A 72089-nucleotide genomic window follows, 5' to 3' on the forward strand; every position below is an offset into this window, starting at 1 on the left:
TTCTTTTGTTCTCTCTCTCTTTTATTCCTTTCTCCTTGGGTGTGGTTGTGTGCTGTGTCGCATTACCCTTGCTTATATCTTTTATCTTGGCTTACCCCTATTAAAACTCTACCTATTGCTTGAGGCACAATGTTATGATTAATGTTAAGTATAATATCTTTGCCACTGCCATCCTTTGGGAAAATATAAATCACGATGCCTTTACTCTCTGGGTGAAAAGCTACAACGATATATCCGTGCGCTTGTGGATCCTTCTGTAATCGTATAGACTATACCACGAGAGTGGCGTTTCTTGGTGCAGTTGCTAGGGATGGGCTTAATACCCCAGTTCTTAGTGATTACATTAAGAAATGCCAATGTGCATTTCTGGCGCCAATACCAGGAACACAAAACCTGGTAGCGACGTTAAGAAATGCCAACAGGAGGACAATGAGAGACATAAGAAACCTGATACACTTCTGAACTATCAGCTAGCCTCTCTAGATCAGACTAAACTTCTAACTAGTCTTCGGGAAACCAGAGCTTACTTCAGTAGCCTTAGGGAAGGACTCAAAATGGGATGAGAAGGGAGTCCAACGACAGTCGGCAACTACTGCCATAAAAATACCCGAACGTGGTAGACTACAATGGACGAACAGGGCTGTCACTGAGCTCAGACACCACGTCCATACTCGGTGTTAGGATTTCTCTTGAGGCCTTCAGGAGAAATCTCCCTCAACCTAGAGAACTAACTTGAGTTCTCTAGTCTAGGCGAGAAAACCCATAAGATAAACTTCCCGAAAACAAGAGAGATAACTTAGCCTAATGCTAAAGGTAAACTTACTTTCGTGCACAAGCTGAACACTCAGACTTGAGAAGATAAATAAATGTGGAAAGTAGAGCTGACTCAGATAAATAGAGAAGATAACTTATATTGATAAAGTCAAAACAAAGATACAAGAGCTATACCAAACTTTTGACAACTCTGGAATCCCGAGGCAAGCTCGACTCGACTCTAACTCCCAAACTACTAACCTACTCTAGAAAGTAAAGAGAGATTGAGCTCCAATGGTGTGTGTTTACAAGTGAGGATGAGTGCTCTATTTATAGTGCTTCAGGGTCGGTAGTGAATGGTGCGTCAGTTGTAAGCAGTTGTAGTCGGTGCATGTAACTTCCACGCCAAGACCCAGCTCCAGAGGCGGACAAGTGGGGTTGGCCAGCCTCCCCTAGGCCGGCCGACCTGGGAATTGTGCCATCTGGCACCGACCATCTCTTTGATGGCTTGGATCTTCTCCTGGAGTCGGTAATCAGTTGCTTAGCTTCAACACCGACAAGGCCAGGCTGGCCAGCCTGGGGGGCCGGCCGGTCTCTCTCTGGCATGTGCTAGCCATCCGTTCCACCGACATTGCAAACCAATGCTTGTGATTACTCCAACTTATTAGATCACTAAGTTGTTCTTGCTGTTGCACTGACTTGTGGGTCCTTTGATCCATGTATAAGTCTTTTGGTCCATTCGATCAAACCGACCACCAATCTATGGTTCAAAGGTAATGTACTCATGTCACATTTCCCCTGGATCGAAGACATGACTGCGTATGTAGGGATGCCAGGCCGGGCAAGCTGGGAGAGGCCAGGCGGCCTAGGTTTTTGCCCAATTTCGTCCAAATTTGTCACATGTTCTCTTGAAATCAAAACTCATCCAAAAACTTGTGGAACTCGTTAGAAATAAATAGAATATGAATGGAACATAGTGTATGTTGGTAATTTGTAATGTCACGAATAAAACCCGCAAGCGCACGGATACTACTGTCGCCTTCACGTAAGAGTATTCCAGGGTATCGTATCCACTGAGGAACGTGACTGCACTATCTATGGGTTTAGGCTCATCTAAGGACACACACACTGGTGTAGGAGGGATAGGACAGAGAGGACTTCCTAAGATTTAGAATCTATGTTTAGAGGAAGAGATATTTCGCCTTATACTTCGAGCTACCGGTTTTGACTGGCTTATACAAGCCAATAGCTCTAGTAATAATGCTCTATCTGATATCCGAACGTGGAGGGTTACTAGGGCTAGAACAGAGTTGTCACCATCTGCCGACTACCTCAACAAACTGTGGAACTATAAGAAAACTGAGTGGTGAAGTCTAGCCTGGACACCCCGTCTACGCTATTCCGTGCTAATCCTAACCCTGGCCAAGATTATCCTTCTCTATCTGAAGTCTTAAGCTACGATCAAATGCTACTCTAAACATACACTCAACTAATATAAGGAAGAAGAAATAACTTGCAACGAAACTCAAATTCTAAATAAGAAAGTCTCAAACACTTACAACATCCGCCGAGGTACAAGCGGAGAAGAGTGCCGATAAACCTGGCACTTCCCCCGACTCCTTCTCACTCTCCTCCTAATCTTCTACACCCCCTAGGCTGCCTAAAGCATCTAGGATGAAGATCTTCAAGCTCCTAAGGAAGAAAGGATGAAGGTGAGTTGTATGTTGTGTGTGGTGTGTCTCATTCTCTACCCCCTCCCCCTTGTATTTATAGGAGGGAGCCACGGCCGGGATGCAGCTCTTCCTTGCAGAACTGACCTTGGGAGCCAATGAGGAAGCACCACATGGCAAAGTTGAGGCGGTGGGACCCATGGGCCTGGTCGGCCGACCAGGGTGGTCGCCCGGCCTACCCAGGGCTCCAACCGCCCCCAACTGCTCGGGGTTGGGCTTGTCCGGGCTTCCTCTTGTCTAAAAGTTGTGGCACGGCCTATCTTAACTGGATTTGCTTTGGTTCTTGGGTTACACTTGGTTCATTTGAGCCTGATTCTGCGCTCTGATATTTTCTGTGATTTTCTGTCGGGCCAAAGTGTGCTTGCAACTTGCAAAATTAGTTCAAAATCACCTGCACACATTTTCAAACACCATCTGTGGAATTTGTTAATAAATAAACCTATCCTAGCATTTATTCCATATTATGGTTGAATTTGGTGCAGGAGTCGATGGTCAAAATGAGTCGTTAGTGACCGTCAACAGTGTAAAGCTCAATTTATTCTGAGAAGTTGATGGCCAAAACGTGAAATAATGGCCGTCAACATAGCCTTCGTCATTGTGTCAGGTAACTGCATCTCCACTGCAGGGCATAATTCATCGTGATAGTTTTATCAAACAGCTTTATGTGATAGACCAACTGCTCAAACTGCTTTTTATAAGCATCAATAGAGTCGACCTGTTTCAGAGTCAACAATTCCATCATCTTATCCCTGTGAGTGTTCACCTCAAACTCAGAGAGTATAGACTATTCAAACTGTTCCCACGACTGAACCCCATAAGTATCCTTGTGAGCCTTGTACCAGTGAGATGCACAATCGGACAAATTCATAGTAGCAGCAGTAACTCTAAATGCATCCGGTATTTGGAATAGGGAAACGTAGGCTTTACACTTATCCAACCAAATACGAACATCAGACCCTTCAAATACTGGAAAATCCATCTTAGGAAGCCAAACACATTTAGGCACCAAATCCTTGACCCCAACCTCATGAATATGATGAGTACCCAAAGGAACCAAGGAACCTGCCCCTGGAGGAGCACTCAGATCTGAACTAGAGACATTTGGATCAGTAGCAGCAGGAGAAGGGGGAAACATCACCTGAGAAGGAAGGTACTGTTGACGGTGCTTAAGTGCCATTTTTGCACGTCAACTATACTCAATAATAAAGGAAAACTGCAAGCCCTACTCACATATTTGTATCACTAACCTCGCTCCATAGTTGTTTTTGAGTTTTATACATTTCAGATGAGCAAGAGCGAAATAAGACAAAAACACACAGCAGACGCCACCTAACTACGCAGAATATCGCATCCGGCGTCACATCCTTACAAAGAGGGCCCACATGTAAGAGGAAATGGGGCCTCCACGCAAGATGCACCAGAGGATAAGGAGAATATTCCACAGATAAACCATCCAGCAGAAGATCAGGCTGAGATGCTGCCAGGTGGGGTCGGCCGACCCCCTGGGTCGGCCAAACTTGGCCTGGCTCCCGTCCAGGTGCATTTCAAGGAGGAGTGGCTGCCAAAGCACCTGATCACCTTCCATATGTGCGTTAGCGGGAAACCGACCTCTAGAGCTATAAATAGGGCCTCTCCCCCCTCCCCCCCCCCTCAACACACACATTTCATTCCATTTTCTCCAAGAAGGCTCTCCTCTCTCTTTCTCTCTTATCTAGGTAGTGGAGCTAGGCTAGTTCTCTTTAGCGAGCAAGTCGTCCTCGGGGTCGTTGAGCAATCCTCGGCTCCTGGTATGGCTTTGTATCCGACTTGTCAGACTTCTATTCATAATATAGAGTTTTGCCATGGTTGCTTTGCTATCTTGATAGTTTATCAATCCATGCTTAGTTCTTTCATGAGTTATGCTACGGTCTTGGTTAGGCCAGATGATCCGGGTACGGATAGAGGTTTGATGTGCTTTCGGGCTTGCTCTAGTGTTTTACTTGTCCATCCGAAGGTTGGGAGACCTGGGGGCACTAGAGTAGTGACTTCATAGACGAGCGTGGTGCCCGGGTATACGGGATCCTTCGGATATGACCATGCTCCACGGTGTGACTGGGGTAGACGGCAAGTGGTGACGGCCCTGTCCGTCCGGCGTAACAGCTGTGTTGTGTTTAGCATACTCCCCGACGTTCGGATTCGGTGTAGGAGTTCATGCAAAGAGGTAACGGGACTGGATGTACTCCGGTGCGGGACCTTCTCCCCGCTATCCCATTTTCCTGGCACCTATAGTCCTAACCATGTCCTAACATGACCCCAGCTTTGGATAGAAGCACTAGGACACCTAACCTAGCCTAAGTTCCAGCTGACTTAACGTAGGATAGAGTAGTCCTTTGTTTTATAGTTTCTCTCCTTTATTCCTTCCTCTTGGAGTGTGGAATTGTGCTGTGTAGCATTACTCTTGCTTATTCTTTATCTGGACTTACCCCTGTTAGAGTATTGCCTATTGCTTGAGGTACAATGTCATGGTTAATGTTGAGTACAATACCTTTGTTGCTGCCGTCCTTTGGGACACAAATAAATGACGATGCCCTTACTCTCTGGGTGAAATGCTACAACGGTATATCCGTGCGCTTGCGGATCAATCTGTAATCGTATTGATCATACCACGAGAGTGGCACCCCTTGGGTGCAGTTGCTAGGATGGGTTCAGCACCCTCATTTCTAGTGATTGCACCAAGGACTGCCAACAAGCATTTCTGGCGCTATCGCCGGGTTTAACCATTCTTAGTGATTGCGCTAAGAAATATCAACAAGCATTTCTGGCACCATTGCCGGGGACAGCATGTGAACAAAGATATTGTGATGAAATTAACTTAGGCCTTGTACTCAGGATATAGTATTTACTCTTTCAGGCTAATGTCACTTTATGTCTTCTTTTATTTTTGATTTGAAAGAAGACAGGGGTAGTGTATGACTGGTTTCTCCCTGCCGGAAAACTACACAGACAATCCAGAGAGGCTCGTGAGAAGGGCACGACCTCGCGTTGTTCCTCCTCTCGCTATACTCCTGGCACAGGAACCCATTTCGGAAGCACCACTCATTCTTGAGGCTATGGATGAAAAGACTCTCCACGAGTTCTCCATCCCCTCCACCGACTATGTGGCCATTGGCCCCAACATCAATGTCGGGGACGTGAACTTTGAGCTGAAATCAAGCCTCATCAACATGGTGTAGGCTAGCCCATTCTGTGGCAAGCCGAATGAGGACGCAAATGCACATTTGCAGAACTTTCTGGAGCTCTGCGACACCGTTGTCATACGTGTTATCAAGCTTCGTCTGTTTCCCTTCTCCCTGCTGGGGAAGGCAAAATAGTGGTTTTACAAGGAAAAAGACATCAACACCTAGGCCAAATGCTCCAAAGCGTTCCTCGCAAAATTCTCCCCGCTGGGCAAAACAAATGCCCTGCGTGGAAGAATATCAAGTTTTCAGCAGACGGGGATGGAATCCATCCCAGAAGCTTGGGAGAGGCTGCAAGAATATGTCCTGGCCTGTCCTCACCACGGCATGGACGAGTGGCTCATCCTGCAAAGCTTCTACAACGGGCTCACAACGACATCTCGAGCCAATATTGATGCCGCTGCTGGAGGAGCCTTCCTCGACCTGACCATAGCCAAAGCCAAAGAATTGGTCGATAAAATGGTCTCCAATCAGGGGTGGAGCGATGAACGACTCCAACCCCGTACGAAGGGCATGCATACTGTCAAGGAGACGGATATGATTGCCACGAAACTAGACCTCCTTATCAAGAAGATGGAGGAAGGGAGCAAACAACCAATCCACGCTCTCGTATACGCCATGGGTTCGCACTTCACGTGCGAAGTCTGCGGAAACGATGGACATTCGGGGAACGACTGCCCCGAAACCCGTGAAGACTGCGCCTACCTCAACAACAACAACAACAACGGGTACCGTCCACAACAAGGAGGCCAGGGGTGGAACCAGCCACGTCCACCATTTCAGGGAGGTAACAACTATAATCCTTATTATAATTCGAATTTCAATTCGAACCAACCTCCCTTGAGAGAACTCGTTCTTGGCCAAGTTAAAATCGACAAAAATATAAATAAAAAGCTTTTGGCCAATGACAAATCCCTGGAAAGTTTAAATGTCAAGCTTGAAACTTTGTCTTCAACTCTTAAAAACCAGTTAAGTTTCAATAAAATGATCAAAACCCAGCTTGCACAAATTGCTGCCGCTTTACCTGCTGTTGAGAGTGGGAAGATCCCGGGGCAACCCGAGACTCCCGTAGAAAATGTCAGCATGGTGTCTACTGGACGGGGTAACTTGTCCCGGAGGCCACCACGCAATAACCATGTAGGAAGGTACACTCCCCCAAGAAATGACGTTTGGGATGGCATGGTGGCAGCAGTGCAAGAGGATCCAGGGGTCCCCATGATCAGCTGCTTGATCTACATCAAACACTTCGAGCGATGCCTTTGCGATCTGGGGTAAGCGTAAATATAATGCCCAAGGTAATATACGAGAAACTTGATTATCCTGCTCTTTCTCCAACAACTATGCTTGTACAGCTTGCAGATTCAACGATTCGGTATCTCGAAGGGATAGCCGAATACGTTTTCGTACGAGTACGAGACTCCTTCGTCCTTGCCGACTTTGTGGTAATGGATATGGAGGGCGACCTCGGAGTCGACCTCGTTCTTGGGCGACCTTTCCTAAGGTCCGCCAAGGCAAGGATCGATGTCAGAAAAGGAGAAATCTGTTTCCGTGTCGGACGGGAGGACATGTTTTTCAGATTTAAGAAAAGGGAAGAGCAGCGCTTCATGATCCAACAAGACAGTGAAGGGCAAGCACTCTGGGGTGCACCGGAACCCCAACCAGAACACCGACCCTCCACACCTAGAAGAAAGAAGAAGGCAAAGAAGGTGTGGCAGAAGGTTGAGAGTTCGGCCTCGTCCAGTTCTCCAGGACGAACCAACGAATGGTAAGTATGGTGGAGAAAAGTCGTGCACGTCGGACTTTAAACGACGCGCCCTTGCCAAAGGTAAATTGGTATTTATCTCATATTTGCTTTTCTGCCTTTTCAAATTTTCTTTGCACCGCATTTGTTTTTCCCCACTGCATATTTGAAAATTTTCAAAAGTGTTTTCCGCATGCTGGAATTTTTCTAGCACCTTTCCCTTTTCACAAAAATACCAAAAATATTTTCTGAGTTTCAAAATCCTTTGGGAAAAATAATTTGGACATCTTTTCAAGCAAACTTTTGGCCGTGCACTATATTTTCGAAGTTTATGACCGTTGAGGATTCACCTGGCCAAAGGGGAGCACCAAAGGGCCCACCCTGGGGCCGGCCGACCCAGGGCCAACAGCTCCTGGGCCCCACCTTCTCCAACGGCTTCCTGACCGTTGTGCCTGGCTCCTCCTCGGGTGCACTCGCCCAGATCCTTTTAAATAGAGGCCGAGAGAGGGGTGATGAGCTCTCATGCTCACTCTCTCCACTCTCACTCCCTCTCACACATTCTTGCTCGAATTTCCTTTAGATTTTGGCTCAAGTTTGATTGCAAGAACACACTCTCTCTCTCATTTCTTTGCTGCAAGATTGTCTACGCATTTGGAAGAACAACTTTCGGGTAAGAGTTTCATTTTCATTTCACTAACGTAACCCGAATCGAGTTGTTCTCGTTCGTTCTTGTTCATTCTTGTTGCAAGCATGAGAGGTGCAGGGCGGAAGATTTTCAGAGCTCTCATCATTCCCCCGAATCTGCACCAACACCGACCACGATGGACTATGAACAAGACGAACAAGAAGAACTGTTCGAGGAGCAAGCTGCAGAACCGCAAGCCGAGGACATGGAGATAGATGAAGATGATGCATTGTACCTCGACTTGCGAGATGACCGCGAGCATCAAGCCTACGCCATGATCAAGAATCGAAGCTTCGGTCATACCAGAGCCTTCAACCCGGACCTTCTCGAGAAAACAGGTATGGACGTTAACTTCGCTCGTGTTTGGCATGCGGTTGGATGGGATGGTTTTGAGCCTATTGAGGAGAATGGTTCTCGTCTCCTCGCCATCCAGTTTCTTTGCACTCTTCGGGAGGTGGGTGATGGTGTTTCTTTCTGACTTTTTAGAGTTGAACGTTATTTTAATTGGAGAAATTTTAGAGTTGACTTTTTAGAAGTGGTCAATTCTATACGACACTGGTGGTCGTCGATATGGGATTGAGACAACCAACCACGCAGAGTGTTACAATATGGTAATGCGTCATGTTCGTGGATTTTCTCTTGTTGGCATAGTCGAGTTCATCATGTACGGATGCACAAGGTACTTCAGAGAGTGGTACCAGGCAGCTGATGTCTTACTTAATGATCCAGGAGTGATTTTTTGTAATAGGGTCACTAACTACATGAAAGAAAAGATTGAAAAGGCTCAATATCACAGAGTTGTCTCCATGGGCACAAAGGATCAAAGGTTTGAGGTTTCATGCAAGGACAGGACAGGACAGGGTGTCCACAAACAAAGGGTCGTTCAGGATTGCTTGATAACGTCGGAAGGCAAGGTTTTTTGCAGATGCAAGAAGCCACAGCTTCTTCACTTACCATGCTCCCATGTCATTGTGGCATGTTCAGAATCTGGGATGGATCCTGGGGTTTTTGTTTCAGAATATTACAGAAAAGAAACCGCTGTGCACACTTGGGGCCATGAGATATATGGCATAGGCAGTCTGGGATCATTCACTACACCAAATATCTCTCCAATGTACATTCCCAATCCAGATGCTAGGAGAGGGGTAGGTCGACGGTAGACACTTCGTATCCGTAACGGAATGGATGAGTCTGAGGCAAGGAAAGAAGAAAAAACGATGCAACCTGTGCGGAGTAGATGGTCACACTTACAAGAAGTGCCCTAAAATGCAAAAAGATAATGCTGGTGCTGAGGTTGGACCTTCTGGAAATCCCACTGATGGATTGCCTCAGGATTTTGGAGCCCGTCGCGTCTAGATTTTGTTATGTGTGCATATATATTTGAACTAGATGTATGGATATGTATTCCGACCTGTATGTGATAATTACATTTCGTTATGTATGGATATGTATTTGCACCAGATTGTAGCATGTAATATTACGAAGGTATTTATGTAGTAAGATTTCTTGGTTGCAGTTCTAAATGTGTAGGTTGGTTCAATTAGATTGATCACTAAATGTAGTGTACTGAAAATAGAAGGGTAGTTACGAATCATAAATTTTCGGTTTGCAATACAGATTTGTAAACAATGCTATGATTACAAAGCAGAGGCCTAAGGCGTTCGTACTACTAGGTACTTGAACAATGAAAAGCATGGCATGTGCAACACCATAACCTCGTGTTGTGAGTAAACCTAACATGCCTTAGGAAATGTAAAATGACGGGATTACATGGTGGTGCTTTACTGAGTGCACCTGGGGATATTTTCCATTCCTAATAGCTTCAGACCCTGCTTCCTTAGCATGGCGGGCCCTCTCTCGCTTCCTCTCCCTATCAGCTTCACGTTCCTCTAACTTCTGACGTTCCACTTCTGCAATCCTCTTCTGAATCTCTTCCTGATTTTTCTTGCGCTTCTCCTCCATCTGTTCTTCATGCAGCATTCGTTGTCACCTTTGTGCAGCCCACCTTGCTTGACGCTCCACGTGGTCCTTATCCTGCTGAGATTGCTCGGTGTCTAACCACTGCACGAAATCACATAGAGGCGGTGGAGTCTTTCCCCAAATCATGTTAGAAGTCATTACTAGATCTGAAAGTGACAAACTCTGATATTGTTTTGTGGTACATTTGCTCGGTCTTTGCCGTAATGCTTGGGCGGGTCGTACTCGTAATTCTCGCACATGAAGAACCTCTTGCCAAAGTCGTCCCCCAAAACCCTTGATTTCATTAGTTTGCATAAGGATCCGCAAAAAGACATAGGCACCTGGACTCCTTGGGAGGTTGTTTCCGTCACCTTACTCCATGAAATGTAGGTGGATCCTGAGGATGCCATGGTGTTGAGCCCTGGCAATCACAAGTGAGCAATCAGATTGCTAATATACTATATCAACGCTAATCATTATCAGTAAGTACACCTAAATGTACCACTAATCACTCCTAATAATAATTAAACTGATTGCTAAACTACTGTTTCAACAAAATACTTTCTACAATTTTCTAACATTTTCTAAAAAAATTAATACTATCTTCCAATTTTTAAGACTTTCTAATACTTCTCTAACAATTTTCTAGTACTTTCTAATACTTAATCTAACACTAAATGTACTGTATCAACGCTAATCATTACAAGTAACTGCACCTAAATGTACCACTAATCACTTCCTAACAATAATTAAATTGATTGCTAATCTACTGTTTCAACAAAAATAATTACAACATAATTTATTTATAAAGCGTAGAAGAATTTTGGTTACCTGCAGTCGCCGGCTCGAAAATCCGGCATGGCTTCGCCTCTCTCCCTCCCTCCTACTTTTTTCTTGGTTTCTGGAATTTTAGTGATGCAAATGAGGGGTGGGGGGACCAGCCAACCCTAATATAAGGGTGGGAGAGCCGGTCGCCTTGCAGCCGGGCGGCTAGGGCCGGCCGCCCCACTGCCGGGCGACCGGCCCCCAGGGATCTGCGCGCAAATATTTTCGCAAAAGTTTTTGCACAAAAGCCCATGCCGCCCCGCAGCGGGGCGACCAGATCCCGGCCGCCCGGCAGCGGGGCGGCCGGGATATATTCCTGTAAATTTCGAAAACGAAAATATATTTTTGTAAAAAACAAAAATATAAAATATAAAAATAAAAAAACCGTGCCATTACAACCTACACAAAGCCCATGGCCCAAATACGAAGACAGCCCAATACACAGAGAGCAGCATACATGACAGATCACCTCGTCTGCTGTCCGCCCTCGCACGAGACTGAGTACAGAGAACAATCCAAAATCCATCATGGCGATTAGCCAGGCTCCTTTAAAGTTTTGTTTCTTCTCTTCTCTCTAAGAGAAAGCAGGCATTTTATTTAATCATTGGTTAAAACAAGGGAACCATAAACCAAAATTATATTTATTGACAGACATATCGGCTATGTGTTGGGTGATTTGGCTCTTTAGAAATGATGTTGTTTTTAACAAATGTCAACCAAAAATTTATTTGCAGATTTCATTCAGGGGAACGCATTGGCTACGCCATTGAGCGCAGTTGTAGCACAGTGAGGATCAAAAGGAGAGTGTGATTCAGACATGTCGTTTGCTCGAGATGTTGGCTCTTCGTTTCTTCGCATCCCATGGATGGTCTTTTAGTTTACGAATTGGCTTTCAATAACAATGATGTATGCTTTAAATTTATTGTGAGAACGTGGTGTGGTTGCTACTGCATGTAATAAGGTTGGTCTGATCCCTTCTCGATGAGGGGTGAAGCCAGATATTCTTTTCCATTATCTAAGAAAAAAGAAAGCAGACATGAAAAGAACTGTGAAGATCTGTCCATATATCCTCCCGTCTACAAAGATGAGGCATCTGCTTGCATAGCCGTTAAGTGTTTTTTTTAAAACGAATCAAGTCCATAGTTGTACAGTTGTACTAAACATTTTCTGTCAGGTATCAGTGTCACCTCTAGAAGTTATGTATGTAATTTGAGAATCGAACTGCTTTACCCTCTTAACTCAAGTTTTACCACATCTTAGTTGGGGGGTAATGGGAAGGTACGAACGTTCAAAGCATTTTGACAAAGAAAGGGGACTGACTGGGGGTTGGCTCAACTACTAGCTTAAAACAAACATGCAGTATCAATAGTGAACAACATTCGTGTCAAAAAAAATGCATCAGAGGTCCACCAATTTGTAAGTGTGTGTCATTTAGGTCCACGAACTTCAAAAGTGCATTTTTAGGTCCATCAATTTGTAATTTTGTCACTTTGGACCATAAACTTTGAAAAATAGGTACATAAACTTTAAAAGTGCATTTCTAGATCCATAAGTTTGTAATTTGTGCCACTTAGGTCCATAAATACAAAAGTGCATTTCTAGATGCATAAACTTCATCCATGAGCAATTGTGTGACCACAGATGCACCTACAATGATCGCGTCAATATCATTGTCCATGAATATCTTTCAACTCCACGAGATTTTTCACCGCAACACCGGGCGCCATAGAGGACATAATATATATATCTCCTGCCAAGATACATATGTTGTTGAGTCCCTCTGTGACATCCTCCACCTTTCCAAAGCCATCATATTTCCTCTCCACCCATATTACGGGATATATCTAGATCTAAACGCCAGAACTTACCAATGACGGTCCGTAAGCTCCCTTATAAATCCTAATACATGTCAATAACCTTCAAAATAAGTCTTTCATCCTTCCTATCTCCTCTCCCTATGCTCATGGTTCAAAATCAAGGATCAAATTTCACCATTCTGGCGTAACTCCAGCAACGTGTGGGCACCATTTAGATTATATTGGTGCGATATCAGTACATGAATGTTAGATAGAGGGATGAACCTAAGTGACACAAATTACAAGTTTATGGATGTACAAATAGACTTTCAGAGTTTATGGAGCTAAGTGACATATTACAAGTTTATGGACTCATAAATGCAATTTTGAAGTTAATGGACCTAAGTGACACTCTCTTACAAGTTAATAGACCTTAGGTGCATTTTACTTAAAAAAAATAGTCAACAACATTTGCATGCATCATCTTAAGTTGCCATGTCAGGTTGCCTCTAATTTATTGACCTGTTCTCCGCCAAATCGTAGTTATCTCGCTGCCTACAAGTAGTTCGGGACCAGATCTTACATACAAACATCGAAATATCACCAGTATACCGTGCCCATCCACAAACACCAAAAGGCAGCCACATTTGTTATTTGAAGTTATTACAACACGAACAAGTGACCAACTAGAGATACTGCATGGCAGTACGGCACCAAAGATACCTGTTCTTGTGCTATATATATATAATCAAAGTTGCTACTATGTATACACACGCTGGCACGCAACAATCTCCGCAAACTATCTTACCGGAGTCACTTTAAGTTTTTTTTTTGAAATAAAAGTCACTTGAAGTTGTAAGGCATCTTTGGGGCTGTATTTTTCAATTGAATATTCAGCTTGCCACCTGAATGGCTGAATCTATACAATTAAAGGTGACCATCAATGGATCTACAACTCAACTGTACAGAGAGCTGCAGTCCTGAAATCAATGGGTGCATCGACAGGTGGATGTGTGGTGAGCACTCTCCATTTCTTTGTCCCAGGGTTGTACACCTGAAACTCCAGAGCCAGCTTCTTCTTCAGCTGCCTCCATGGACCTGAGGCTTCGACAGGAACTTTTGCAGATCTGAGCACGTAAAGTTCCCCATTCATCGATACGAAACCGCAACATTCAGTGTTTGGGATCCTCCTCCTCGTGGTAGCCTCTCTCAGCCACCTGTTTGAAGCAAAGGCATACCTGAACACAGCAATGTTCAAAGTATCAGTAACATATATGACTACAGATGGTAAAAAAGCAGGGTATGGTTTTTCAAAACAAAAAATAGCAGGGTTCGAATGGGACTGAAAACTAAAAGCACAACTATTTGCTCCAAGAAAAAGGTCAAATTCCTAATTACAGGCTACAGCTCTTCACTCTTCAGCATTCACATCTTGTGATTTCCAAAAACATGAACAGCCACATTACATTAAGAACAAAACTGGTGAACAACTTAAAGGACCAAAAGAAAATGATATGCTGGAGCAAACAACCAATCAGTTGCCTTTTCATATAATGCTATCAAAGAAAGTTATTGCTATGTCATGTCATATACTTCACATGAATTCCCATGCTTGTGTGTAAAACATTAGTTCACAAGTTCATTCACCACAGGCACAGGTAATATAAATTTGCAGCAGGGTAACAATTCAGAACCCATGAGCTATAGTCGCAGACTTGCAGCATAGTCAAAAGGAAACAAATATAAGGTGTTGTATCATCCCTATGAAAAATGTAGCATGCACCCATTATAACAATCCAACTCATCGCAAGTCATGGTGTATATCGGCAGTCGGTAAAGGCACAAAACTAAATAATCTCCCTCCCTCCCTCCCTCTCGCCCCCTCCTCCCTCCCTCCACCAATCAAACCTAAAATTAGGTGGTTGTAGGGGCTAGGGCGAGGAGGAAGGGTAGTTCTTTAGCCCAAGTGATAGACCAAAGCTGCAGATCCTCCCTGCTGGTTGGCAGGATGCTGTTCAAGTCAAGAAGTCAACCCGATGAGAATCACTATGTCACACAACTCTAGAACACATACAGCAAACAGCATACACCTTCCTATGTTTGTATGCACTAATATTATGTGCATATTATTTTGCAAAAAACAGAACATCCCAACATTGCCATCTATTTACTCGAAGCAGCTTCGCATAAGAACAAAATAACAGGTTAACAGTGTATCTACATGATATTGAGAGCAACGAATATCAAGGAAAGACTAAAGAAGTCAAGTACACAAAGAGAAATATGTATATACAGAAAATTAAGCATGCATTCAGACGAATATTTACGAGCAATCGTGGAATGATATTGATGCCAATCCAAAATGAAGATGTCCAATGTGGACATCATTCACCATAAAGTTTTGAGGTGGAAACAATGACTAGTTACCAAAAGTAGTTCTGTCTAATCAGCAGCTTTCCTTAAATTACAATCTCATACAAGAAACTAAAATAGCTTTTATGTTCCAGCTATAGAAACAAGAGGTTATTAGCAATGTTAGTTGTCCAGGTAGAATGCACAGAAAAGCTGCATGGTCTGTCTGACCCAATCAGGATCAAAATTTGCAGCCAATATGTGGCATTGTGTTGTTTTGGAGACATTATAAGGTCTACAATCTTCGCATAATGAAGCACTTTTGCATAAATCAATAATCATACATGCCTTTTGTAGAACATAACAGTGACCTGCTCGAGACTCACATTCGTTTGTTTTAGCAAAGAATAATTTAGGTTTACATTTAAAGTAATAGAAGCAGTTCAGCTAATATTTAATCAGAACAGCTTCCTGTTGACCACATTTTGATAGAGTAACTAACAACACGATAAAAAAGCAAGCCAATGTTTTAGTTCTTAAGTAGGGTAGAAAATAGCTCAACCCTAGCAAAAAAAATCCATACACTACTGTTTCAAAACAAAACCATCCTAGTAACTCAGCATGCATACAAAGCTTAACCCTGGGCAGCTATGTGAAAATAAAAGTACATATTAGCTAAGTGGCTTAACCAACATGGACCTTTTGCAGTTGGAAGTTGGACCATTGATCCAGTGGAAGATCCTAGACCAGTACTTGGTATATTCCTCACCAACTACTCCATTAAGTGGCATCTTGAGAACATATTGGACAATCATCTAATTCATCAATCAGACCTTTTCGCACATTTTAAGTTATGCAGATCTTTAGGCATGCCATATTTTAGTCCAAGTTATCTGTACCAATATAGGAGGCATTAGTTTATTAGTTGGTTTCTTTTCCACATCCAATTATAAACTGATGTTAATGTACACTGGTTGACCCTAGTGAATTAGTGTATACAGGTCAATTCAATCCATCCAATTCACAGCATATCTACATCTAATCATAGATTTTGAATCCTGCCTTCCCTGACAATCTATGATATTAATGTGTCCCTTAGTCACCATTAACGAACCTATAATTAAGAGCATGTACCAGTACTGTATCCTTCATCACCTCACCTGATTAAAATCCTGCATTTGCACATGCATGTTTATTAGTCAACACAAATGCTAAAGTATTTGCAATTCCGCATCATTCAATTGTGCCATGACCCATGAGAACAATTACTATTTACATTCTGGCATTAGATGGTCACTTTTCACAATGGAGAAGGGCATACAAAACTTTAAATGCTCCTATTCATGCCACAGTTATTGTTTGCTCAATGGGCACAAATGTATACAGTGGAGTTTTTGGCAGCATATAAAAGGTAAATGTTCTGAATCAATTAGCATGATACTGGTAAATTAATTCACCAGTGCACCACTTACAAGAGTGCAGTTATTACTAGTGTGAGAGTGTCATACTTACATTTCTTTACATTTGAGCTAACTATATATAAAAAAGGGTGTACCCAGTGCAAAAGTTCCCACACAAGGTGGGGACTTGGGAAGGGAATTCCTAGACAGCCTTACCCTTGCAAAATTCCTACTCTCTACCTCATAAAAAACAGAGGCTGTTCAAATCCAGGCTGGAGAGTCTCTACTCTGTACCACTGCGCCATGTCTGAGCTAACTATACAACAACAACAACATAGCTTTTTTTCCCAAGCAAGTTGGGGTAGGCTAGAGATGAAACCCGAAAGAAATAAGCTCAAAGTTCAGGCACATTAATAGTTAGTCTCCAAGCGCTCCTATCCAAAACTATCTCTTTAGAGATATTCCAATCCTTAAGGTCTCTTTTAACCGACTCATCCCACGTCAGTTTAGGTCTACCTACTACCCCTCTTTACATTATCGACCCGCTCAAGAACCCCATTACGCACCGGCACCTCAGGAGGTCCTTCGTTGGACATGTCCAAACCATCTCAGCCGATGCTGGATAAGTTTCTCCTCAATTGGTGCCACCCCGACCCTATCCCGAATAACTTCGTTCCGGACTCTATCCCTCCTTGTGTGCCCGCAAAACCATCGCAACATCTGCATCTCTGCTACACTCAGTTGCTGGACATGTCGCCTTTTTGTAGGCCAACATTCAGCACCGTATAACATCGCCGGACGAATTGTTGTCCTATAGAATTTGCCTTTTAGCTTTTGTGGCACCCTCTTGTCACAAAGGATGCCAGAAGCTTGCCGCCATTTCAACCAGCCAGCTGAAATTCTATGCCTAACATCTTCATCAATGTCGCCATCCTTTTGTAGCACCGATCCTAAATACCGAAAAGTATCCTTCTGGACCACCACTTGCCCATCTAGACTAACGTCTCCCCCCTCATGCCTAGTCGCGCTGAAATCGCACATCATGTACTCGGTCTTGGTCCTACACTCCTACTAAGTCTGAAAATTAAAAAATAGTTGCAACTAAAAGAATAAAAGATAACAATTACAATCTTAATATCCATCATCTTGCAAAACAAGCAAATTTAGCTCAGGATTGTACTGAAATATCTACAGAGCACCATCAGCTGGTAACACTAAACTGTAATGCAACAAACAGGTAAAAGGATGGTACAAACTAATGCTTCCCATAAAAAATAAGAACTTGATATGTAATTATAACATCTAATGTACTGCTTGACATCTTCAGGTGAACCACCATTATGATTCATTATAGGCTACATTTTCAGATAAGCTTTGCTTAACTATTCAGACCATAAAGCCATACAAAAATAGACTACATTGGATTTTGGAATGGAACAAAATCTAGGCACCACTTCGGCAGTTGTGATGTAACTACCCTCACAGTTGTCATATACACTACCCTAGGTTACATCTAGTCAGTTCTGCTTTGGATAGATTTACACGGTTTTATTTTTTTAACTAGATGTTCACAAGTAAAGATATAGAAACACAAATATAGTTTACATCAACTTGATTTCATGGAAGCGGCTAACTTCGATAGCAACAAACTCAATCCAGAATTCATTCATTGACATGCCTTATTTGCTCTCTACCAAACCCAAAGTGACATATCAAAATTAAACAAACTAGAACATTAGATATGACAGCAACCACGACACAAGAAAATCAAGAACATCTTATGGATATGCCCTCAGAGAAAAGGAACACTTTCTCCGCATGAGACTAACTTCAATGATATAAGAAGTATGATAAACATGTAAATCACAATGTGCCTTATGGCCGGCGAAGCAACCACAATATTACTTCTTTAAAGCAAACTTTATTCACTTATAACATGTGCTTTGGGAACATGGTAGAATAAGCACAGCTTTTGATGATCTTGTCATGATGCACCTGATTGTCACACAAACTGATACACTATTTATTCGTTGCACATAGCTTAACCTATATCAGCAATGCCCAAAAAAAGGGAAAAACAACCGAACAGACATGTTGTTCTCTAAAGTATAAAAGAGGACAAGGATGAGATGATTGTTGATTCAATGGCACCCAAAAATTACGTTAGGGGAAATCGCTGCTTTGTCACGCTGCAAAATTTGAATTTAAAACTCAACTTATACGTGGAGAAACAGAAAAAAGAAATTTCATTAGGGGTTAAGTTGGAGTATTGGGCCAAATGAAATAGTTTGGGAGAGTAAATGCCAATGGAGCCAGAATTTTGCTCCCAGAGTGAAGCAGACAAGGTGGATTGTTTGGGGGTAGTAAAATGGAATTCTTCCTTTACATTTCATAGATAAAAAAAGCTTCATGACACACTGCTGTGAAAATTAGTGAATCATGATGCCATTTTCAGTGTATGGGTTAGGCTTGCATTTGACAGAGTAAATAACAGAACAATTTTGAATTCACAGGTATGATTTTTTTTTTAAGTCCACTATCCACTAGGGTTGTCATTCTCTCCAATCAAATGAACTGAAAGATGCATGAAAGCGGGGCAACAACATGACTTTAGTGCAATTTAGTTAATAGAAACAATGAAACCATCCTAAAAATTGTGCTAGTATTCCAAACTAGATACCTAGTACATTTGACTACCGGTATTTGAAGTTTTAAACAGAAGTGACTGAGTCAATGGATTTGGATGTTCAAGCAAGTTTGCAGTTTAAGATATATATATCAAACTTTGTTGGTTGATTGCCATGTGGCTTCCTTTTTGTAGATGTGCCAATGCATTAACAAGTATTATCTTGTAAGAACAAAATGCAAAACAGATAGAAGATATGATAGAGTATTTCAGTATAACAGGTGAGCTGATGATAAATCCAAGTTCTTTGGTTGTAAGTATCTTGCCATTGCAAACAATAGATAGTTTCGGATGACAAAATATTAGCTTCTGAAATGTTATGACACAATCCCACTTGATCATCTTTCATGACAAGCAATATGATGACAGCAACCTACGAAAGCCTATATATACTCTGTATGCAATCAACAGAATCCACATATTCTTCCAACAAATGTTCTTAGCCATTTGTATTAAAAGGAGTATAATAGAACTTGGCATAATGATTTCTCCATGAGATCTCCATAACATAACAGGAGCATAAGACAGTAAGTCAAAGTGTAAGAACCAGCCCCCGTGTGCATAACAAGAAGTATCACAAAATCATAAATTTATTAATTTTTAGACGTGCATGCACTAGTTTGTCAATAGATTTGGTACTAACATCATCAAACGCAGAATGATACACAACAAATATGGACGACACCTGAACTATCCAAAATGAAAAGCTGCTCCACGTTAATCCTTTGGGAAAAGTCTGATTTACACCCTCGAACTATCGCAAAAATCCCCATGTGCACACTTAATTCGATTATTGTGCAACTTTGATAACTAAACAATGAGGTATACATGTTGAAACTCTACAGTAATGACTAATCATGTGAATCTCAACTAGACTGAAGCACTGCGACTAGACAGGGATGTGTTTAATATGCAACTACACGAAAAATAGAGGAAGCTACCAAATTTTGACCATCAAATTGGAGGCCTAGGATTTGGCCAACTTTGGCCACCAAAATGAACTAAGGTGACCAAAGGAGCAAGCTACCAAGCCAAAATTTGGCACCAAACCAAATGGTGGCAAAAATTGGTGCGCCAAATTTGGCTTGGTTAGCATGGGGACACTTCAGCACAGACCAAACACACCCTAGCTTACCAAGCAATTGTTCCAACTTGGATTACAGAACAAAAGGACTGTAAAAAAAGATCACTGCATTGAAGTAAATCTAGAAGACATGGGGAACTGTATGTAACTATGTAAGGAAAGGTTCGCCAATAACAAGAAATTGTTCAAAATTTTAAGTAACAGATGGTAGTGTCAATTTAGCAACTAAACTGAAGAACTGCAACAAATAGGAACGTGATCGCTATGGAACTGCGAGTAAGAATAGAATCTAGGCTACCAACCAAACATTCAAACTTGACATTAGGAACAACGCCATAAAAAGCAATCAATCAAATAAAAGTGATCAAGCAAATAGGAATATCTGTGCTCGAAATTACAATCAGTTTTGAAAGCAAATCGAAGACAATTTGACTGACCTGAAGATATCATTGCCGTCAAGCATGAACACCTTGGTAATCCTTCCATCATCAGCAGATAAAGCTGCAACCCGTCCGAGCTGCCTCCTCTCCCCTTCCTCCCACATGTCTCCGATCTCCCTCCACTTCCCACTCCAGAGTCCGAGCGCCACCGCATTCCGGCAATACACATCAGTTGGCACCACTCCCCCGAGTGTGGTGTACCCGTCGTAGCCACCCATCACCCAGAACTCATCCTCACTGCTGTCCCCAGCACCGTGAGCCACAAACCCCACACACCCAGCCCGATGACGGGGCATCGATGCGGCACCGCGCCACGTGCGAGCTGTGTGGTGTCATACCACTCGGTGCTGTCGGTGCGGCTGCCGTTGGAGGGAAACGTGGGGTGTCGGGAACCGCCACCGGCGACGATGACCACGCCACTGCTAGGTGCGGGGGCACACGCGAAGCTCCCGCGCGGGATTTGCATGTCGGGGAGGCGCTCCCAATAGTGTCGGGAGTGGGCGAGATCGAAACGGTAAGCCGCGGCGGACGAAGAGGGGTGCCCAAGGGGGTAGCTGCGGGCGTCGAAGCACGAACCGCCGAGGACGTAGAGGTGGCGGCCGACGGAGAGGGCGGCGAAGTTTGCGAGGCCGTAGAGCTGCGGGGAGCAGGGGAGCAGCGGGAGGGGCCACCATGCGGTGGGGGCGGTGGGGTCGAGCAGGATCGGCGAGGCGAGGGAGGGGTCCGTGGGGAAGAGGCACAGGAGGTGTCGGCGCGGGAGGCGGAGGTTTTCTTTAGCAGTGCTGACGCATGCTGTGAGTGGATTTGTGTGCAAAAGGGCATATTGCTTAGGTCTTGCTGCAAAATTAATGCAACAAAATTTTGATGTCATCCTATTTTTTCAATGCCAAATAATAAACTGAAGCGCTTGTAGAGAATAACTTATATAAAAAGTACCAGTACCGCACACATTTGTGTACACATTGATTGTCGCAAGGCAAATTGGCCCCCCTAGGAATTACTCCTAGCTCCGCCACTGTGGCGCGGAGGCGGGACTGGTCGGGGAAGGTGAGCAGGCAGAGGATGACGGCCGCGACGTCGTCCGGGAGCCCCTGGATTAGCGACGCCGCCGGAACCGCCGAGCTCGTGCGCAGGGCTAGGGTTCCGGCGACGCGGCCAGCGCCGGAAGAGGACGACGAGGCCATTCCATTCGCCTCGTCAGGATTGACTTGAGTCTTGAGAAAGTTAAAGGCCTGTTTCCTAACCTCGGCTGCTCTTTGGGTGTGTTTAGTTCGCGAAAAGTTTGCGAAAAAGTTGCTGTTGCACGTTTCGGTTTTATTTGGTAACTATTGTCTAACCATGGAGTAATTAGTCTCAAAAGATTTATCTCGTCATTTACAACCAAACTGTGCAATTAATTATATTTTTTCACTATATTTAATACTCCATGCATGTATCGTAAGATTCGATGTAATGTGCGTCAGTGAAAAATTTTAGGAACTTTTCGCGAAACTAAACACAACCTTTGAGGTTTATGGAAACTAAGAAATAAGTTTTGTTTTCAGAGTTTGCCCTCAAGGGAAGTCAGAGTTCTAGTGACAAGAGTGGATGTCGTGAAACAGAATTGGTCAATTCTATGTCTGGAGACAAGCAAGCCCGTGCTATCTGGCTACATAGAGAGGCTGAAAATGTTTGCAATGATGCCTGGGCGACTTACTGGATGAAGCAAGGTATGCCGCAAGCTTGGATGGAGTTCTGGCGCCAGCATAACTGGAGTTGGGACATGGCGGAGAGGACCTCGGGGCTGAGAAAGTTCATCGACAAGGAAAGTTTTCTGTCTACTCCTGCCCCAGACTCCGCATGGGTGCGTCATGAGTGAAGCTCCCTTTTGTTTCACCTAGCTGCTATCCTTTTTCTGAGTGTTGTGCTCCTTTGTAAACCTTGTGGAAACTGTCTGGGTTTGCTGGCTGCGTCTAGTGTGTTAAGTGGGCTGATGGACTCGCCCTCTGAAAATGCTGTAATGGATGTTGCTGTAATGGATGTTTCCGTCTTCGTTAAGTAAGACGGGGGCTTTGGCCTCTGGAACTCTAAAAAAAGTTAAGGGCCTGTTTTGTTCCATCAGCTTTTTATTTAGTCCTTATTATATAAAAAATCTTATTATTTAGAAGTAAAAAAGGAGTATCAAATAAAATTTATTTATAAAACTTTTTTGACATATGGATGTTAATTCGCGAGATGAATCTAATAAGCATAATTAATCCATGATTTACTGCAATGATCCTACAGTAATCATTCGCTAATTATAGATTAGTATACCTCATTCACCGTGTTCGGCAGGCTGGAGCTGGAGGCTGGAGCTGGAGTGGTGTGAGAGAAAAATACTGTTACTTGGCTGGTGGCTAGTGGCTGGAGCTGGAGTGGTGTGAGAGAGAAATACTGTAGGGCTGGAGGGCTGTAGACCAGCCGAACACGGTGATTAGATTTAGATTTGTCTCGCAGTTTAGCCCTAGGGTTCTGCAATTAGTTTTGTAATTAGACTTCATTTAATACTTCTAAATACCAAGCTTCTCTTCGACGTGACATGGTCTAAAGTTTAGCCCCTGAATCCAAACAACTCTTAAATTAAACTGACACAAAAGTAAATGGGGGAGAAATGGGCCTCAACGTATTAGGGTGTTCGCAATAATAATAGCTAGTATTAGCTACGTTGTCGGCTGATATGAAGGTGAGAGATAAAAAACTATTTTATACTATTGGACTCACACGCTTCTCTCATATGTTCTTAGGCTACGTGAAATAAATCAAATATTTACTCGTCACTAGTGACTACTCTCTCTTCTATTTTTTTATTGTCACATTAAGATCTAATTAGTTAAATAGCTAACCATTGCGCACACCTAGATGAAATTTTATGACCTTAGTGCCTTGTCACCGCCATGTGGGCCATGTCCACGCCGACTTGGGTGGACACGGTCAGCGGATTGGTCGAGTGGGGATCAAAGTTTCGTGGGATACACGCGGGGCTTGTCGTGATGTCCGGTAGAACCATGGGACTCTTTGGTGGTTGACATTTAACACCTAAGGATCGGACGTTCGGACGGAACGCTGTTTTTCCTAGTTTTATACGCAAACAAATTATTGATATCCTATACTTAAAACATAATTTCTCTCCATTACCAATAACTACTTCTGTGTTTTAGGTAATGATTACTGCAGCAGACTATCAAAATTCAATCTCCAATAATAGGGTAGATAGAAAATGCCCTTTATTTAGGTGAGAGGGATGTATTTTGATGATTATCAAAAACTTATAGGTAATGCAAATTGAATTGGTAGTTTGTTGGAGCACCTCCATCACTAAAACATTAAATTTTAGATATTAGGAAGAGGGATAAGTAATTTGTTGGAGATATCTTGTGATGCGGCGACGGATGATGAGCGGGGGTTGAAACGGTAATGCTAACTGTAGGACGCCTAATAGAAGCAAAATATCGGACAGCCTACTCATCCAGCGTACCAACATTGTGGTGGGAGTTCACTTCAAAAAAAAAAACATTGTGGTGGGAGTTTTTTTTGCCGTGCTGCTACCTCCAGGAGGAGCAGCGCCACTCACGACCCAGGGCAGTAGATGGGTACAAGGCCCCAAACATCGGATGTGGCAGCTCCCGCAGCTCAGGGGATTGAGCAGAGGCATCGACGGCACCCGCGGCCCCAAGAAGCAGAGGCGGCGACAGGCACGAAGACGTACAGATGGGGCTCGAGGGATGCCCTAGCCCCTATCCCATGCCTCCACCGTTCCCCCATCGCTAGCTCGGTAAACTTTTTCACAGTGAGCTCCTCTTGTCCCTAGCAGATTTCTGGCTCTTCTACCAGTCAGCAAGAAACGAGCTCGAATCCGGCAGCAACCATGAGGGTGTCAATACGGGCCACGACGTTCTTAATCTAGGAGGGGATGCTGTTAATTTTTGGAAGGCAAGCTCAATTTTGAATACATTTTAATGTGGAAAACATCTATTTTGTGGGGAAGATGGATCAATGGTGGTCTCATGTTTCCTATTTTGAGATTAGTCCCTCTGAATCTGACCATATATGCTTTATTTAGATACCGATTGCATGATTTCAGGCATCCAATTACATAGATTTGTTTGTGTGCGTGTAAGGCTGGTTGTAGTGTGCTAATTTCCTTTGGTGATCCTGCAATTCAATTTGGATTGCGTTGGTAATCAACAGGGAGAGTTGATGGTCTAGCATAACTGCATAACAGGGAGAGTTGATGGTCTAGCATTTCCGTTTCTGTGAGTAATCCTTCATAATCTGACCATCTCAGATTCAAATATTGATCGCATGAATTCAGGTTTCCGATTTGTGGCTGTTTTGTGGTTATTGAATTGGCAACTTTTGATTGTTTAGCGGTGATTGAATTGATAATTTGTGGCTATTTTGTGCTCATTGGATTGATCTCCTAGAAGTTGGGGAAGTCCTTGTTGAATTATCTCCTAAGAACACAGAGTCTATTATTGTGTAAAAAATGGACATGGTGTTGATATCATGTGAAGTTGAATTATATATTTGGTGGTAGAGTTGTGTTGGAATTCATTTACTTTAGCCAAAAGCGTGCTGTAGCCCTCAGACATTACATGTTTACATTGTTGTAACTAAATTGTAGAAATCCACAGCTATGTTATGTGTCACTTCCACCAATAATAGGTCTGAAGACTTGATGGTACAGAGTTAATAGTATACTTTTACGATTCATATGTTGTAGTTTCTTTGTGGCAAAGGTTTGTTAAATTTTTTGTGAAACTATTTCAGAAATTTAAGTGGAATCTTGAGCAGGGAATTGACATGGAGCACTAAGGATGTTAACCTTGAATGCTTTCTTTTTATGACAGCCAGTTTTAGCTATACTAAAGAAACTGTTAATTCCTTTTCTTAATGGTGCACTTCTCTTAGTGAAAAGAGGGTTGATCGAAGTGAAATATTGGCATTGGATAGCATCAGGCAGTAAGTCGAGTCCTATCAAAACAACATCATTTTTTTTAGAGTAGAACTCTTGCCGTGCTAAGTATCTCTAATTGCAGCCAAATTGGCCTATAAAATTGAAAAGGAAATGATGTAGTGTTCCTATTTATTGGGTTATATGCCTTTTATTTAATTGTCCCATCATCTAGGCGTTTTCCAAGCTGTTTTTTGCAGTAAATACATTGCCATTCTATGATCCTTGTTCAGTCTTGAATCTTGTGAACAAATTGGTGCTTAATGTCTGGTCCGATAGTTTAAAAAACTGGTGCTTGATGTCTGATCTAATTTTTTATCAATTGGGTCTTGATGTCTGCAGATGTGACACCTATTGATATCTATAAACATTGACAAGGACGTTGAGATTTTGATACATCTCCGTGCAATTTTCAGTAGGTGTTATATTTAGTGCATTCTGCTTCCAGTAGTTGTAATTGAGTTTCAGTATTTGTTACAAATTCTATTTTCATGGAGTCAGGTGCCCTTTTCTTTTCTAACTTCACTTGGTACTGCTTCATGTCTCTTCATATTGAACTGTACAGCTCGATCCTGCATCTCACAATTTCTTGAAAATGTTTATGCAACCCACTTTCCATCTGAAGGTTCCTATTCTAAATCAATATTGTTAATCTTAGGTGTCAATTTATTTCTGTAACCGAGCAAGATGGGTCTCAACTGAAAATTATTACCCAATGTTTAGTTTAACTAATACCACATGATATAATTACCTAAGGTTACCTGAATTTTATCAAATATTAGAGCTATGCCCTATGCTACGAGGCATTATGATCAGATTGGATTATCATTCTTTGATGAGTATGCCATGCACTATAGTCCATAATGTTACTTCCTGCTCACTCTTAATCTAATGTATTTCATGATCGTGATGTGGAATTTGTTCATATAGTGTCTGATTTGATCATTGTAAGGGAAATCATTAACTTTTCATGTCTTTTTGTTCTTTAAACAGGGTCGTATCTACTTCGGACTGCATCAGAGTATCAAGAGAGAGAGTGAAATGTGTGTCGGCACATGTTTGGTAGCATATTAGAAATATGTGATAGAACAATCTTGCGACAGTTCGTCATGTACAAAATCACAAGCAAAGCATATGAACAAATTAATTTTTTTTGAACTGTAATATGAACAAATTAATCATGCCTATATCTTTTTAGTGATTGGACAATTTTTTAATCTTCTCCTATTGACGCTTGTGAAATATGATGTGTATAACACATTTAGCTATGCCGCTATCTTGATAAGGACAGATCATAGGCAAGGATATAAAATAGAATTTATTGTATATTTGCTTGCATTTTTAGTTGGATTTTGTGGCAATGGTGTACCTACGAATTTACGGATTTGATTTGTCTCAATACTTTTTGGATAAAAATGTTTATCTGATTATTATTATTATTATTATTATTATTATTATTATTATTGTTGGTAGATTTGTGTTCTTTGTGTGAAATATATATTTCTCATTTTTAACTATGGATCATGTGTTGTTTTTTGTATGTCTAAAATTTATCCGTGGTGTTAGCGTGGGCATGCTTACTAGTGTTGTACTAGGTAAGGCATTCCAACCTATGTTGCGGTGGACTTCTCACATGATTTTTTTTTATTGCGATAGACATACCATCATGTGACAGCAAGAGTTGATTACTAATGTTGCAGTGAGCATTTTAGTTGATTATTGATGTTGCAATAGTCATTTTAAGGTTATTCCATGGGTTGATATGTGATGTTGTAGTGATCATTTACAGTTTGAGATGTGAGGTGATGTTAGAAGAACTGTTTTAGAATGTTGCATAAATTTATTCTAGATTTGTCAATAGTTGATTTGCCATGTTACACATTTTTAATATAATCAACTAATTCTTGCTCTTTTGTTTTTTTAAAATAAATTGAATGTTGCAATTGTATTAAAAATATGACAATTATAATCTTTAAATGTTGCAAAAGTCAAGTGTTGATGTTACAAAACTCTATTTCTTCATATTATTATTCTTATTGGATGTTACATGAAACATTGTGTCATGTTGCGGCGGAAATTTTCTATCATAAGATTGAATGATGTAGGCATTTTTTATATATTTTTGTAATGTTGCAAGCAATAACTTTGAATGTTTCAATAGTTTATTCTTGTTGTTGCGACGGAGCGTCCAATGAGAAATTTTCTCTTTACGTCCCAAAATAAGTGCAATTCTAAGTTTGAGGCGGAGAGATCAATATAGTTGAAAAATTACATATAACCCCTATAAAGTGTGCACTCTGGGAGGAGAAAGTAGAAAAACAACAACTAGAATTAAATTGTCTCATATCTAAAGGTGCATTTATTTTAGGATAAATTTTAAAATCTATAAGTGCACTTGTGATGGAGGGACTCAAAATCTGTGACGACGATGGGAGGTTCTACGACATAGTACCTTGCCTGTACAACTGCTACTTATGTTCCTAGTAATTAGGATCAGCCCGGTCATCGAACCACTAGCATGCTTGGTTTAATGGTTCATTGGTCCAATCGGTAGAACCACCGGTTCAAATAGAGTTAATTTTCCCTATATAACACAAGCTGCACTGTGGTATAGTGATATGTTTCTCCACTCAGAACCTCCCAACCTGGGTTCAAACCCCCTCACCCACTCATTTTCACGCAAAACTGCCCACCTAACGCACGCGTCCCCACTTGCCACGCCTTATCCCAATCTTGTATTATATAGGTTTTTTACAAAAAAAGAGAGGTTTGAGTGGTTTAACCTAGTTCAATTGCATGGCTAATTTTTGAAGTGGACCGAACCAGCGGAGCCTTCAGTTCCTGGTTTAACCGTCGGGCCGGCCGGTCCAATCCGGTCCTAATAATAGTGCTTCTGTTTGGAAAACTGAACTACCTTAAGTTCAAAGAAAAATCTGAACTATACCTGCTAGTTATAAAGATATTTGCGTCGAGTTAGGTACCGAACCATATTTTCTTCAAATGTGCAGCAAGTCTAGCAAATGGGCTTTAGCCCGATTGGCAGGATGTCCAGTTGGGAACCTCCAAGTTGATAGCTCAACTCCCAATTTGAAAAAAATTCCCCTCATCTGGACCAGAGGTTCAAGAGTTTTCTTGAGATGTATGAAATCTTCTTCTTAATACAATGCCATGGGGGCGATCTTTCCCTCCGCAGGTCAAAGCTTTTTTTAGATTCCTTTTTCAGAATGGGAAAAGATCTGCTAGCTACCTACCTCAAAAGTCAAGACCAAAACTTCCGAACACAACCAATAGCCAGTTTGTACCATTTATAATTAGAAGAGGCCAAAACATCAAGAAGCTTAATTCATCGGCGAGAATTTTAGTTACGCCATTTGCAAAGATATTACTTTGTCACAGTCCAAGTTCAAAGCACAAATTACAAACGTAGCCATAACACATAATACAGATAGCACCCAATATAGTAGTGCGTGTGGCAACCGGGGCACAGCAATAAAGATGAGAACAAGTCTAGACATCAGGTGATCATATGACACAAATAACAGTACTGCGCTGTTTATTACAACCTCGCTACCAGAATCTCAAGACAAGGGAATGCCAAACCAAATCCAGCTCTCAACATTTCACATGGGAAACCAAAACGCCATTCTGATGAATTTCTTTCAGATATCAAATTCGTCATCATACATACCTCCATCTGAGCCTGCATCGTCGAAATCATCAAAATCAGCTTCACCATCTTCAGTTACCACATCCAGCAGATCATCATACATATCAACCTCGAAATCAGAGCCAGAGTTAGCTATGCTGCTGACAATGTAAGCGCGGTACTTGAAGTCAGAGATGGAGTCATGAGGAAGCTTCAGATCTCGTATCCTAGCACATTTCAATTTCATCACATCGTCCATTTGGATGTTGTAGCACTGGCGTATGTCAAGGGATTCAAGGTGCCGGCAACGGTCAAGAATTGCCATGAGTCCATCATTGGTCAGGTTGTTACCAATCAACTGTAGTTCTTGGAGCCCAGGCATGGTGCTAGCAATTCCTAATGCTTCGGTGTCATCATCCATGCCCTCATAGGGTGCAAACTCACTTTGAAGAATAGACCAGCGTTCATTCAAACTGAAGCGTTTAAGGTGTGGGCAGGCTCTGCCAATAGTATCACAAACGTTGCCATGCAATGTGCAAAATGTAACATAAAGCTCCTCGAGCTGAGGTAAAGAACTAATTGCCTCTGCAAAACCTTCATTAGAGACGTGATGGCACAAGCTGAGATGGAGGCTCTTCAATGAGGGGGCCCTGCACGGAGAAATGGGTAGATCTGGATGAGTTTCTAGTTTGTCAATCAAAATAATCAGGTGCCAGATCCAAGTTGCTTGCTAAGATCATAACAGGTAGAATAAAAACTTGAACTACAAAAATTGCTGAAAAGGGTTAAAAAAACATACTGAAGTAAACCAATGCCTTTCTTAAATCAATCATATACCAAAAATGATGTGCAAACCTAATCAGGAGGTTTAACACAATTCTAAAAAAAATAATAGTTCACTACTGCCTGAGCTGACAATATGCAAACAATCTACATACCCCATCTTGCCAAAGGATTGTAACAACACAAGGATAACGAACCACACCTAATAGGACAAGCATTATCTAAGGATAAATGAGAATTCGAAATTGCTGACCTTGTTAAGTGTTGCAAACCAAACATGGTACCAGATCCACCACATATACTCGATGTAGCAGTACAAACAAATGATACGAGCTGGTTGAATTTGATGAAATTGAGGCAAACAGTTTCATACAGCAAACACTCAACAAATAACAAAAATAAAATATCAATTTGGACTAAGATGTCCATCTATAAACAACTGGATAATTATACTAATGCAACAACGCAAGACTAATTTCGACTACGAGAAAGAAAATAACCACAGATGAATACTGCCATGGTCAGGCAAAAATCATCAAAGAAGAAAACAGAAATCTGTGGTAAACAAGGTTTACAATCAACTTCGATAGGGTACGAGTTTGTTTAGATCAATGTCAGAGTTGAGTACTGACCTTAAAATTGTCTTGAGTAGAGTTTTATCAGGCCAGGCTATATAAGCAGATTGCGACTTCATTAAGGCTACTACAAATCAATCTAGGCCTCATACCTGTTCTCTGTGCGTTATCTCCTCACTGATACAACAGCAACTCCTGTATTGGCAACAAACCAGCCAGGAGAGGCCAGCGACTTCCCACACCTACCGTATCCGGTCACTGCCTCGCGGGCGTGACAAGTAACATAATACAAATTAGGGTGGGCAGTTAGACTACATGATTTTCTTTGATAGTTATTATAAGCTGATTTTAGTTCTAATAAATGGTTATAGACAATATCAGGCTGCATGGCATAACGAAATTTATGAAGCCCAACATTCAACATCGAACAGAATTTGTAGCACGCACAATATAATTTTCTTCCTTAAATACTCCAGTTAATTTGGAAACTCTGAAAAATAGGGTGATAGATCTGCATGCTGACAAGCTTCTAGATATTCCGAATGTGGAATAATAGACTAACTCAAAAATTCATGAAACAGAGTTACTTGAAAATGGTCAGCGAAGTTTGTGGCAAGAAGATAGTTTGCCATTTGTGATAAAGACATAAGAGTAAACTGCAGTGAAGTTGACCAGCTAGTTGTGTTAGGATTCGGAGGACACTTCTATTTCCACGCTTTACGAATAGCACACAATATAAAGCAGAAACTATGACATGGATACAGCTACTTATCCCATGGAGTGGTCCAAGATTTGTGCAATTCCCATTGAAGAGCAGAAGTATGGAGGCACTGCTTATAATAAAAAGAGCTCAATATGTCAAATGCGGAGTTAGCCTACCAACCTTTTTTTTTTCCCTCGAACACGCAGGAAAGCTGCACATCTTTGTATTAAGAGGAAAAAGGGGTGGTCCAATTACGGAGGACAGCACCTCACCTTGGGCCAGAGTGAGGGCTGCATAATAAAAAACCTGGTAGAACTATTACAGAAAAAGGTGAAACTAGGACCTGACTACACAACACCTGCCAGCCTAAGCTTGCTCTACCATCCTCCCCAGGTTTAAGGCAGCGAGCCCCTTAGCCTACCAACCTTCAGTAGAACAACATGAAACAGCAACTAGGAGACACACCAATAATCACAATAAAAGAGTATAGATGCCATTTTTACACAGCAATCAACTAAGTTCTAGAATCAAGCTTCCATTTTCTCAGCAAATGAATAGAAGTTTCTACCATTATATAACATATACAGTTAGAAAAAATTGACAATCAGACTGATCAAGCATTTCTTTTGTTTACAATGATCCAAGGAAGATCAGGATTTGAGAAGTTTGGACTTAGCATGTACAGTGAGTTAATCATAAGGACGAGTCCAAACTAGGTTTCTATTATTTTATTTTCTCTGTAACCAAGCAGCTTATTGATTTTAATAGGCCAGTCTTCCAGGAACAATGGCTGACATTTCAAACTCAACAGGAAAGTTTTTGATAGAAATGATAAAAAAAAGTTTTTGATAGAAACCATGGACCCCCACCAGTTTAGTGAACAACGGTTACATCTTCCTTTGAGACAATTTCTAAAAGTCAGAAGTTTCCATGTTGAAGATAACCAATTCTAATATTCAACCAATAGAACATGACTCTTGCATCATGTGATCATGTCTAGAGTCTCGGGAATCCCTGCTCTTCACCTAGGCTGTGCCCAAAGGATCGGCTTGCAATTGACTCACAGTTTTGACAGTTTGTTTCAAGCAACGCGTCAAGGTCAATAATAAAGAAAAAAAAATCCAGGTCCTAGAGACTAAAGCTACATGAAAACCACATGTACAAACTACAAAGCATGCTTTTATGAACTGTTTTTTCATTCAATTTTATTTGGCTACTGCATTTAAGATTTGGACTTGTCCCCAAACAAGATTATCAGAGAAATACATCATTATTCCAGATTTGTACCGTTTTATTCTGCAAGTGAAAAAGATAATCCCAGATCTCTTGTTTTGATCTTTGACTGATACCTCACAGCATGCCATTCGATTCGACATAACAGAAACTACACTAATAACTTACAAGCACTTCAGGGAGACCAACATTCTCCCACCAAAGCAACCTGAGGTGAACCGAATGGTCAAAATGTAGGTAGATAAGATAATCCGTCTAGATTGTTTGTGGTAAGCATGCAATTCACAGTGCGAACCACCGATTACCTAGAACAGGTGTCGTCATCCATCATTTAACAAAAAAAAATGCAAAAGGAGGTAAAGCTGCCACCAACCTCCGAGAGATGTATCGGAGGAGGTCGTCGGTGACGAAGGTGTCGGCCCAGAACGCTTCCATGGTGCCCGCGGCGCGGTCGACGGCGGCGCGCGCCATGGCCTCGGCCTCCTCAGTCTCCAGGAGGTCTCCCTGGTGGCACATGTCCACACGGCGCCACAGCGTGGGATCCGTGGCGGCGAGCCGGTGCCACGCGCGGCACACCAGCCCGGCCCCGGTCAGGATCTCGGCCACCTCCAGCTTCCCGAAAACGGCGGCGAGCGCGTCCGACGGCATCTCCGCCCAGTCACGGGCCTCGACCTCTGCCTCAGCCATGGATGGAGCCGGCGGCGGCAGCGAGGACATCGGAGAGTAGGGTTTGGGGAATGGCTGGAAGGGATCCAGATTCGGTGAATTGCCGATTGGCGGCCGATCTGGGACCGTCCAAGATGTATCCAAGGGCACACGAAGGAATCTCCGTTTTCCACCTCCTCCCCGGGCGGGACGGCACCCAAATCCCGCGCTCGCGTCGCCGCCCATCCTGCGCTCGCGTCGCCGCGCTCGTCTCTCCCGCGTTTGGCCGCCACCGCGAGGCAGCTCGGAGGCCGCCGCTGCGCCTGCCCGCCGGCCCGCCTCATGCGAATACGTTTCCTCCTGCAACGACTCATTAACTTCTTCGACGAACTGGAGTTTACGAGAAAACACATGAATCAAATGGGTGATAAAACGAGAAGAGGAAGATGCTTGCAAAAGCGCAAGCCGAAATTGCTGCCCTCGAAGACAAAGTTGAGATTTGAAAATCGAGAGAAAAAATAGAGTACACTTGTGAAAATACCCATATTTTAAATAGCGGACTATAAAATTTAGCGGCAGGGTCCTCAAAACGCTATTAGTACCACTATAGCCCGCTATTTTGTACTGCAGTGATCATAGCGGTAGCTCCGCGAAAACCGTTATAGCACCGCTATAGCCCGCTATTTAAAACATGAGAAAATGCATAACAAAAAGAGTTAAATAAACCAGCGGCCCTCGAACTTGTCCCCAGGTGCCATTTGGGTCCACGAACTTGCAAAAACGAAATTTGGCACCCTGAACTTGTTAAGTTGTGCCACTTAGCTCCATACCCCTTCAAGGGGCATGAGTATTTGCAAAAAAATCCTTAAGTTTTATTATCTTCTACCTTCGCATCCTTGAGGGAAAGATAGTGAGGAGGCAGGGCTGCCACACACGCCGCGCGCCGGCCTCTGCGAGCCGCCGGCCTCTGCGAGCCGCCGGCCTCCACGGCCGCCCCAGTAGCGCACAGCACGGCGCGGCGGCGAGGGTGGTCAGGGCATGGCGCGGAGGGCAGGGCACGGCGCGGCGGCCCCTGCGGCATGAGACGAGGCACGGTGCCGCAGCCACCGTCACGGTCCGGAGCCGCGAAGGCGGGGCCCGCTTAGCGGCACGGAGCCGCGGAGCTCGAGGTGTTGAGGGACGGCATGGAGCTCGAACAGGGAGGAGCCCCGGTGGCGGGGTCCATCTCCGCGACACCTACGAGCACGTGGACGAGGCCTGCCCGTGGTACCGCGCCATCTGCGTCGACGGCGTGGTGGCGGGGTCCATCTCCGTGAAGCCGGTGGCGCCGGCCGAGGACTGGCGGCGCCCGTTCAGGGCGCGCACTAGGGCCGCGGTGTGGTGACGCGCGCGGTGCCGGCAGCGGCCGGGGCGCGACCGCAGCCGGCGGAGCTGCGGGCGGCGGCGGGGCCCGACCATGGCCGGCGAAGCTTGACGAGGGCGACCGCAGCGGCGAGCTCGTGGGCGTGGCGGGGCGCGATCGCGGCCGGTGGAGCCGTGGGCGGCGGCGGGACCCGACCGCGGCTGTCGGAGCTCGACGAGGCGGACGGAGCCATGCGCGGCGGCGGGGCGCGGCCGCGGCATGCGGAGCTGCGTGCGGTGGCGACGTGGCGGTCGGGCCTGCGCGGCAACGCGGCGGTCGTGCATGCGGCCGCTCGCAGGGGACGCGCGTCGCTGCCCGTCCACCGCCGCAGAGCATAGCAGAGCCGAGGCACGAGGTCGATCCTCGTGCTCGCCAGCGAGACGGAGTGCGTGAGTGAGACGAGCCCGTACGCGCCCAGCTTGCACTCGGCGCTCACCTGGTGGAGCAGCTTGCGGACGGAGACCTTCCATGTCCAGTAGGCCTTCTCGAACAGGAAGAGCGACGCCTCTGCGAGCGCCGCCGCCCCTTCCCGAGCTGCCGTGCCCGCTGCCGCTGCCCGGCGTCTGCTCGCACCACAGCTTGAAGAAGGACGCCGACCCGCCGCCTCCGGTGCCGAGTCCGCCGGCGCCGGGGTGCTCCACGATGTCCAGCTGGATGCACCGCCGCCACCAGTTCTTCCCGCTGCGCCGACGGGGGTGGGGCCCCTGCTCTGCCGTGCCACTGGCTCGAGACCGAGCGGAGGAAGCGGCGAGCCAGGGGCGGCGGCGAGCGTGGAGTCCGCAAGCTCCAGTGGAAGGCGACGAGGTAGGGGTGGCGGCGAGCTCCACGCACTGGCGGAGGAAGCAGGGGAGGCGTCGGGAGAGAGAAAGAGAGAGAACGGGAGGGAGGGGGTGAAGGTAGAAGATAGCAATTTTATAGGGTTTTTTTTGCATATATTCATGCCACGTGGCGTCATGTCAAGAGGTATGGATCTAAGTGGCACAACTTAACAAGTTTAGGGTCCCAGATTTCGATTTTGCAAGTTCGTGGACCTAAGTGGTACCTCAGGACAAGTTTGAGGGCCGTTGGTGTATTTAACTCTAATAAAAATATGTCCTTCTTATCTATGGTTTTCGGAGTTGGTGTTAATTTGGTGTCACTAATGCTAGCGTAATGTGTTAATCTGAGAATATCCTATGTATGATGAACATTACTAATCCTATGTATGGTGAACATTATTAATCTGAGTCTATGTTGGATAATTGAAAAAAAAATTAGAGGCAAAAGTAGCAAATATAGGGTTTGAACGCGAGACCATAAGGTTTAGATTAAATTTAGCTACCACTGTACCAACAGCTTGGCTTTGAACGTTGTAGGTATACAATTTTATACTACTTTATTAAAATGGACATGTGCCACCCCCGAAGTGGGTGGGGTGGGCTTCGCTTGTTGGTCTACGTGATAGCGCGTGATTGGTTTGCATGCATATGATGTCGCAAAAAGTCCATTTGTTATCGTTTTAATCCGGACATAAACCTTCTAATTAGTATTTTTTTCCTCATACGAATTTCGATTTTGATGATTCTCTTTCTAAACTTTGTCTAAAATCTCTCTCTTCCATTTAGCTGTCTTTTTCGAAAGTTCGATACTATTGCATAGATCTTTTACATATCGCTTAGTTTGTTATACCTTAGAACAAAAATTAATAAAAAATTTGGCATAACAATTGTAAAAATAACTCCATATTCTATAATTGTAATGTAAATATAATATTGTGTCCACACTGGAGGTGTATATGAGGTTAAAAGTTTTACTTAGCTATAGAAACTTGATAGTTTGTCTTGAGTTATAGAAAACTATGTGGGAGATGTAATCATTTGTGAACAATGTATGGTCCGATTTTCTTAAAATCATTGAATGTTTTTTAACAAGCTTATATACCTAACATATGCTTCTGTGTAAGTTTGTGCGATTTTCTGATAACCTTATGATTTTATTAATTTTTTCTAAACTACCATAGGCATAGACGTTTGAATTATCTATATCAAACAGTTGAATTTTGCCTCCATACCTAGGACATGGCTATAATCGGTACATATGGTTCTAAATATGTTTTTCTCTAATTTTTTGAAACGTTTTAGATGCACATATAATTTAATTTGAACATACTTTTCAAACAACTTGTAACAGTCGATATTATGATCTGCTGTGTGTTGGCATTTCTTATGCCCAATAGAATATATATTTCGCAAGCGCACAGAATCACCGCTGTAGCATTTCACCGTGAGTATTCTAGGGTATCGTAATTTTCCTCAGGGAAGCACTATGGTAAAGAGTATCATAAATCGAATGATAACCGTACTAGCTTAATCAACCGACTAACTAGACAGGGGTAAGCCAGGTAGATAGATAGGATAAATGGCCAGTCAATGATCAGTGACACACGGAGGCTCAACTCCTTAAATAGGTAGCAGCTGGGAGGATAAAGAACAGGATAAGACACCCGATATACTTCTGAACTATCGAGCTAGCCTCTCTAGATCAGACTAAACACCTAACTAATCTTCGGAAACTTAGAGATTACATCGGCGGCTGGAAGAGGAAGGACTTCAAAAAGGGATGAGAGGGGAGTCCGACGGCAACCTGCACTATTGCTATGAAAACACCCGAACGTGGTGGACTATAAGGGACGAACAGGGCTGTTACTGTAACACCCTAATTTAAATTTCAGCAATTAATAATAAATTTAATTGGCTTTATTTAATTTTCTAAGATTTATTATGTTTAGCCTTGCATTTAATCTAATTTTGTTTCACAAGCAATTAAAATTTGTCTAAGTTCAACATGCTTGTGCATTCATGCTGGTGCATTGTTCTTTTGTTTGAGTGCTAGGTTTGAATTCAAATTCAAATTTGAATTCAAATGGTGTTTAGTTTGAGTGGTGTTTGAAATAGCAAATAGAAAAGAGAAAGGAAAACCTCAGCCCAAACCCAGCACCCAAACCAGCCCAAACCCAGAAATCGGCCTGACCCGCTCCCTCCTTCCCTCAAGCCTGTGGCCTCTCTCTCCTCGGCCCAGTCCCACTTCCCCCCTCCTTTTCTCTCGCGCGGCCCAGCTCCACCCCACGCCTGAGCCCAGCATCCCGCGGCCCAGCCTTTCCCCCCCCCCGGCGCTGCGCGCGCCCCTCTTTCTGCTTCGGCCCGCACGCCGCGCTTAGCCCAGCCGCGCCCATCGCCCCCTCCCCCTCACTGACTACGTTGGCCCACCTGTCAGTTCCGTCGTCCCCGCCGCGACGCCCGTGCAGCAACGGCCTCCGCGATCTCGCCGTGATCTCCGCGCTGCGCCCGCGTCCCTAGCACGCACGCCTAGGTCCGCCGCCCTATAAATAGAGTCCGTACCCCTCCCTAAACCATACCATCCACCGCAGCCGCCGCTCCAAACCCTAGCCGCTCGCCCACCTCAGCTCCGCCCCTGTGCCGCCGCGGACTCGCCGCTCCGCCGTGCCACAACCCCGGCCAACCTTGCAGGAGCTTCGCCCGAGCACCAGGAGCAGCACCGCGGCCACCAACCCCAACCTCGACCCTTGCCTGCGCCGGATTTTCCCCGGAACTGCCGAGACAGGTAAAACCATTTCACGAGCAATTGCTCACCATCGTAGAGCACCGGACCTCCCTGACCCCCGATATACCTCCGCAGCACCACCGCGCGATGACCCGTGGAGATCTGGAGCCCGAAGGACCACCCCAGCGACCGGTCCACGAGCTTCGCCATGCCATCGCTGTCGGACCTCGCCGCCCACCCCGCTGCGTCACGCCCCCGGCCGTTCCAAGCCTCGGTGAGCACCCCCAAGTCTCCACCGTGCTTTTACGCTCGTTTCTTTAGCCCGTAGCGCACCCCAGCAGCCTGCACCCCACGCGCCGGCGAGCGCCGCCGCACAGACCCGCCGCCGCCGGTGCGCACACCGCCACGGACCTTCCCGAGGCCCGCAAAGGCCCCAGGTGGACTACGCATGGCGCGTAGTCCATCCCAGACCCAAATACAGGTCGATTTGACCCCCGGACGGCCAAGTTTGGCCAAGTCCGGCGAGCCCCTCGCAGCGCCGCCGCGGAGCAAGGTCGCCGGTGTTCTGCGCCGCCGACCCGTGCGCCCAGCCTGCCCTGGCCGTCCGATCCCGCACGGATGCCCGCGATTAGATCGTGCCCCGTATAGATCTAAGCACCAGATCTGGATCCAACAGTCCTGATCTGAAGATACCGCTTCAGCCCGGCTCTTTTCCTAAAGAGACCCCCAGCTTTCCTAGATTCAACCCACAGTCCACCTCTATTCAAAAGTATTTGCATCTAGGTCCTGTTTTTATCGTTTAAGCCCCTGACCTTTTTAGAATTAGTGCCCGCCGTCCATCCTTGGCAGTTTTACGCTCTAGCCCTTAGATCTAGTGTTTAATTATGTTTTAGTCCTCGGTTTTGCCCAGAAACCCCCTGGAACTCCAGTTTTCTTACAAATAGGTCCCTGGAACTTGTTTTTGGCCTAGATTATGCGTTTTAGCTCCGTTTTAGGCGTTCTTTATGTCCACGTGATCGTTGTAGCGTGTAGAATAGTTCTAGCTTAGTTTTGTCTGCTGTTTTCATGTATTGTTGTATTGTTTCTTAGTTTTTGCTATTGTTTGCATGTATGTTTATGTTGTGCCTTGTTTTTGGCCATGTGCTCGTGAGTAGACGTTGATCCATCTGAGGAGCCCCAGTACCAGTACCAGGAGCCATCTTCTGAGCAGTTCGAGCAGTAGGAACAATTTGAGGAAGGAAAGTATAACATAAACAACACCTATCACTTTAAATACATTTTCATACTGCATTTTAATACTGTATGCCTATAAGGACTTTCCTAGCCACTTTATATCCTTTACATATATCCTTTCGGTTGCATTTTGGTTAGTTGTGCTAGGTGCCGCGCTATAACATACTTGGTCCTTTTTAATTAATTTGATTAATGGTATATGCAACTTAATTCTGAGAGTGGCCCGTTGAGGGGCTCACGTCTCGTTAAAATTGGTTTTTGATAGAAACATGGTTTAGGGGGCCAGCACGGTGCTTACTGCCTGGTTGGCCACTCTTCATAAGGACCGGTTCATAGAGCGACAACCTGGGACAACAGCGCTACCAAAAGACTGGAATGGGACGGTCTTGGCTTACTAATTAGGTTATTTTGGTTCGGGAGTAACTTACCGACGGGGCAGGAGGGGTGGTGAGCTTCAATGGTCCCCAGGCTACGAGGCTTGGTCTGCGTACCCCTCGAGGTGGTCACCATCATTGCGGAGCCTGATTCCTTAGCGGTTACACCTTACCAACGTGTCCTTTGTAACGGCCTCGTAGTGAGTTTGCTAGTCATCTCACCTAAGGAAGTGTGATGAACAACTGGCGTAGCTCACGACATGTGGGTAAAGATGTGCAACCTCTGCAGAGTGTAAAACTGGTATACTAGCCGTGCTCACGGTCATGAGCGGCCCAGATCCTCCTTTTGATTAGTGGGGTTATCTTCCTTTGACGAGGCAGGTTTCCCCGGGTGGCTTGGTTTGGTATGGTTCTCAGTAGTAACATGATTAATTTTGATTAATTATTATGTAACTGGGTTCATGGTAATTCATCAACTTGTAGTAATTAGCTTTAATAAAATTTTGCCAAGACTTAAAAGCTAATGCAGTCAGTCAGCCAACCTTAGAGCCTCATAGTTTGTGTTATACTTGTTGAGTACAAGTTGTGTACTCACTCTTGCCTACTCTACTCTTTTTCCTCTTGGGATACTCTACTGCTGCTCAGTTCCTGCCGACGCGAGGAAGTTTGCTCAGCGCTACCAGGACTACGAGGACTTCTAGGCGTTCGTCTCCCAGTCGACGTCCCTGTGGCGCCCTGCTCAGCTTTCGACGAGAGTTACCGTTTATGTATTACGCTTCCGCATACTCTGTACCAGACTTTTGTCATTATTGTAATAAATAACATTCGTACTCGCTTTATTATATCTTTTTATGTGATATGTGCTGTGATATACTGTTCATTCTGTTGTATATATGTGTGACTTGATCCTGGCACGTATATGATTGCTCGGTTTATGTCCTTTTATAAACCGGGTGTTACAGTTACCACCTGCCGCCTACCACAACGGTTCCATGGGGTGGAACACACTTTCTAGCTAACACCAAACTCGGACACCACATCCGTAATCTGTGTTAGGATTTCTCTCGAGGCCTTCGAGAAAAATCTCCCTCAACCTAGAGAACTAACTTGAGTTCTCTTGTTCGGGCGAGAAAACCCGTAAGGTAAGATCCCAAAAACGAGAAGGATGACATATCCTAAGCTAAAGGTAAAACTTTCGCGCTCAAGCTGAATACTCAGGCTCGAGGATACAAAAGAATGCGGAAAGTAAAGCTGGTTCAGAAAGTTAGAGAAGATAACTTATATTTATAAAGTCAAAAGAAGTATACAAGAGCTATACCAGACTTCCGACGACTTTGGAATCCCAAGCAAGCTCGACTCGACTCTAACTCCCAAACTACTAACCTACTCTAGAAAGTAAAGAGAGATTGAGCTCCAATGTTGTGTGTTCACAAGTGAGGATGAATGCTCTATTTATAGCCTTTCAAGTTCGGCTCCAGGCAGGTGAAGCATGTGACGTCGGTTGTAAGCAGGTATGGCGGTTGTGCTTGTCTTCCACATGAAGTCGGGACAAAGGAGGCTGCTAGGTGGGGCTGGCCAGCCTCTCCTAGGCCGGTCGGCCTAGGATTGTGGCCACGTGGCCACCGCCTTCTCCTAGACATCTCTAATCTCCTCCTGTGGTCGGTGATAGTTGCTTAGGACAAACGCACACACGTGCTTGGCCGGCCAGCCTAGGAGAGGTTGTCCGGCCTCCCTCTGGCTTGCCTCGGCCCTCCGTTGCGCCAATGTTGCATTTGTACGCTTGTGATCTTCCCTGGGTGGTGGATCGATGACTTGGACATGAGTTCTCACTGAGTTATGGGTCCTTTGATCTTTGTGCAAGCTTTTCGGTCCATTCGATCAAATCGACGTTCAATCCACAACTCATAGGCATTGTGGCAGTGTTATTTTGCCTCTGGATCACAGACATGGCATTGTCTTCAGGGGTACCAGGGCGGCTGGCCTAGGAGAGGCCGGTCGGCCTGGGTTTGCGCCCGTTTTGGTCAATTTTTGGTACATGTTCACCTGAAATCAAAACTCATCCAAAACTTGCGAAACTCGTTAGAATAAAATAAAATATGAATCGAACATAGTGTATCCACTCCTTTGCGCAACCGTCAATCCGAAGGTTTTTTTTAAGTTTTTGAAAAGAAATTTGTAAGTTCCTCGGGTGATCCCTCAGATCGCTCAAATGTGTTTCATTCCTCACCAAGGCCTTTTTATGTGCCTTTATTTTCCATCCTATTCCTAAGGTTTCTTTTTGGTGGAGATGTAGGTATGGAGGATATGAAGGTAAACCTGCTTCTCATATTTTGTTGAGTCAAAGACCAGATCCAAAAGAGAAACAAGTCATAAACCTTGATCAAGATGTGCAAGTGTGTGGATATTTTTGGTGGATGGTGGAGGAACTCCTTTGTATGATTTCTCTCTCTCCTGTATATATTTTTTGGTGGATGATGGAGGAACTGGATGGTGAGGAGACGAGAACCATTCTCCTCAATGGGCACAAAGTCATCCCATCCAACCGCTTGCCAAACACGAGAGAAGTCAATGTTCATACCTATTTTCTCGAGGAGGTCCGGATCGAAGGCTCTGGTGTGACCAAAGCTTCGATGCTTGATCATGGCATAAGCTTGACACTCGCGGCCGTCTTGCAAGTTGAGGTACGGTGCATCATCTTCATCTATCTCTATGTCCTCGGCTTGCCGTTCTTCAGCTTGCTCCTCAATTTGTTTTTCTCGTTTGTCTTGTTCATAGTCCATCGTGGTCAGTGTTGGTGTAGGTTTGGGAGAATGACAAGAGCTCGACCCACCCGTGAATGGGATGAGCTTGACCCTGTCATCTTCTTGAAAGCTCCAGAAATTTTCTGACCTACACCTCTCATGCTAGCAACAAGAATGAACGAGAACAACTCGGTTCGGGTTACGTTAGTGAAATCAAAATGAAACTCTTACCTGAAAGTTGTTCCTCCAAATGTGTAGACAATCTTGCAGCAAAGAAATGAGAGAGAGATATTTCTTGCAACCAAACTTGAGTCAAAATCCAATAAAACCCGAGTAAAGTGTGAGAGGGAGTGTAAGTGAAGATAGTTGAGTGTGAGAGCTCAACACCCCCCTCTTGGCCTCTATTTGAAGGCAAAACTTGGCGTGCCCTTGTTGACGGCAATTATTTCACATTCTGACCGTCAACTTCTCAGAAATAATTTGAGCTTTACACTATATTCCATTCATATTCTATTTATTTGTAACGAGTTCCACAAGTTTTGAATGAGTTGTGATTTCAGGTGAACATGTACCAAAATTGGGCAAAATTGGTCAGAAACCCAAGCCGACCGGCCTATCCTAGGCCGGCCGGCCTGGCACCTTTACACACTATGCCTCATCTTCGATCCAGGGGCAATGTGACACACTCACAATGCCTCTGAGCCATGGATTGGATGTTGGTTTGATCGAATGGACCGAAGGGCTTGCACAAGGATCCAAGATCCCACAACTCAGCACAAACTCGTGTCCAAGTCATCGATCCAAAACCCTGCAAAGATCACAAGCGTACAAGTGTAACATCGGTGCAACGAAGGGCTAAGAGCCAGAGGGAGGCCGGCCGGCCTCCCCTAGGCCGGCCGGCCTAGCACGTGCACACGTTGAAGCTAAGCAATCTACACCGACATCAGGAGGAGATCAGAGATGTCCAGGAGAAAGCAGTGGCCCGCCGGCCCCACACTGCAGTGTCTCACGCCCCGGCTTCGCGTGGAAGACAAGCACACCGACCTCAACTGCTTACAACTGACGCCACGTGCTTCACCTGCTCGAAACAGACCATGGAGGACTATAAATAGGACCCCCATCCATCACTTGTAACACACACCATTTGGATCTCAATCTCTCTTGTTTTCTAGAGTAGGTTAGTAGTGTGGGAGTTAGAGTCGAGTCGAGCTTGCTCGGGATTTCGGAGTCGTCGGAAGTCTGGTATAGCTCTTGTATCTTTGTTTTTATAAATTATCTTCTCTACTTTTCTGAGTCGGCTTTACTTTCCGCACTCTTTTATCTTCTCGAGTCTTAGTGTTCAGCTCGATCGCGGAAATTGTATCCTTTAGCTTAGGCTAAGTTATCTTCCTGGTTTTCGGGATCCTATCTTACGGGTTTTCTTGCCCGGACTAGAGTAACTCAAGTTAGTTCCCTAGGTTGAGGGGGATTTCTCTTGAAGTCCTCGAGACAAATCCTAACACCGAATGCAGACGCGGTGTCTGAGCTTAGTGTTAGCTAGAAAGTGTATTCCACCCCACGGAACCGTTGTGGTAGGCGGCAGGTGGTGACAGCCCTATCCGTCCCTCGTAGTCCACCATGTTCGGTGCTTTCATAGCAGTAGTGCCGACTGCCGTTGGACTCCCTTCTCATCCCAGTCCATGTCCTTCCCTGTGGCAGCCGAAGTAAGCTCTGTCTTCCCGAAGATTAGTTAAGTAGTTAGTCTGATCTAGAGAGGCTAGCTCGATAGTTCAGAAGTGTATCAGGTGTCTTATCTCACTCGTTGTCCTCCCAGCTGCTACCTCTCTAAGGAGTTGAGCCTCCGTGTGCCACTCAGTTGGCCATTTATCTTATCCTTATATCTGGCTTACCCCCGTCTAGTTAGTCGGTTGACTAAGCTAGTACAATTATCATTCGATTTACGATACTCTTTACCATAGTGCTTCTCTTAGGAAAAATACGATACCCTGGAATACTCCAAGGTGAAGTGCTACAGCGGTGATTCTGTGTGCTTGCGGAATTTATATTCTATTGGGCATAAGAAACACCAACAGCCCCCGAGGAGAACCAGACCATGACGGCTATAGAGCCGTTGGAGCAGGTGGGGCCCAGGAGCCATTGCTCCTGGGTCCACCGACCTGTGGGATCGGCCGGCCCCTTGTGGGCCCCCCTGATAGTCAACTTTTGCCAGATGCTTCCTCAATAATTTAAAACTTTGAAAAAGTGGTGTACAACCAAAGTTTGCTCGAATAGATATTCAAATTATTTTCTAGGAGATTTTAAAACTCAAAAAGTATTTTTGTTGTTTTTTGTAAAAAGGAAAAGGTGCTAGAAAATTCCAGCATACAGAAAATAGTTTTCAAAATTTTAAACATGCAGTGGAGAAAAATCAAAAGAGGTGAAAGAAATTGAAAAGGCGGAGAAAAGAAAATATAAGATAAATATCAATTTTCCTTCGGAAAGGGCGCGTCGTTTAAAGTCCGACGTGCACGACTTTTCTCCGGCATGCTTACTATTGGTCGGCTTGTCCAGGAGGATTAGACGAAGCCTAACTCTCGACCTTCCATCACACCTTCTTTGTTCTTCTCGATGTTCTGACTAGGGTAGTGGTGCACCCCAGAGTGCTTACCCTTCGCTATCCTACTATATCAGGAAGCAATGCTCCTCCCTATGCCTGAACCTGAAAAATATGTCCCCCTTGCCAACACGGAAGCGGATTTCTCCCCTTCTGATGTCGATCCTTGCCCTGGCGGCCCTCAGGAATGGTGGGCCAAGAATGAGCTGCACTCTGAGGTCGCCCTCTATATCCATCACCACATAGTTGGCAAGGACAAAGGAATCTCGTAGTCGCACCAAGATGTTTTCGACTATCCCTTCGGGATATCGAATCGTAGAATCTGCGAGCTGCACGAGTATAGATGTTGGGGGAAAGAGCAGGGTATTGCAGTTCTTCATAGATTACCTTGGGCATGATGTTCATGCTTGCCCCCAGATCGCAAAGGCAATGATCATAATATTTGTCGTAGATTGAGCAGCTGATCATGGGACCCCTGGATCCTCTTGCACTGCTGCTACCAGGCCATCCTAAGATTCGTTCTTTGGGGGATTGTACCTACCTGCATGGTTAGTGCGTGGTAGCCTCTGGGATGGGTTACCCCATCCAGTGGACACCATGCTGACATTTTCAACGAGAGTCTCGTGTTGCCCCAGGATCTTTCCGCTTTCAACAGCAAGTAGAGAAGCAACGATTTGAGCAAGTTGTGTTTCTATCATTTTATTGAAACTCAATTAATTTTTAAGCATTGAAGACAAAGTTTCAAGTTTTACATTCAAACTTTCCAGGGTTTTATCATTGGCCAAGATCTTTTTATTTATCTTTTCATCGATTTTAACTTGGCCAAGAATAAGTTCTCTCAAGGGAGGTTGGTTCGAATTGAAATTCGAATTGAAAGAGGAGTTGAAATTGTTACCTCCCTGGAATAGTGGATGTGGCTGGTTCTACCCCTGGCCTCCTTGCTGTGGACGATACCTGTTGTTGTTGTTGTTGTTGTTGTTGTTGTTGTTGTTGTTGTTGTTGTTGTTGTTGTTGTTGTTGTTGTTGTTGTTGTTGTTGTTGTTGTTGTTGTTGTTGTTGTTGTTGTTGTTGTTGTTGTTGTTGTTGTTGTTGTAGCGCAGTCTTCACGGGTCTCGGGGCAGTCGTTCCCCGAGTGTCCTTCATTGCCACAGACTTTGCATGTGAAGTGCGAACCCATGGCATATACGGGAGCGTGGATCTGTTGCTTGCTCCCTTCCTCCATTTCCTTGATGAGGAGGTGTTGGGTATTTTAGCATCGCGAATAAATCCACAAGCGCACGTATATCGTTGTAGCTTTCACCTCAGAGTATTCCAAGGGTTATCGAATCCACAGGGAACGTGTGTGCACTAACTCCTATTCTATTAGGTCTAAGGACACACCAAGATAGGTTGAAGGGAAGAGAGGATTCCAAAGATAGCACTATAGCGAGTTAAAGGTCGATCTTTCGGGCACAATACTCGCTTCGGGTATCGGCTTACAACTGGTCTGCCAGTCAACTCTGGCCAACAGCTCTACGTTATATCCGAACGTGGAGGATTATGGAGGACCAATAGGGCTGTCACCATCTATGGCCTACCTCTACAAACCGTGGGATATAAGTCAAACAAAGGATAATCTGTAGCCTAGACACCACGTCTACACTATAGATTACAACTGCAGTCTAACAATGTTTGGTACCCCGTAGCGAATATAGAGCGACGAACCCCCGAGTAAGAGAACTGATCTCACTCAACTGCAAGAACTACTAGCATCTACTATACTAAGTTAAATACTAGAGTTTGGAACCACGGATACTTACTAAACAGAAGAATGTAGCTGCATCCGTAGAGGTACAAGCTAGGAGCAGAGTGCCGACACCCCGGCACTTCTCCCAATCAACTCTCTCACTCTCGTAGAGGTACAAAATGGAGAAGAGCACTAAAGACCGGCGCCCCTCCTGAGTACCTCTACCCTCTACCTTAGCTACGAAGCTCTAAACCCAAGAGAAGGCTTGAAGTTGCACTTGGTGGATGCATTCTCAAATGGAGCCCGTCCTCTACTATTTATAAGAGGGAGCCACGGGCTTGCATGGCATGGAGCTGCAGTTATGCCTCTTGGAACCGACATAAGGAGCCAATAGGAAGTTGCCACGTCAAAGGGGGTAAGTCGGTGCTACAGTGGCTGGTCGGCCGACCATGCTGGTCGCCCGACTGCCCACCAGCTCCAACCGCCCCCAATTTTGGTATTTGGGCTGTCTTGGTGTCCCTTGTCCTAATCCCATGGGGCATGGACCGTCCTATATTGGTTTGCTTTGGCCTTTGGGCTTGTTTTGATCCAATTGAGCTTGAATCATGTTCTCTGATTTGTCTGCTCCTTTTGCCTTGAATGGCGGAGTCTGTTTCCCTGCTCATGAATTGTGTTTTCACCCTTATTTCACCTGCATATAAAAATTACCAACACTCGTGGAAATGGTCAGTATTAAACCCTTAACACTAGGTTAATGTTCATATTTTATGTATTTATGCAGGAGTTGACGGCATAAATTTGGTACTTAGCAGCCGTCAACAACACCCCCACACTTAGTCTTTGCTCGTCCTCGAGTGAAGCAGAAAGGACTAAGGTGGAACATAACTTTCAAAGGTATGAAGCGAGCATAAGAGATATTCCAACCCATATCTTGTACTTGTGAACTTTGAAGTGTCTATCATGCCATCTTGGGTAGTTAAGGCATGGAATGATCTTGAATCAAATCACTTCTACTCCTTATGTCAAGTATCTTGGGATTTTTCAATAAGTTTTCAAAACAAAACTTGGTTAGCTCCTCATTTGATTCTCTCAGATCACTCAATATGATATGTCCTTACAAAGACATTTGGCTGGCCTTTTCTTCACCCTACTACTAGTGATTGCTATATGTGGAGCTCAAGGTAGGGTATGAGGATAAGGCATACTTGTATCGCATATATTGCAAAGTAAAAAACCGGATCCAAAGAGGAAAACAAATCATACAATCAGATCAAGATGTGCACGTGTATGGATTATGGTGGATGGAATTGAAACTCCTTTTATATGATCTCTCTCTCTCTCTCTCTCTATATATATATATATATATATATATATATATATATATATATATATATATATATATATATATATATATATATAGGAAGAGTTTTTTCTACACTCGCGTGTAGCTACTCTCATCATCAGTATACCACCGTGCGTATGTTCTCATACTCATTTATAACTTTGAGTATGTTCATATACTTATTCTAACATACTTCAAAGGTATATAGATGAAAATTTTCAAAAGCAGTCTGGCCTATTTTTTAAATATATATGATTATACCTTATTATTGGTATATAAAATAAGTATGTCCAAATACTTTATGTATGGTTACATACCTAATGTATATACCATCACAGATGTTCAAGTATGATCACATACTCCATGTACATACTCTTCGTTGGGTCAGATGCATAATATATTATGAGATACACATGTGGGAGTAACTACAAGCGAGTGTAGAATGGAATTTTTCTATATATATATATATATATAAATCCTTTTGAGAGCATGGCTATCTCTCTTTTTTTCATGGACCTTCATGTGTCCATATATATATATATTCTTTTTCTTTTTCTTTTCAATACGTGGACCTTCATGTATTCATATTTTTTTAGATAGCCCATGCGTCTTTGTTTTAGAAGCTAGAGAGAGAGACCAACACAAGCTGTGGAGCATTTATTTTGTGGAATGAGTGGATGGTAAAATGCTAACTTCTCAAAGAAGCATAGCAAGGGGTATATGGTGTGCACGTGAACTTTGATTATGAAAGCATGAAAAGAATTCTCTGAAGGGTCACAACATTTTGACAAAGCTCAATACAAGACAAGCAGCATATGTGTATAAGGTCTTCAAGATAAATCGTCATATGGCTTTGGTAGGACTTTGGCATATCAAAGAGGAGTTTTGCAAAGGGTTTTCTAGATTTCCAAATAAATTTTCCAAGCACTTAAACAATAAAGAGCGAAGATCATATCATTCAAACCATATCTCAAACGTCAACTACTTAGATAAGCATGCTTTCCTAATGATTTTTGTTCACAAGCATCAAGGTGACAAGCATGGAATAAAACATATGCAAGCCAACCATAGGAAACATGTAGAGTAGGTGGATACACTGATTCATTTTGAGTTTGATTTTAATGAGTCATATTTAAAATTCATTCAAACTCATGAATCTAGAGAGTTGAGAGGTGGAGGATGCACATACTATCACTCTTCAAGAAGGTGGGTGTGACACCTCTGGTGTCAGTTTAACCAAAGCCAGTCAATTAACATAACTTCACACACAAATAAGCTAAGAAAACTTAAATAAGGACCCTATGTGTAGATATTGCAAACTTGTGTGTAAATGTATGTGTGCATGTGTTTGAGTGCAATGTGTTTGAAAAACAATAATTGGTACCCTTTTAAACTTGACTTGACATGTGTGGTAATAAGGCAATAAAATACACCTTTCATAATGATCGGTAAACATGCTATGCAAATCAAATTTAAACTGGAAAACCATCCGTTGAAATGCTTAATGGAACCATTCTTTGATTGGTGAAGAACAACTAGTTTAAACAAAATAAAAATTTGAACAAAAGGTTAAACATTCCATTGGCTCATGATAACAAAGATTTATACAAAACACTAATGCATCCTTGTATAGGAGTATGTGTGGAAAGAAAACTTATTCCTTTAATATTCTCAAAACTTTCAAGCTAAACTTGTCATAACAATGTAGAATAAAGACACACTCATATTTTTGGGGCACATAGTTTAATTTAAAAAGACTTTTTGCGAATTCAAAATTTAAACAAATCAAATAAACAAGAGTTCAATTTCTAGGGGTAAGGAAATTGAAATAACCTTCAAAAACAATGCAAACATTCATATGAAAATAAATAGACATATTCCCCATGTCATGTTAAACAAAAGCCTAGTTGAAGCCTAAGAGTAAAAGTGCCAAAACTCACATGGAATGATAAGTACTTTAAATGATAGTTTTTGAAATAATTAAATAACTCTCAAACCACTGCTCGAATGAAAAAGTGCATAACACGAAAGTTGTAGATCTCGAAAAACTGAGCAAAAGTGGTATTCAACACTTTTTCATTTGAGTCCCAGAAGAGGGAGAAAATTCGAAGTTACAGAACTGATTTTTGAACTTTGATTTATTTACGAAATTGCCCCTGCCAGCTTCTCCTACCTCCGTTCTCCTTGCTCCCTGCCTACGGCGTCACGCCATACGCCGGCGCCGCCACCTGGCCGGCCACGCGCCGCGCCCTGCTAGCTCGGTACCTCCCCCAGCACGAGCTCCCCCAGCCCGCTTCTCCCTAGCTCCGCGTCGAGCTGCCACACACCCCCCGCACACGCCCCTGCTCACCACGACTTCGACGGCCGTCGCCGTTCCCTGGCCATGGGCCCACGCCATCCCGGTCGCCTCCCCCCAGCACCATCCTCCCCAGCAAACTCGCCCCCAGCTCGACCTCCCCCTCCTCCCTTGCCTATAAAGGGCAGAACCCAGCCTCTCGCGCGCCCAGGAAACTAGAGCCGCCACCACCATGGCCGGCCTCCGCCGGAGCTCCGTGGACAACCCCCATCCACCATCCCTCGGCTCCAACCGAGACCCTGAATGGATTCCTCTCAGAACGCTGATGCTCCCAAGCCCAACCGCCCCTTCCCTACCTCACCCGAGCCCGCCGGAGCCGAGCTCCCATGGCCGCCGCCCCTGTACGTCGCCGGTGACTCACCTCCCGGCTGCCCCCGACCCATCCGAGACCACCCTAAGGTCCGCCCTGACCCCCTCTCTCTTTTCCCCCTGTTTCCCCTCGCCGCAGGCGACTCTCCTCACCGGGAACCACCGCACAAACTCTCCCCTGTTCTGAGATTTCCGTCCAGGGACCCCAAGTTAAAAGAAACGAAACTTTCAGGGATCAAACTGCAAAATGTACATGAACTTCAAAACAGCAAACTTGTAAAATACATTTAAAATCTTAGAAAAATCAAAAAAATATAAACTAAAATGTTCTGGAATCCTTAGAACAAGAACTACAACTTTTGTTACAGTCATATGTTCATATTTCGCTTTTATTTTAATCTAAGAAAAAGACTAGTTTAAATGGCACATGAATGTTCTAGGAGTTTGGTTCAGTAACTATGCTTGATTTTTGGGTATGTTGAACTTAGTACTGTTAGAAGAACCTGGTAAAAATATGAGCTTTGTTTGAAATTTTTTGCTTGCTCAAATGATCAAGATTCCTAGATCTACTAGCTTTGTTCCTATATTAATTATGGTATAACTGTTAGTGATCTGTGTATGAAACATTTTCTGTGTATGAATGTTACTAAATCCTTACTGTTGTGCAAGTTTGACAAATTATTGAACTAATTAGCTATATATTTGAGTTAATGCTTGATAAGTAGGCTTTATTTGTAATATATAGTTCTTGTGCTTATAAAAATCTTGGTTTATTTATGAGACTTTGTTTTCGTCATATAAACTTGTGTGCAAAGTTTGAGCTATAGTTCCTGAGTTTTGCTCTAGTTAAAAATCATGCTTAGTATGTCATGGCTAGGTTTGTTCTTTTGTTCGGAGTAAACTACACCATATCTGATCATGATTTTTGGACATGTTCTTAGTTAGAGTTTATGCTCGCTATAATAAAAAGTTCACATGCAGTACTGATCAATGAACTTTGAAAAATTTATGCTAACTCATGATAAGTTAACTGCATAACTAATTTATCTGAATGACATAAAGCTTGATAATTTTGTTGAATATGTTTAGCTCATGAATAGGCTCTGATAAAAATTTTAGAACCATATCCCTAGTATAACTCTCTGCAGAATTAATCTTAGTTAATAGCTTGCTAAATTTGTTAATTTTGTCGCCTCTGATGTATAAGTAAGTAAAATCTGGAAAACTTACAGTACTGAGTAGATGCTATGTAGGTGCTCCCGTAAAATTTGTAGTACCAGAACCCATGCCAAACGTTCTGTGAAAAAGGTGAAGCAACTAGAGTAATCTACTTACATGAATTGTAATGGTTAAGTGCTTTATGATTAGATGCTGAAATTTATGCCATAGATGCTAGAGCATATGATCTGTGTTACATTAATTTTTCATCACTAGATCATGAGTAAAATTTTTGTTATGAAATAGTGAAAGCATGCTATGTTTAATGATAAAAATGAAAACCAAACCACACAGCTCTTTTATGAAGTAAAGTGAATTTAAGAACTACTCTATAAACGATTGCCCAGAAAATAAAGTTAACTAAGACCACCACAACAAACACATGCTATACTGGACTACAACTTTATAGTGAAGGAAAGAAATATGTTTATATCATGTTGTAACAATATCATTTCTGCATGCATATAGAAATGGTAAATCTACTCGACGGTGATTACGAGTTGGTGCCCGCGAATACTACCACTCCGGAGAGTGTCTCTCTTAATTATACTGACTTGAATCAAGACCCGAACCAATGTTTGGAAGAGCCCAAGGCTACTTTTGAACAGTGCCCAAGAAGGGCAAGCCCCGGTGCATAATCCCATTATTTTACGCCTTATATTCATCTTACTATTTTGTATATGTTGTAATATTTTTATTGTGCATTTACGTTTTCTAGGAGTTGATCGAAAACCTTAGGTGCATGATCCCTAAGTACCTATGTTTGATACCCGGACCTTTTTATCGACTAGTTGCCGTGCTAACTAGGTACGGTAAAAGTCGAGAGGTTTCCTGCCTTTCGCGAGATTATAGGAGTTGACTAATTTTAATTCCTGCTGAAATATAAGGACAACGGGCGGGGTTGTGTAGTTGTGATACCCCCGCTGGTGTAGTCGAAAATGGTTAAGGTCGCGGTGTGTGGCTCATTTCGTTAAGCGTTTGAAAGTACTAGCCACATGCCGAGAAATATGGTAATCGGTAAGCTTAAGTACCTGATTGGACCGGCGAGTGGAACGACCTTTGCACCCTCTTGGTAGAAGTAGGTTTTTTTTTTGTCCGGACGTACAGGTGCAGAGACGTCGGGCTCTGTAGTCGGGGAGGGTGCCCCGGATCCACGGACTGGAAAGAAAGGGGAAATGTTGTGTGGGTGACTTGGTTCCCATACGTGTGGTCTAGGTTCCCCTGGCCAGGTTGAAATTTGATTAAGAATCGTCTGCCTCTCACGGTATGAGACTGCTTAATGTTTTCGGTCACACAGAGTAACAAGTGGAACATGATGATGATAATACTACTGGTTGATTAAATGATTGCTCTACCATGTTGTGTAGAGTTAGATGCAAACTTAGAATGGTTAATCTAACTAGAAGATGGCTAGATAAAATCTGAAAATAAGGACCAACTCTTAGTGGCATTTTTGGCAAACAAACCCCACCAACCAAAAAGCCTTGCATGTCTAGTTATCGGACTATGTTATATCCGGTGACGGGTTCAGTCTTGCTGAGTATTAGTATACTCAGCCTTGCTTGTAGCACTGTTTTTCAGGTACTAACTTCGAAGATCTGTTGGCAAGTCTTACTTGGCCGTATACCTTGCCTCCGGGCTGGTCTGTTGAGTGGGATGGCCCTTCAGCTGGTGCTGACCACCCTCCTGCTGAGTGATGCTTTCATACGGGCTTTATCGATGCGTCACGTTATTTCGCTAGTTATCTTTTAATGCTTCCGCTGAACATTGAGACTTGAATAATTTGTAATAAATTCATCTTCCGCTACAATCACTCTGAGATGTATGAAATGTTCTGTGTTGTAATCTCTGGGCTCACCTTCATGTGAGTGTTGTCTGCTGATCCTGGAATAGCGTGGCTTTTATCGAGGCTTCACTCGAGGAACTACCGGTGAGTGCCAATTTGGGTCAGAGTTGCTTAGCAACAAAGATCAGTGCACCCGGGCCCAGTAGTTTTTGGGTGGTTCCGCCATAGCTGGCATTAGAGCTCGCAGACAGCCTACCAGAGATGACAGCCTCGGTTTTCAAACAACAAATTAAAACTTGACTTCAAAACTACTAAAGTTTTTTGAAAGAGTTTAGGATCTCCAAGGACAAATCTAGAACGTAAAGCCCTAGGGGATCTTATGGGTATAATCAGGTGGCTTATATTATATGGCTGACTTCCAGCACATTACTTTACAATATTTAAATTCTGTAATTTAAATTCTGCAACTACATCGTCGCCGCGAAGGTATGCTTACTCAATCAGCTGAGGGAGTCTTATCTTTCCGTCGGTGATGCGAGCCGAACGCTGGAGCTCAAGCAGTGGCCTACTTGAGCTGCTGCCCATATACCAACTTCGGTTGATTATATGGGGAGTAATGGTTCGAAATTGGAATCAATTCCCCGTCAAAGACGGTACTCAGTCAATACATTGTTTCGATGACGTATGCTCAACGTTGTCCATATGGCGGTAATTGTATGGATGCCGGTTCTATAGTGATCGGTAATGAATGGGAACGCTTTCGTGAGTGCTGGCACGGAAGGTTCAATATATATATTGTCAATTTTCTGCAGGTACGCTAACTCGAAATTGAATCTTAGGCTATCTAGCTATATCGAGTAGCTACATAGTGAGAGACATAATATGTATGCCACCAAAGTCATATGCGTAAGACCAAGGTTACTTGGCAATTCTTTTCCTTGGTGAGGACGAATAGGTTTTGCATTCATTCTCAAATCATCAGCAAAGAAACCTTTGGAAGAAATCGTAATCAAAAAGGTTAAAACACAATCTCAAGGATCATCTAGACAGTCTGCAAATTCTGGAAAATTTGGCTTTCTCGAATTTTTAAGATATGAAGATTTGCTCAAATCAAGATGGGTCAGTAAGATGAAATGAAGCTACCTAAATCACCAAACTACTGGAAAAATTTGAGAATTTTTTTAGCCTCCTAGCTTGATGTTTTTGAACTTAGATCGATCCTCTGTAAAACTGTCAGCTTTGAGCAGTCTGTACAAACTGAATTTTTGACCTATTTAAGTTGCTCAAATGAAAACTAGTACAATATGAAAGTTGTAGATAACTTAATGATGAACGGAACGCGAGTTATGAATTTTCTCGTAACCTGCAGCTTCCTGCACGTTCGGTTAACCATGCCTTTCGAGTTCTACTCATCTGCCCATCTATCCTTTGAATCATACCAATGTTAGGGACTATATTGCTGGTGTTAACCCTTCCATATTGTTGAAGCGCAATGTTCTCCAACCTCAGGATGCTGGTTATCAATAGCTCAACAAAAGAAGAATGACACAAGGGATGACTGAAATTACTTGGACGAGTTGAAGGAATTCTCATTGCCCTTCTTGCTCAAATGAGTCTTTTGAAAACTAAAAATAGGTGCACAAAAAATGCTAAAATATCATGCATAATCATGACTGCAACATTCATGCAATACTTGTAGCAAAAGTACTACCGATGCATTGTTATTACATTCCCACGATTTAAGTCACATATGCATCTGGGAAGGAATTGTGAATATTATCTGGCTCTTCATCTTCCTTTCTTGCCACGAGCATTAATTGGGTTGCTATGTTTTTGCTATGTTTTTACCTTGTCGTGGTGTTCGTCACTAACCTAAGGTGCCGCGACGGAACCTAGGGCCTCGTGTGTGCTACCGCAACACGATTGTGCTACTAGGTGCGTGTTGGTATCTTGGTCTGTGATAGCGACTCCGTGGCAATCTATTTTTCTCGCAACCTGAATAATGTGTTGATTTGTTTGAGTTCTATTTTGGTTCAACAAAAATTAATAGTACTTGCCTGACCTTCCAGTAGCTAACCTACATTGCAACCTGAGCACCGCATGCCCACATGCATGATCATCCTACCAAATAGATATACCCCATCATGCATGAAAACCGTGTGCATCAGAAGTTATACACCAGGAAAACGCCCATCATTCAATAGTATCATGAAAATGCATCATGCCATGTGCATCATGTCATCAATGCATAGATCATTTTATCTGTGCAGTGCATCGCCCACACATATATTACCTAGGTGCGTTGCCTCATTACAACCAAACACCTGCACCTAACTTATCAATGTGTATCATCAATCTCATGACATGTTGGCATCTCCACCATACATCATGACAATGAACTAGTGTGCATTTTTCTCAAAACAAGTACCGACTATTAAATAAAAGCATCTTGAGCAAGAATGTCTTGAGAAAAGTTTGCTTCTGCTGAAGAATAAGATCTCCATCTTAGAAAGCTGACAGATATAACTGGACCAGCAGGTACAGAAGGAAAACCCAAATCTTAGACCTGGCCAACTACCTCAAAATAAGTTGATACTGTGGAACAAAATGTAGTAAAACAAATCTCCTTACTGCTGTAAAAGTTTGAAAATTTTTGGAGAATTGTAACCCTCAAAATTCAGTCTTTTGGTAAACCCCTATGATCCTGTCAACTTGTAGCAGTCTGGCCACATGAATTTTTCGACCCACATAAAAGCTTTTCCTGAGAAAGCGTTCAACATGAATATTGTGGATAACTGAGTCTAGAAGCTACTGAATTTTTTTGAGAATTTTGTTTCTAGTGGTTTGGTACTTACAATCAAAATACTAGCCTCTGCTCAGTCTGAAATCTGGGTCAACCTTCCTGCAAACACTTAAGGATTTGACTATCTTAAGCTCTGTTTCTGAGTTGGAGTTGACTAGAGGAAATGATCACAATTATCTTAGGCACCCCAGTAAAAATTTGAGAATTTTTAGACCTTGGATTCCTCAGTTATGATCAATTCTATCAACTACCCAGAATCTGTTTGCAAAGAATCATCAAGTACAAGCTCTCTTAAAGAGTGGAGAAGCCTACTGCGACAAGGATAGAGATGTATGGTTTGAATCTCCATAGTGGATCAACTGAATCGTGATCTCTGAAAACCAATTCTTCATAGGTCACCTTTTTCCAAAGCTTTCCAATCACTTGGGTATTAACAAAGTATATCAAGACCCTAGGCAAATTTCTCGCTGAATATATCTCCTAATGCTATACCGAGACCACTTATAAATACCCATTACACTCCAATTTTTGCCGATTATGGAGTTCATGATTGGTTTGCCAAGCAACTCTCCAAGGCCTGATTCCATATGGATCATTATCGACAACCGACCTTTTCTTCAATTACACACTATTCATACTACCAAGAAGTGTGCCGGTATTCAACTTGATCACATTGTGGTCTACATATCGCACCACATACAGTTAATTCCAATAGTGACGCTCAACTCCTAGCACGCTTTTTTTGGGAAACCAATTGCAATCTCCTCCTGGTACCAAACTGATCCAAAAGTTCAGCTTATCATCCTGGAACCGACGGTCAAACTGAAAAGTGGACCGAATCTTAAAAGACATGTTAAGATCTTACATCATTCATTATGACAACCATGAAGACAATTGCCCATTTTTAGCAGAGTTCTCACCCAGCTATCAAGCAAGCTTGAAAATGGCACTATTAAAGCCTCGTATGGTCAAAGGTGTCGAACTCCTCTGAGTTTGTCGCAAACCGAAGACCACTAAATATTTGGACCAGACTTGATAATCAGGAAAAATAACCAGCAAAGATAATACTAGAAAATCTTAAAGCTACCCACTCTAGCCAAATGAGTTATTTGGATAAAAAGAAGAAAACCTTTGCAACTGAAGTCGGTAATAATGTCTACCTTCTGGTTTCACCAACCAAAGATACACACACTTTCCACACTTGGCTTATTCACCTGAATCTCGGGATGAGATTCTTTTTAAGGGGGGTAGGCTGTGACACCTCTGGTGTCAGTTTAACTAAAGCCAGTCAATTAACATAACTTCACACACAAATGAGCTAAGAAAACTTAAATAAGGACCCTATGTCTAGATCTTGCAAACTTGTGTGTAAATGTATGTGTGCATGTGTTTGAGTGCAATGTGTTTGAAAAACAATAATTGGTACCCTTTTAAACTTGACTTGACATGTGTGGTAATAAGGCAATAAAATACACTTTTCATAATGATCGATAAACTTGCTATGCAAATCAAATTTAAACTGGAAAACCATCCATTGAAATGATTAATGGAACCATTCTTTGATTGGTGAAGAACTACTAGTTTAAATAAAATAAAAATTTGAACAAAAGGTTAAACATTCCATTGGCTCATGATAACAAAGATTTATACAGAAAACTAATGCATCCTTGTATAGGAGTATGTGTGGAAAGAAAACTTATTCCTTTAATATTCTCAAAACTTTCAAGCTAAACTTGTCATAACAAAGTAGAATAAAGACACAATCATATTTTTGGGGCACATAGTTTAATTTAAAAAGACTTTTTGTGAATTCAAAATTTAAACAAATCAAATAAACAAGAGTTCAATTTCTAGTGGTAAGGAAATTGAAATAACCTTCAAAAACAATGCAAACATTCATATGAAAATAAATAGACATATTCCCCATGTCATGTTAAACAAAAGCCTAGTTGAAGCCTAGGAGTAAACGTGCCAAAACTCACATGGAATGATAAGTACTTTAAATGACAGTTTTTGAAATAATTAAATAACACTCAAACCATTACTCGAATGAAAAAAATGCATAACACGAAAGTTGTAGATCTCGAACAACTGAGCAAAAGTGGTATTCAACACATTTTCATTTGAGGCCCAGAAGAGGGAGAAATTTCGAAGTTACAGAACTGATTTTTGAACTTTGATTTATTTACGAAATTGCCCCTGCCAGCTTCTCCTACCTCCGTTCTCCCTGCTCCCTGCCTATGGCATCACGCCGTACGGCGGCGCCGCCACCTGGCCGGCCACGCGCCGCGCCCTGGTAGCTCCGCACCTCCCCCAGCACAAGCTCCCCCAGCCCGCTTCTCCCTGGCTCTGCGTCGAGCTGCCACGCACCCCCGCACGCACCCCTGCTCGCCACGACTTCGACGGCCATCGCCGTTCCCTGGCCATGCGCCCACGCCATCCCGATCGCCTCCCCCAGCACCGTCCTCCCCAGTAAACTCGCCCCCAGCTCGACCTCCCCCTCCTCCCTTGCCTATAAAGGGCAGAGCCCAGCGTCTCGTGCGCCCAGGAAACTAGAGCCACCACCACCATGCCCAGCCTCCGCCGGAGCTCCGTGGACAACCCCCATCCACCATCCCTCGGCACCAACCGAGACCCTGAATGGATTCCTCTCAGAACGCTGATGCTCCCAAGCCCAACCGCCCCTTCCCTACCTCACCCGAGCCCGCCGGAGCCAAGCTCCCATGGCCCTCCGCCCCTATACGTCGCCGGTGACCCACCTCCTGGCTGCCCCCGACCCATCCGAGACCACCCTAAGGTCCGCCCTGACCCCCTCTCTCTTTTCCCCCTGTTTCCCCTCGCCGCAGGCGACTCTCTTCTCCGGGAACCACTGCACAAACTCTCCCCTGTTCTGAGATTTCGGTCCAGGGACCCCAAGTTAAAAGAAACGAAACTTTCAGGGGTCAAACTGCAAAATGTACATGAACTTCAAAACAGCAAACTTGTAAAATACATTTAAAATCGTATAAAAATCAGCAAAATATAAACTAAAATGTTCTGGAATCCTTAGAACAAGAAATACAACTTTTGTTACAGTCACATGTTCATATTTTTCTTTTATTTTAATCTAAGAAAAAGACTATTTTAAATGGCTCTTCCGAACATTGGTTCGGGTCTTGATTCAAGTCAGTATAATTAAGAGAGACACTCTCCGGAGTGGGAGTATTCGCGGGCACCAACTCGTAATCACCGTCGAGTATATTTACCGTTTCTATATACATGCAGAAATGATATTGTTACAACATGATATAAACATATTTCTTTCCTTCACTATAAAGTTGTAGTCCAGTATAGCATGTGTTTGTTGTGGTGGCCTTAGTTAACTTTATTTTCTAGGCAATCATTTATAGAGTAGTTCTTAAATTCACTTTACTTCATAAAAAAGCTATGTGGTTTGGTTTTCATTTTTATCATTAAAACAAGCATGCTTTCACTATTTCATAACAAAAATTTTACTCATGATCTAGTGATGAAAAATTAATGTAACACAGATCATATGCTCTAGCATCTATGGCATAAATTTCAGCATCTAATCATAAAGCACTTAACCATTACAATTCATGTAAGTAGATTACTCTAGTTGCTTCACCTTTTTCACAGAACGTTTGGCATGGGTTCTGGTACTACAAATTTTACGGGAGCACCTACATAGCATCTACTCAGTACTGTAAGTTTTCCAGATTTTACTTACTTATACATCAGAGGCGACAAAATTAACAAATTTATGAGACTTTTTTTTCGTCATATAAACTTGTGTGCAAAGTTTGAGCTATAGTTCCTGAGTTTTGCTCTAGTTAAAAATCATGCTTAGTATGTCATGGCTAGGTTTGTTCTTTTTGTTCGGAGTAAACTACACCATATCTGATCATGATTTTTGGACATGTTCTTAGTTAGAGTTTATGCTCACTATAATAAAAAGTTCACATGCAGTACTGATCAAATGAACTTTGAAAAATTTATGCTAACTCATGATAAGTTAACTGCATAACTAATTTATCTGAATGATATAAAGCTTGATAATTTTTGTTGAATATGTTTAGCTCATGAATAGGCTCTGATAAAAATTTTAGAACCATATCCCTAGTATAACTCTCTGCAGAATTAATCTTAGTTAATAGCTTGCTAAATTTGTTAATTTTGTCGCCTCTGATGTATAAGTAAGTAAAATCTGGAAAACTTACAGTACTGAGTAGATGCTATGTAGGTGCTCCCGTAAAATTTGTAGTACCAGAACCCATGCCAAACGTTCTGTGAAAAAAGGTGAAGCAACTAGAGTAATCTACTTACATGAATTGTAATGGTTAAGTGCTTTATGATTAGATGCTGAAATTTATGCCATAGATGCTAGAGCATATGATCTGTGTTACATTAATTTTTCATCACTAGATCATGAGTAAAATTTTTGTTATGAAATAGTGAAAGCATGCTTTGTTTTAATGATAAAAATGAAAACCAAACCACACAGCTTTTTTATGAAGTAAAGTGAATTTAAGAACTACTCTATAAATGATTGCCTAGAAAATAAAGTTAACTAAGGCCACCACAACAAACACATGCTATACTGGACTACAACTTTATAGTGAAGGAAAGAAATATGTTTATATCATGTTGTAACAATATCATTTCTGCATGTATATAGAAACGGTAAATATACTCGACGGTGATTACGAGTTGGTGCCCGCGAATACTCCCACTCCGGAGAGTGTCTCTCTTAATTATACTGACTTGAATCAAGACCCGAACCAATGTTCGGAAGAGCCCAAGGCTACTTTTGAACAGTGCCCAAGAAGGCAAGCCCCGGTGCATAATCCCATTATTTTACGCCTTATATTCATCTTACTATTTTGTATATGTTGTAATATTTTTATTGTGCATTTACGTTTTCTAGGAGTTGATCGAAAACCTTAGGTGCATGATCCCTAGGTACCTATGTTTGATACCTGGACCTTTTTATCGACTAGTTGCCATGCTAACTAGGTACGGTAAAAGTCGAGAGGTTTCCTGCCTTTCGCGAGATTATTGGAGTTGATTGATTTTAATTCCTGCTGAAATATAAGGACAACGGGCGGGGTTGTGTAGTTGTGATACCCCACTGGTGTAGTCGAAAATGGTTAAGGTCGTGGTGTGTGGCTCATTTCGTTAAGCGTTTGAAAGTACTGGCCACATGCCGAGAAATATGGTAATCGGTAAGCTTAAGTACCTGATTGGACCGGCGAGTGGAACAACCTTTGCACCCTCTTGGTAGAAGTAGGTTTTTTTTTGTCCGGACGTACGGGTGCAGAGACGTCGGGCTCTGTAGTCGGGGAGGGTGCCCCGGATCCACGGACTGGAAAGAAAGGGGAAATGTTGTGTGGGTGACTTGGTTCCCATACGTGTGGTCTAGGTTCCCCTGGCCAGGTTGAAATTCGATTAAGAATCGTCTGCCTCTCATGGCATGAGACTGCTTAATGTTTTCGGTCACACAGAGTAACAAGTGGAACATGATGATGATAATACTGCTGGTTGATTAAATGATTGCTCTACCATGTTTGTGTAGAGTTAGATGCAAACTTAGAATGGTTAATCTAACTAGAAGATGGCTAGATAAAATCTGAAAATAAGGACCAACTCTTAGTGGCATTTTTGGCAAAACAAACCCCACCAACCAAAAAGCCTTGCATGTCTAGTTATCGGACTATGTTATATCCGGTGACGGGTCAGTCTTGCTCAGTATTAGTATACTCAGCCTTGCTTGTGGCACTGTTTTCAGGTACTAACTTCGAAGATCTGTTGGCAAGTCTTACTTGGCCGTATACCTTGCCTCCGGTCTGGTCTGTTGAGTGGGATGGCCCTTCAGCTGGTGCTGACCACCCTCCTGCTGAGTGACGCTTTCGTACGGGCTTTATCGATGCGTCACGTTATTTCGCTAGTTATCTTTTAATGCTTCCGCTGAACATTGAGACTTGAATAATTTAAGTAGATGAAACTCTAGAGTACTTTACTATTCTGAACCTGGTTTGTAATAAATTCATCTTCCGCTGCAATCACTCTGAGATGTATGAAATGTTCTGTGTTGTAATCTCTGGGCTCACCTTCGTGTGAGTGTTGTCTACTGATCCTGGAATAATGTGGCTTTTATCGAGGCTTCACCCGAGGAACTACCGGTGAGTGCCAATTTGGGTCAGAGTTGCTTAGCAACAAAGATTAGTGCACCCAGGCCCAGTAGTTTTGGGTGGTTCCACCACAATGGGGATCAAGGCAGCGGTGATTCAGCCAAACCACTAGGTGGCTGGCTGAATTTGGTGTCCTTGCCTTGTCCGTTGTCATGTTGGTGTGGACGATGTTGTGCAATACATATGTGGGAGATCTCAAATATGTATGGCAATGATTATCTTGAGAGATCTCCCCCACACTTGTACCTGGTGCTGTATTCAAACAAAATGGTGGAAGCAAAATAATGGCTCTACCGATTTTAAGAACCAGGAAGCCCTAAAATTTATTCAAATTAAATATTAATCTCACCATGATACTTACCCAAGCAAGGCTGAATTAAGGTTGCGTCAACATGAGTATGTTGTGCAACATTAACCCAAAACCTCGGCTTACCCTTCCCATTTGACTTCAGCTCAACGACTCACTCATTTGGAATTAATGAATTTCCTGCAGGGTTAGTCCACATATACAACCAATGTCTATACCAGTATTAACTCTAAAGAACATCGATCAAACATTACATCATGTCAGTTTGACTGAAGAAGACATTTTAACCTAAGCACCATGCTTAATTTAAAACGTCTATGAACGTGTTGCATGCTATACATTCAAATCAGAGCATACAGGAAAAGGTAAAGGAAGCATGAAGCATGAAGCATGATTGAGCTTTATTCAATGGGAGATAAGCATGAGTACGAACCTGGCAATCCTCGGGCTACCTCCCGGCTGGGCTTTGTTTAATGTCAAAAGCAGGACATTTAGAGTACTTACCATGACATTTTGTTGATGAAGACTCATTGTTGTCACCATTGCAATTCCTCTCATTTTTTCTTTTGTTTTTCTTTTTGGGAGCAAGAAGGAAGAACCAACACCATTTCCAAACCAAGATATGGATTGACATGAAAGGAACTTACTTCAGTGTACTCACATACCTCCCTCACACTTGGAGTTTGCATTGCTGAGCAACAAAACTTCAAATGTGTGGAGTTCAAGTATCCTTCTGTAGTTGTTCTTCCATCAGGACATATCAAAATGTTGTAGCCAGTGTAGCTCTCATGTTCGTAGGCGTTGCCTGTCCGTCGTTCTCCTTGATCTTCACCAGAAATGGTTAGTGACCAAAAATAGCCGAAGGAAAGCTTCATCCTAGAGCATGCTCTTGCTTTTATAGAAGGAAAATAAATGATAATTCTGGTAGTGGTTTGTTTCTATGGTCGTAAGCTTGACCATGCGAACTTCCTCTGCAGCTATTGTTGATGATGTGTTCCCCTTTCATCACCAATTATTGATGTGTTGTGAAGTTTTAGCTGCAAATTTAGCGCCACCGAGCATTCACGAAATCTGCAATGTTTGCGATAAACATATGCATCTATGTTGATGCTCACTAACGATCATTTCCAGGTGTCAACTTGATCAGAAAATCATGAGAGTTTGCATTTCTTACACACATCCTTATCCAATAAACTCCCTAAACCACACTTTACCTTTTAGAATATGCAAGTTGTGTTTTCAAGCTAATATGCAGGTTACAAGCACACTTTGGCCCGACATAAAATCACAAAAATTATCAGAGCACCGATTTAGGATCAATTGGACCAAGTGTAGCCAAAGAACCCAATTCAAACAAGTTAGGACAGGCCAACCCCAGCGTGGATCAGACAAAGAGGCCCAAGACAGCCCACCAGAAGAAATTGGGGGCGGTTGGTGGCCCGGGCAGGCCGACCGACCTACCTGGTCGGCCAATCTAGCCCGTGGGCCCCACTGCCTCAACCAGGGCACGTGGCGCTTCCCCATTGGTCCCCTATGTCAGTTGTGCTGGCTTCACCCCGTGGCTCCCTACTATAAATACAAGGGGGGGGGGTGGAGAATAGAACACACACACACCCCACTCACCTCTCCTCTCTTGCATTCCTTGCATAGTCTTTAGGCTTAGTGGAGTTTAGGAGAAGTCTAGGAGTCATCGAGTCGCCGGAGTTGCTCGACAGTCTGGTATGGGTTCATCTCTAGCTCTCTCTTGTAATATTCGATCGTTTGTAATAGAATTAGACTATGGTTACCGATATCTGCTTGAAGTATGTTCTAAGTTTATTCGGGGTATACAGGCTCCTCCCGTCGCTTCGATAGCGATCTCCCTGTTGTGTAGTTTATTCTCTAACGAGCTAACCAATGAGAAAAATGTAGATATAGCTTGTCTAGCATAGCTAACTCGAGCTCTGACTTTTACCTTGCTCCCGGCCTAAAGCATCTTTTATCTTTCTTTTATCTTTTATTTATCCAAGAGGGTAGTTTGTGTGTGTGTCACACTACCTCCTACCATGTTATTATCTTACCCCTGTTTATGCATGAGAATATCCAACCTAGATAGAGTTCACCCACTAATCTATATATTCTGTCACTCACCACCTTCCCTGCGGAAATATAAATGACACCCCGGTATACTCCCGGGTAAAATGCTACAGTGGTATTCCGTGCGCTTGTGGATTTATTCGTGGTTCATGAAATACTACCACCCCAAATTGGCGTCTATGGGCGTCATCGCTGGTGACGTTGGTAGGCGCCAACAAGCATTTTTGGCGCCGTTGTCTGGGAAGGCACAGAGTGAAATATATAGATAAAGTTGTGAACAAAATCAAAATTGGTATTCTCTTGTTAAATAGGCTAACTTGGCTTTGTTTTCTTGTCTTTGTTGATGTGAAAAGAGGGTAGTGTATGACCGGTTTCGACTTGCCGCAAAACTTTCATTCCAATCCAGAGTCACTTTTGAGAAGAGTTCGACCTCGTATCGTACCTCCTCAGATCTCACTCTCGGCAGTCGATCCATTCATCACATCATCGTCAGCTCCTAGATCTATGGCCCAGAAGACACTCCGTGATTACTCTGCTCCGTCTACTAACTAGGTCCCTATTGGATCCGAGGTTAACACCGGAGGAGAAAATTTAGAGATCAAGACGGGTCTCATTATGATGGTGCAGGCCAGCCCATTCTATGGCAAGGCTAATGAGGATGCCAGCGCTCATCTCCAGCAGTTCCTGGAGCTCTGCAGTACTTTTGTTATCATGGGTGTATCGCAAGATGCTATCCGGCTCCGTCTGTTTCTGTTCTCTCTCTTGGGGAGAGCGAAGCAATAGTTTTATGCTAACAAGGCTGCTGTGGATACTTGGGACAAATGTGCCAAGGCGTTTCTCTCGAAGTTCTTCCCAACGGGCAAAACCAATGCTCTTCGTGGTCGGATTTTGAACTTCCAGCAGGCATCAAATGAGTCAATTCCGGAAGCTTGGGAGAGGCTTTAGGAGTACATTCTAGCATGTCCACACCATGGAATGGATAATTGGCTCATTCTACAGAACTTCTATAATGGGTTGACACAGTCATCGCGTGATCATGTGGATGCCGCTGCGGGTGGAGCTTTCTTCTCGCTAACCATTGAAAGAGCTACATCATTATCGAGAAGATGGTTTCCAACCAAGGTTGGAGCGATGATCGCCTCCAACCGCGCCAGTGAGGTATGCACTCCGTTAAGGAGGCCAACATGCTCGCTATGAAGGTTGATATCCTCCTCAAGAAATTTGAGGATTATTCTCAAGATAAGGCTCAATTGCAAACACTTCAAGCCTTGGAAACTCGCATGACGTGCGAGGTCTGCGGGAATGTTGGACATTCGGGCGATAATTGCCCAGAAACCCAAGAAGAAGCTTTAATCCTCAATGGCAACAATGGGTTTCGTCCACCAGGAAGTCAGGGGTGGAATCAACCACACCCATACTACCAAGGAGGTAATGGGAATTCGAATTCTTTCGGTCCCAACTAGCCTACCTTGAGAGATCTTGTCTACGGCCAAGCGAAGATCAATGAGTCCCTTCAAAAGAAGTTGGCCGCTATAGACAAATCTATGGAGACCATCCATGCCAAGATGGACGGATTCTCCACGGCTATGAAGAACCAGCTGAGTTTCAATAAGGCGCTAGAAACTCAATTGGCTCAATTAGCTGCTGCTACACCTGCTGCTGAACTAGGGAAGATTCCAAGGCAACCCGAATCAACTCTAGAGAGCATAAATGTCATCAATGCTATGTGGAAAGAGCCACTTTGAAGGACACCCCTCAGCTATGCAGAAAAGCTCACACTCCCAAGAAGAGGTGCGTGGGGAGAGTTGGCAGCCACAATAAGAGAAGATCCCGGAACCCCAGTGATCAGCTGCTCAATCTTTGATTATGAATTTGATCACGCCTTTTGTGATCTTGGAGCCAGCATAAACATCATGCCTAACGTAACTTTTGAGAAGTTAGGCTATCCATCAATTTCCCCTACCACTATGTGTGTTCAGCTAGCGGATTCCACGATAAGATATCCAGAAGGAGTTGTGGAAAGGTTAATGGTCAAAGTCAAGAATACCTACATATTAGTGGACTTTGTAGTCCTTGATATGGAAGGAGATCTTGGTATTCCGCTCATACTAGGGTGACCATTCCTCAAGGATACAAATGTCAGAATTGATGTGGGGACAGGAAGAATCAGCCTCCGTATCATGGGAAAGACCATGAAATTCAAGTTCCAGAACAAGAGGAAGGTATTCCTGATTCATGAGGATAGTGAGAAACAAGGGCTATGGGCAGAGCCAGGTTGGGATGATCAAGATTATCACCCCCCTTCCAAGCCAGCTTGGGAGGATTTGGAAGTTCATACTCCACCAACCGAGCCAGTGGAAGATGACCAGAAGATCCCTGACTTCATCACCAACACGGTATGGGAAGATCTAGAAATTGTCTATCCTACATCCGAGGATCCTGTTCCTACGCCGCCTACGCCACCAAATAAGACCAAGAAGGTGTGGCGCAAGAAGAACAAGACGTCATCGACCGCTACTACTTCTCCAGGTATGGACGAAACGACCTCAACCCGATCAGGTATGGAGAAAGGTCCTGCTTTTTGGACCCTAAACCAAGAGCTAGCTTGGGGGAGGTCCCCTCCCCTAAGTCAACTGTATCCCTTATTTGCTTTCAATAAAATTTGATAAAAAACTCTCAAAAACAAAATAAAAATTTACTGCTTTATTTCCCTTTTTCACGATGCGCGGTAAGAATGTTTTAACTCCTTTTGATAAGTTGAAAGGATGAGTTTTGCTTTGCTCTATCATGTCTGTTATGCCTAGTTTGAAAATAAGAGTTCTCTTGAGTTTAAATCTGCCAGTTATGCAAATATTTTGTCAATGAACCTGAAAGTTCCGTGGGTTGCGTATGCTTGATTCAAGTCTAAGTTGTTGCGAGTTCAGATATGGTAAATAAGGTTGTGCAAGCTTGTTCTAGTGATGCTTGAAGTCTGGAGTTGTTTTCAAAAAAAATTAAAAAGAGGCAAGTTCCCCAGCGATATGCAATGTCCTACCAGAGGCATATGTCATATTCCATGAAAAATCCTTTAAACATATGCTGCTTGATATTCTGTTGAGTTTTGTCAAATTGTGTGACCCTAGTGAGATCCTTTTCATGCTTTCTCGATCATAAGCACGTACACGTCCCATCCAATTGCTACATTCCTACACTGGGAATTGGCACCACTACCCATTTATTCCACATAATAAATGCTCCATGTCTTGGTGATCTCTCTCATCGAACATCCCTGAAATAAAATAAAGTTAGATTATGGTTGCCCCAAAAAGAGAAAAGATGGCATGCCAAAGAAGCATGACCCAAAAAAAGGAGAGAGAAAGAAAAAAGGGGTATCCATGTCTCAAAAAAAAAGAGAGAGACATAGGGATGATTCGAGAGAGAAAAGCCATTACCTCAAGGAGTAAGTCATATCCATCCATCCATCCATCCACTCATACACTTGCACCTTTTGATCGCGATTGCATGACTTATTTCTACATGAATCCTCTCTTTGACTTTACAACAAATAGAATACAAGTGTGCCCTGTTCTTATCCTACCTTGAGCTCCACAAAGGCTTGTAGTAGTAGGGAAGATCAAAGGCAGATACTGCCCTGGTAAGGAAATACAAGATGAGTGCCTCGTGAGAGTTATCCTGGGAGCTTTGCCATGTTTTCAAAATTCTTTCAAAAAAGTATCTCCAGATGGATTGCGGATCTATGAACAAGTAAGTATCACTCTATGCACCATTCTAACTCTCAACAGCCCAAGACAAGGAGATAGCTAAAAAGCCCCATGAAGGAGTAAGGTAATTGAGCAAAGGTATGCTAACCGACTTATTTAAGCTTATAGATGAATCCCTTTGCTTCAAACTATGACATGATAGGTAAGGTACGAGTCAAAGTGATTTTCTGATCAACAACCTGATTTGTCCTACTTTGCTCGGGACGAGCAAAGGACAGCTTGGGGGATCTTGTTGACACTCACTAACGATCATTTCCAGGCGTCAACTTGATTAGAAAATCATGAGAGCTTGCATTTCTTACACGCATCCTTATCCAATAAAGTCCCTAAACCACACTTTACCTTTTAGAATATGCAAGTTGTGTTTTCAAGCTAATATGCAGGTTACAAGCACACTTTGGCCCGACATAAAATCACAGAAATTATCAGAGCACCGATTCAGGCTCAATTGGACCAAGTGTAGCCAAAGAACCCAATTCAAACAAGTCAAGACAGGCCAACCCCAGCGTGGATCAGACAAAGAGGCCCAAGACAGCCCACCAGAAGAAGTCGGGGGCGGTTGGTGGCCCGGGCAGGCCGACCTGGCTTGTGGGCCCCACCGCCTCAACCAGGGCACGTGGCGCTTGCCCATTGGTCCCCTATGTCGGTTGTGCTGGCTTCACCCCATGGCTCCCTACTATAAATACAAGGGGGGGGTGGAGAATAGAACACACACACACCCCACTCACCTCTCCTCTCTTGCATTCCTTGCATAGTCTTTAGGCTTAGTGGAGTTTAGGAGAAGTCTAGGAGTCATCGAGTCGCCGGAGTTGCTCGACAGTCTGGTATGGGTTCATCTCTAGCTCTCTCTTGTAATATTTGGTCGTTTGTAATAGAATTAGACTATGGTTACCGATATATGCTTGAAGTATGTTCTGAGTTATCGGATATATGCTTCTTGATATGGTTGCGTTATCATTCCATGCTTGCATTGTATGATCGCCCTGTGCTGGAGATGGTTAGTCTTTTGTTCTTAGAACTCTATCAACTGCTCCAATATTCGTATGATTGCTCTAGTTTGATGTCTGTCCATCCGAAGAGTGGGGGCTCCGCGCGGGACACTAGAGTATCCCTTACTAGTGTAGACATGGTGTCTAGATTAGTTAAGTGTTGCTGGATGTCAACTATACCCACAGTTTGTAGAGTTAGCCGGTAGTGGGTGACAGCCCTGTCCGAGCCTTTTAGTAATCCTCCACGTTCGGTATGGGGGGTAGGAGGTACATAAAGTCACCGGGGTGTACGGGCTCCTCCCGTCGCTTCGATAGCGATCTCCCTATTGTGTAGTTTAATCTCTGACGAGCTAAACAATGAGAAAGTGTAGATATAGCTAGCCTAGCACAGCTGACTCGAGCTCTGACTTTTACCTTGCTCCCGGCCTAAAGCATCTTTTATCTTTCTTTTATCTTTTATTTATCCAAGAGGGTAGTTTGTGTGTGTGTCACACTACCTCCTACCATGTTATTATCTTACCCCTGTTTATGCATGAGAAAATCCAATCTAGATAGAGTTCACCCACTAATCTATATATTCTCTCACTCACCGCCTTCCCTGCGGAAATATAAATGACATCCCGGTATACTCCCGGGGTAAAATGCTACAATGGTATTCCGTGTGCTTGCGGACTTATTCGTGGTTCATGAAATACTGCCACCCCAAATTGGCATCTACGGGCGTCATCGCTGGTGACGTTGGTAGGCGCCAACAATCTACAGCCAGCCTTCTAAAAGTTATGCATGAGAGGACCTTAAGGCGGTTGTAGCCCTCATGTGGGATCAGGGCACAAAGCGTGCCTGACTCTGTAGAGGCATTAAATATGCATGGTTCTTGTGGTATTTCAAGGATGAAGCTTCCATGCTCATCTAAGGAATCCTTTTCTTTGGACTCCAGAGTCGGTGCTTCATCAAATTATGTGGCCCATGGATTCTCCATCTCAAGAGATTCATCGTGGGAAATCATAGTTGAATCTTGATCGTGGTCGAGAACTTTATCGGGGCTAGAGGGAAGAGGCTCAAACTCAATCGGATGTATAGGGAGAGTCTCGAACTCGGATATATCTACGGGTTCGACGGAATCATCGTCCTCCTCGATGAATTTTTCAGCATCTTTTTTGAGGAGGGATTCCGGTGAGTCAACAATGAGATTTCCCTAATCCTCTTTGATTGGTTTAGAGTCAAAGGAAGGTTATGTCATGGAGTTTGTGGCTATGGTGATCTGGACAGAATTGGTTTCCTTTCTTGGACGGACTTCGAGCATACCTTGAGTTGAAGCATCTATGAGAAATTTCTCGATGGGATGCCCGATCAAGAGATTGAAGTCTTGGATGTTGAACATATGAAAGTCAAGGATTATTTTGACATCGTCGTGTTTAATAGACACATTCTGCAAAGTCCCATATGCTTCCAGGATTTCTCCAGAGGAAGTCTGGAAGGTTTTGTCGGTTTGAACCAGCGGCTCATCTCGCAAATGGCGAAATGCGCATTCGCTAGGGATGATGTTTGCCCCGATAGTGGGACTATAGAGGGTGTCTACCTAGGTTCCTTTTATGGTGCAAGGAAGGGTTGAAGGAGGAGAGATGATCTGAAGTACTTCTGATGACAGCTCCATCTCTCTCAACCTCTCGCTGCTCATAGTGGTTGTTGACTTCTCAATATTTTCTCTACAGAAGGTAGCTTATATGGGGTATGTAGAAGCAACATGAACTGGTGGTCTCCTCTTGCAGACATAATTCGAGGTGTTTTCAAAATCTTCAAAAAGAGCATCCTCGAATTTGAAATGGAGTTCTGGAGTTCGAATTTCTTCTTTCTCCAAAACTCGTGGTTCAGGAGAGGGTTCTGGGCCAAATCTAAGGGTATGGATAGTGAACAATCGGGTTCAGCTACTAGAATGTCCTCATGACTTGACTTACGCTGTTCTTGAGAGGGTGTAGACTCGGCTACGAAGGAAGTGTTCTCGCTTATAATTTCTAAGATTTCCAAGCCTTCGGCTAGAGTCTTGTGGGCAAAAGAACCTCCAGCAGTCATGTCAAGGTAAGATGCGGAGTCCATGTCGAGCCCCGAGTAAAAGTGC

The 72089-nt window shown here is 43.4% G+C and overlaps 2 protein-coding genes, 1 long non-coding RNA gene, 1 other non-coding gene and 1 pseudogene across 5 annotated transcripts; 1 reads left to right on the forward strand and 4 right to left on the reverse strand.

The window, feature by feature from the left end:
• Positions 1-5918: 5918 nt before the first annotated feature.
• Positions 5919-6027, reverse strand: LOC120658624. The gene has a single exon (XR_005668746.1). It is a non-coding gene; the product is annotated as a small nucleolar RNA R71 (small nucleolar RNA).
• Positions 6028-13324: 7297 nt separating this feature from the next.
• On the reverse strand, positions 13325-21850 carry LOC120653955 (annotated as a pseudogene).
• Positions 21851-24176: 2326 nt separating this feature from the next.
• Positions 24177-26969, forward strand: LOC120699955. 2 transcript variants are annotated; one of them, XR_005685744.1, is made up of 3 exons: positions 24177-24940; positions 25984-26056; positions 26635-26969. It is a non-coding gene; the product is annotated as an uncharacterized LOC120699955 (long non-coding RNA). The 2 variants fall into 2 exon arrangements; XR_005685743.1 differs by having other exon boundaries at positions 24183-26056.
• A 2001-nt stretch (positions 26970-28970) lies between these two features.
• LOC120699965 (putative F-box/LRR-repeat protein 23) lies at positions 28971-33640 on the reverse strand. Its single transcript, XM_039984084.1, has 2 exons — positions 32955-33640; positions 28971-29937 (listed from the first exon to the last, which is right to left on the reverse strand). Exons 1-2 carry the CDS (start codon positions 33470-33472, stop codon positions 29301-29303), a joined length of 1155 nt encoding a protein of 384 aa, XP_039840018.1. The 5' UTR covers positions 33473-33640; the 3' UTR covers positions 28971-29300.
• A 950-nt stretch (positions 33641-34590) lies between these two features.
• Positions 34591-38378, reverse strand: LOC120653967 (Holliday junction resolvase MOC1, chloroplastic-like). Its single transcript, XM_039931613.1, has 3 exons — positions 38258-38378; positions 38066-38216; positions 34591-35458 (listed from the first exon to the last, which is right to left on the reverse strand). The coding sequence occupies exons 1-3, from the start codon at positions 38376-38378 to the stop codon at positions 34591-34593; spliced, it is 1140 nt and encodes a 379-aa protein (XP_039787547.1).
• Between the last annotated feature and the right edge of the window lie 33711 nt (positions 38379-72089).

Source organism: Panicum virgatum, chromosome 1K (assembly GCF_016808335.1).
Source record: "Panicum virgatum strain AP13 chromosome 1K, P.virgatum_v5, whole genome shotgun sequence".
Classification (NCBI taxonomy): domain Eukaryota; kingdom Viridiplantae; phylum Streptophyta; class Magnoliopsida; order Poales; family Poaceae; genus Panicum; species Panicum virgatum.

Excerpts from the sequence above, each read along its gene's own strand:
- LOC120653967 (XM_039931613.1), bottom strand. The coding sequence starts at position 38,378 with ATGGCGAAGCTCGTGGACCGGTCGCTGGGGTGGTCCTTCGGGCTCCAG. Across the intron at positions 38,217-38,257 it reads AGGTCCGGTGCTCTACGATG|TTCCGGGGAAAATCCGGCGC; the intron begins GTGAGCAATTGC and ends CTGTCTCGGCAG. Across the intron at positions 35,459-38,065 it reads GGCACAGGGGCGGAGCTGAG|TGCGTGGAGCTCGCCGCCAC; the intron begins GTGGGCGAGCGG and ends TTCCTCCGCCAG.
- LOC120699965 (XM_039984084.1), bottom strand. The coding sequence starts at position 33,472 with ATGGGCGGCGACGCGAGCGCGGGATTTGGGTGCCGTCCCGCCCGGGGA. Across the intron at positions 29,938-32,954 it reads CTCCGATACATCTCTCGGAG|GGCCCCCTCATTGAAGAGCC; the intron begins GTTGGTGGCAGC and ends TTCTCCGTGCAG.